Source organism: Silene latifolia, chromosome 5 (assembly GCF_048544455.1).
Source record: "Silene latifolia isolate original U9 population chromosome 5, ASM4854445v1, whole genome shotgun sequence".
Lineage (NCBI taxonomy): Eukaryota > Viridiplantae > Streptophyta > Magnoliopsida > Caryophyllales > Caryophyllaceae > Silene > Silene latifolia.
In genome coordinates, this window is record NC_133530.1 from 52,899,099 (window position 1) to 52,960,046 (window position 60,948).

Below are 60,948 nucleotides of genomic sequence, written 5' to 3' on the forward strand. Positions count from 1 at the left end.
CAATCACAATCACAATCAAACAGCTAACTACAGCACATCACCAATATCCCATTATGGGACTAATACTGAGTAGGAAATCCTACCTGGAAAGCACAACACGCAGACGGTATCAACAACTGTCTCAAAAAGCCTCTTCTATGTACCCTCCTCCTATCATATAACATACAGAGACTACACATCACATACTACACATAAAAACCCCCAATTCCTAAATTAGGGTTTCACCAATCTTAACAAAACATTATAAAAATTATGTTAAAAGCTTACCCTCGACGCAAGGAATCCAACGACACGAACTACGATACGAACTGACCGTCTGAACTCCGGGAATTGTCAAGAACGCGATTAGGAAGAAGAACTAGTTGCTTTCTCTCTTAAACAGGTTTTAGGTTTTGTAAAAAGTGATTTAAAACAATGACGAATATGTTTAAATACCTTAATCGCGTAATTAACAAAACCCGAGAAAACTCCCCCGTAAAACCGGACACTCGATCGAGTACCCAAGGTACTCGATCGAGTACCCCCTTACTCGATCGAGTACCCTGCCTACTCGATCGAGTACCCAACAGTCGAAACTATTTTATTTCGCAACTTGCCCTTACTCGACAGAGTAAGGGCTACTCGATAGAGTACCCCAAGACTTATAAATACGGAGTATTACAGTCTTCCCTCCTTAAAAAGAACTTCGTCCCCGAAGTTCAACCCATACATAAAAACAACCATACAGACTCGACCAAGACACAACAACTTAGCTAAGGACTCAAGAACTCGACCGAACATAGAACATGAACGCTTAACACCCACTCCACCAACTATGTTTACTTCCACAACATGACTCACTATACCGTATCTACCACATATATCTCTCACGACACCAACTCCATACATAACCAACTACCATCCTCTAATGCTGCTAGCTCCATAATATCATCAACTATCAAATCCAATACCAAGACACTCATAGACATCAAACGGAATGTTACATTCTACCACCCTTAAAAGGAACTTCGTCCTCGAAGTTTACTCACACTTGTAACCTCATCATCCAACTGTCAACACTAGTGAAGTACTCTCACACTCCTAAACATCACGCTACTACAAGCACGGTCATGACCTTTAATAAAATCACCCACAACGCGAATCGATCTTTTATTCTACATCAAGACTCAACTTCCGAATATATTACCATATGTACAACCATCAAAATCTGTTTTATCGCATCCTACTTCTCTTAAGACAAATGTTACGTCCTCGTAACTCACTAATACCAAACCATATCTATATCTCATTACCCTCTGTACCACCACAAAGCAAAGATAACCGTCTATAAACCAAACACTCACCATTCTTATATCCAAGGCTCCCATACATAAACATTTCCCATTCCTCAACTCATTCGGCATAGCACCTACCCTATACCATAAATTCATAGCAAATCACCATACCCACTCTAAATTATTATCGCCAAACAACATACCTCTCTATGTAAGGCACTTATCTCCCGTGACGCATAACTCACGATCCGCACTCGTTACGTACACGCACACTAGATCCTCAAGTTCTTTCTTTCATTACCGCAAAATTCATACACGACTTAACATGACACTAATTTCCCCAACACCCTACACTCACTGTCTCAACAAAAGATTATGAACCACCCACCGCTTTCAAATCATTACAACACATGTTCCATTTAATCATTTTCCATTACCATGTCTAACGATGTCTCATCTGGAAACAAGATTAAAATTACCGTAACAACCTCTCACAACCGTGTCCCATCAACAGAATATCACTATCCCATGACAACAACGAAAACATATACAACTCTATTTCATATCATACTCTACCTCATTCCCAACTTAACCTGGTAAAGAAAACATCAATAAACAAGACAACGTCTATCTCGCACAAACCGAAACTCGCAGAGAGCAACATCAAACAAAACAACAATCTATGTATAACTGGTATGTACTTTCGAAACTCGAATCATAATCATCCCGCCTACTCCACCACAACCGGTGACGGCATCACAACACCGCCACCAACAGCCACACCGTAGTGCGAAAATACCCGCATCACAAAGACTATGTACCGTGCCCGGATCACCACCCGAGGCACCACAACCACACCGATAGACATCACAACTGCATACAATTCCCATAAATACCGACTCAAAGATAACTTCTCGGACAAGAAAACTTACTCAAATCCACTTTATTAAATCACCACGCAACATGTTATATGGATAAACAGATAAGCATCTCATGAACATCATCTCTACCATTTCCCGGAATACACATGTGTTATCAATACACATAAAATTATAACTAGCCATGTCAAATCAATCAAATTATTACCTTTTTGGATATCATTCAGTGAAATTACCGTGTCCAACATATATACTACAGAACATTCATAAAACAACTTTATAATTATCACACCATACCACTTCTTGTGAGGTCAGAACCTCACACGAACATTTACACATATCATAGACCCGTAATCACAACCAACTAGTCAATCCTGACCACGTAAGTTACCACTCGAAAAAGGTTACCTGCTGCCCGAGTTTAACTCATATGCCCCTCATAACATATTCCCCCATTCGCACAACCATCACTTCCTGCCAAATATAACCATATCTTCACTATTCAACTAATAGCGTCCGCCTCATCTAACCACATCTTATACCTCTCACAATCATACACAACAATCAGGTCCCTACCAAATCAACCTCTTTAGAATTGTTACCTTTCTAATATACCATCACTCTTAACCCTTAGTCACAAACCATAACACCACCACTGTCCGGACATCAAACCTCTTTCACTCATCTCTAAACATCACGATTTCTTTCCTATCTTCGGTTAACATCCCAAATAACTATCATCAAATTCACCAACAAAATTTACATCAACATCATTCCCAATCTTTGTCTTATTTGTATTGTCATCCAACTCTCCACCAAATATCTCGTATCCTGCCAATACTCCACCAACTTATCACTCCCTTAATTCCTCGAAACTCATTATCAATCATGTTGTCCTGAAACTTCTATATAATCATTAGCTAATATCCTCATGATAATATCATAAATCTCGACGATTCCTTACCTTTATATCACATAGCTCCGGTGAACATTTTCCTCAGCTTACTTTTATCCTTCTTTTCTCTTTACACTCAATAATACCAATTAATAGTTCAACTCCTTATTCCTTCTAGCTAACTCTTTAGAAATCCGGTTACCCCTTCGTTGCTCCAAAACCCAATTCCATTATTTTCTACCGACATCATCTCACTCTTTCTTACCATGGATCTTCTCTTATTATGCTATCACTCATACTTGCCACTAATCTATCCATAGAACCAACGTTTAATGTTCAAACAATTGCATCTCCCTTTTTACATTTCTAGAAATCAGAATTCATTTAATACCGTTAATTACCCAAGGAAATCACACAGTAGTTTCATCTTTTAATAAACCAAACCTCCCAAACTCACTCACTGTCTACAAATACACCTCGGGACATGTCTCCACAAAGTTCACTATATATTACTCTTCTCAACCCCTTTAAACGAACTTTCACTACATAAATCCATAACCCACACGACGCCTAACCATTTCCTTCCTTAACTCTTTACACACCTCAAGCTGCCACTATCCACATTCTTACTTTCAATCTTTTTATTCTCACGTTCATTATACTCACATCATCCCTTGCCCATATTCACTTACTTCTACATTACTCAACACACAATCATATCACTCATCCCGTCTCGCAAAACGTGCGCCATGCCTCAATAAACTATACCAATCTTCCTTTTCTTTTTCCACCATCTATAATAATCACATATAGCTCATGTCCTCCCCACCGAACTCATACTCATCATAGTGCCACCCTTTACATCATAAGATTGGGTAACTTACGCTTCAGGACCAACACATACGTAAAACAATGCATACAGAAGTAATACAACACCTTTGACTTAGACATAATATGCGACAATTGTCAAAAGATAAACATATGACCCGAAACACGCATATGACCAAGAGACCCACTCGATCGAGTACGTGAACCTACTCGATCGAGTTGAGGCTACTCGATCGAGTGCCCAACATGCTCGATCGAGTGCCCCGACCTTAACCCAAACAGACCTTCCGATCTCGACTTACTCGACCGAGTAGCCCGGCTACTCGATCGAGTGACCCCATACTCGATCGAGTGCCCGAGGTACTCGATCGAGTGCCCAAAAACACGATTCTGGTCAAAATAACGACAAGTACCCACTCGATCGAATCAAACCCACTCGATCGCGTCATGCAGACTCGTGAATACTACCCGAATGTTATCTCACATACCCTAACGTACTATGCATTCATTATTATTTCAACATTATGATTACAACTACGCATTCACATCTGCGCGACTCCTCATGCAATCAACAAAATAATCTACTTCGTGTTATTAAGTGCCACGTTATAAACAGCCATCATGCTTTTCATCCAATTCGTTATATAAAACACATATCATTGAACCTCTATTCTTCATGTTACTACTTACTAAAAGCCAAACATTACCATCTATCATGCTCATAACATCCAACTTCCAATCATGTATTACATACTATCATAAACAATTCATTCTGCACGAATTAAATATTACGCAGCGGAAAAATTTCAACCAACAAATAAGACATAAACGCATTACTATATGCTGTGTCTCAAATTATAACTCAACCATACTATAACTATCAACATAGTAATTACGGTGGGATTTATAAACTCATATATGACTCCCATCATCATTAACTTATAGCAAACACCTACGAGTTCACTATTCGTGTCACGACATTCGATTCCACATTTTCACGCATTTCTATCACGTAAACTTTCGTCACATATCTCATAACCATCCTATAAGCTTGCTAATCATTCAAAGGACTTCAATAATCTCATCAACAATTACCCTACACGGCCCATATTCTACCATCACACCCCTACTAACTTCTAACAAAGACTTAACCGGAGGTAGCTCCAGACACGATTAACATATATATCACACATAGACACACGGACTCCACTTTCCCATACCATGTGATCGGCTTAAGTATCATGGGGCCAAGATTTTGAAGTGAGGGCGCCTACTCACCCAAAACCTAGCATCAGGTGGGGCTCCCATTACACATACACCAGGTTCATTTTATTAGACTCCCTATGTTCATTATGTTCATTTGTTACAGGTTCCAAAATCGTCGCTCTGATACCATTTGTAACACCCCCATACTCCAAGTGCCTTACCAGGACCACTCGGGTATAAGGATACTACCATCTCGGTTGCCGAGGTGCGAATATCATAAGACAATAAAGAAACGTACTTTTAAAGTAATTATAGATTAAGTGATTACATGTTCAAACCAAAACTAATAAAAGGAATTACAAGGTTCTCATACGGTCTACAACTAAAACTATCAAAGCTACTAGACTTCGTCGACACGGAAGACTTCTAACCGCCACGTGATGACTCATCCGGCTATCCCATACGCGTCATATCACACCGCTCAATAATCGCTCACCACCCCGAATGGATCACCACAGTTTTTAAAACATTTAAACGGGGTCAGTACTAATCACACAATTCAATACATATATCAACAATAAGATAAGCAGACAATTTGAATCACACACACACACACACACACACACACACACACACACCAACTCCCATCGTCTCAATCTCGACTGCCACTTTGGACCAGCCCGAGTGGGGGACCGGCCGTTCCCACCTAAGCCCCGCTCATCATACGAGCGATAACCCCGTCCATTAATGTGCACATCCCCTTCCGTGGCGGGTTCCACGAAGGGCGAAACTAGGGCGTGAGATCACTCCCCAAGTGACCCCACTCAGCCGAGAACGCATCTCGAGAACCATCACAACCAATCACAATCACAATCACAATCACAATCACAATCAAACAAACTAACTACAAAGACATCACCAATATCCCATTATGGGACTAATACCGAGTAGGAAATCCCTACCGGAAAGCACAACACGCAGACGGTATCAACAATTTGTCTCAAAAAGCCTCTTCTATGTACCCTCCTCCTATCATATAACATACAGAGACTACACATCACATACTACACATAAAAACCCCCAATTCCTAAATTAGGGTTTCACCAATCTTAACAAAACATTATAAAAATTATGTTAAAAGCTTACCCTCGACGCAAGGAATCCAACGACACGAACTACGATACGAACCGACCCGTCGAACTCCGGAATTGTCAAGAACGCGATTAGGAAGAAGAACTAGTTGCTTTCTCTCTTAAACAGGTTTTAGGTTTTGTAAAAAGTGATTTAAAACAATGACGAATATGTTTAAATACCTTAATCGCGTAATTAACAAAACCCGAGAAAACTCCCCGTCAAAACCAGGACACTCGATCGAGTACCCAAGGTACTCGATCGAGTACCCTAGTTACTCGATCGAGTACCCCAGCTACTCGATCGAGTACCCAACAGGTCAGAAACTATTTTATTTCGCAACTTGCCCTTACTCGACAGAGTAAGGGCTACTCGATAGAGTACCCCAAGACTTATAAATACGGAGTATTACACCTCTCCATAGACCAGGGTTTGATTGCTTGGTATGGCAACCCACCTTTTTAGCCAAAACCCTTTAAATGCACTCAGCATACCGTTATAATGCCCATATGTATGTTTGTATCATATACGTGATCACCACCTTGTAAACAAAACCACGACGAAATTCGAGTCATCACTCCTACACTACACTACAGTTGCCTAGGATCAACATTTCAAATTCTGTCATTTTCAAACCTCACTTGACACAGTGGCACACGCCCACTTCACGAGCCGAGTCTCTTTTTGAATAAGTGTGCTAAAATGCTCGATCGTGTTTTGATTCGTCGTCGATCTCTTATCCCCAGTTTCCAAGAAGCCTAGAACTAGTCACACAAGCGTTAATGAACAACCTCGATATGGTAATGATCTAATCCTAGCTGCGCTCGTCCGTCTCCAAATAAGCCAAGACCAAGCTTATGCTCGCCTCAATGCTATCGAAGGCCGAATTCTTGCTGTGGAAACTAGACTTCCTCCTGTAGAGAATGATGTTCCCGACATGAGCGTGCATGATAACCTTTCACCCTTTGTTGGACAACCAGAAGTCAACCCCCACTAGGTCCTACTGAAGCTGAAAAGCGACTCCAATACTTAGAGGAGCAACTAATGTACCTTAAAGGAGATGACATATACAAGGAGAATAATCGCAAGTATGATGCGGTAATTCCTCAACTGCCTACAAACTTCAACTTGACTGACATCCCAAAGTTCAAGGGGCATGAAAACCCTTTGAACCACATTCGTGCCTTCAAAGATTATATGTCTATCAAAGGCATCAAACCCGAGATGTTCCTAAGGATCTTTCCTTCATCTCTCGACACTATTCCTAAGCAATGGTTTTACTCTTTGGAGCACAAGAAAATTGCCACTTGGGACGTTGCCGCAATTGAGTTCACTAAACAATACGCGGATAATGCTAAAATCCAAGTCAATATGCTCACTCTAGAGGTTCTTACCCAAAATGAGAAAGAAGGCTTCACCGACTTCCTATGTAGGTGGAGAAAGCCTAGCACACAACTGGTGGAACGCCCAGATGAAGCCACTCTTGTGGAAACGTTCGTGGATAATTTGAGACCCATTTATGCAAACCATTTAAGGTACCAAAACATAAAGTCTTTCAAAGACTTGACTGTCCTAGGAACGAGAATTGAACACGACACCCATAAAGGACTCTTGTCCAAAACGGTAGGTCGCGGATACCAGGGTTCAACAAGTCCTTCTTATGGCTCCACTAGCAAGACCGATGAGGTTGATCTTGTCGAATCTGCTAAGAAGAATAACCCGCAAAGGAAGTTCACGAGCATTGGTGGTTCATATTCCAAGGCTCTGAAAAGGTTGAGGAAACAAGGTAAGCTCCAACCCATAGGACCTACGCCTGACCCACAGAAGAAGTCTAAGTTGTGGGATGAGAACGCATACAGCGAATATCACAGAGGCAAGGGACACGATACAGAGAAATGTTTTAAACTGAAACATGTCCTTCAGGATATGATCGAAGTTGGTCGTTTACCCATACCTCCCGGAGGCAAGCCTAACAATACTCAGAATCCTCTTGGAGTTCTGATGATCATAGATGAAGAATCCACCTTGGATTAATCACACCTCATTTCTCGAGTCGAGGATGAGATTCATGCGCTAGAAGATGAAAGGATTTATTCCACCATTTCTGCTACCATTATCGATTTTATCACAAGGGCAAAGAGTGTAAGTACGCAAGATTCGGAGTTGGAAGCTGTAGTGGCGTCCCTACACAATCCAGGCACCACACCTAGGGAAAACGTGCCACTGACTCCAAGTCTATCTCAAGAGTCTACGATGCATGAGGTAATCGTAGTAGTTGACAATCTAGTCGAGCAAATAATCAGTCTAGAAGCTGAAATCATCAGATTGAGAGAGCTCAGTATCATCAACGGAATATGGACAGATGACGATGAAGACGAATACCTCACGGAACACTATCTAGTCAAGGTTAGTGAGGATAAAGTCAAGGCTAGCGAAGATCAAGATATAGACCACCTTACTCACTCAGGACGTCCATATCAAAATGTCTCTCAGAGCGGTCGTACTGTTAATGGTCCAGCTACTAACACCAATGGCATCACACCAAATGATGGCGAAGATACATCTACCGACCATTTATTAAAACAACTGCAGAAGACAAAGGCTGATCTTTCAGTCTGGCAACTAGTTGCGAGTTCATGTCCCCATTGTCAAGCTTTACTGCAAGAATTGGCTAAATTGAACGTAGTGCACAACTCTACACCTGATGACGTAGTCAACCTAGTCTTCCAAGACTCAGTTAAACTAAGTAACCCAGTTACTTTTTCAGATGAGGATTTGCCTCCCTTTGGCGCTAGTCACAACCTCGCTCTATACATTACAATCACATGCTTAAAGAAAAACGTACCAATGACTTTGGTGGATGATGGCTCCGCAGTCAACGTCATACCACTAAAGACAGCATACAAGTTGGGCATGAAAGAATCAGATTGGACTCCTACCAACCAAGGTGTTCGAGCATACGATGGAACACGACGTAAAGTAGTCGGGCTAATTAACCTCACTATAGCCACATGACCAATCGTGCGAAAGGTTAATTTTCAGATAGTGGACATTGAAGTATCATTCAATATACTTCTAGGAAGGCCTTGGATTCACGCTTCCAAAGCGGTAACATGCACTTTGCACCAGAAGATCAAGATTCCTCTAGATGGCAAACTAGTGACGATTACTTCTTCACCTATCAAGGCTGTGATAGAGAAAATGTCAAGAAACCAAGTAGTCACAGACCCAGCATATGAGCTTGGGGGATTTCAGAGCATAAATCTTGTAGAGAGCGAACTGGCGCCTCTATACTTCAACCCATACTCCCATTTAGTGGTCAACCACATACTCAAGTCCCAGGGATACTTCCCAGGAATACCATTAAACCCTACCAAGAAGAATGCCATCGCACCATATAAGGAAGAAAATTCTCAAAGGATACCATTAGGTTTGGGATACAAGCCCGCGAAAGCAGAAGACTTAGAAATGCTTACTCAATTCCAAAACCGTAAAGACAAAGGAATCCAGATGCGATCCTATATCCCTACCCTAAATGGATACTTCATTTAGAAGGGAGTCAAGAATACTTTCACGGGTTTCCCGAACCTTGGCATTATAAGGGAATGCAACTAGCCGGAATCGAGGTCTTACTCGATTTCTACTTCATCCCTCCAGAAACGGTTCCTACCGTCAAAAGTCGTCAAACACCTTATTTAGACGAACAAGCCATTAGCCTTCTGTTTGGAGAAGACCGATTTGTCAGAGCACCACAGGATTAGATCACTACCATGATACTTCAAGATGACCATTTCAACCCAACAACGCTAATCACCGGCACCTGTTCAAACCAGCAGAAAGGGTGGAGAAAGTCGATCAAATGGACTAACAACCAAGGAAAGCTCTTCGGGGTCACTACTGGAGAAGGAGAGATGTTCAAAGGAGAATCCGAAGACAATGAATTCAAGTCAGAGTCGGAGTCGGGGTCGGAATTAGAGTCTAAGTCTAGAGAAGTCGCTAGAGAGTCTTCTTCTGTCGTCACTCCCCATCCCATTATTTCTCCTAGCATAGCATAGTATAGTAACAGCAGCCTGGGAAATGTCCCAGCAGCTGTCCCTTTACCGCCACTGACTACTGAACAGATGGCTTCTTTGTTTCAGCTCTTTTCAAAATTTAATATGAATAAATCATATTCTGCTTACTCTTTGTGTTTTTCTGAATGCAATTCTTTTTACGATGATAATGAGGATGATCCTAACCCAGACTCAGTCGAATTACCTCCCTATATAATTAAAGAGATACTACAAGAGGGGGAAGGGGCACTAGTTATAGAGAACACCGAACCCATCAACGTAGGAACCGAACTAGAACCCCAAGAACTTAGGATAAGGATGACCTTAAACCCAATTGAAAGGGCAAATTTCATCGACATGCTACACGAGTTCAAAGACGTTTTCGCTTAGTCTTACAAGGATATGCCAGGGATCGACAGGGATATTGCAGAACATCGCATTCCAATAAAACCAGGTTTCAAACCTGTAAAGCAGAAGCTTCGTCGGATGAGGATCGAGTGGGTTCTTAAGATCAAAGAAGAAGTCGATAAGCAATTCAAAGCCGGGTTTATCAAAGTTTCCGAGTATTCAGACTGGGTGGCTAACATAGTCCCCGTACCCAAAAAGGATGGGCGAATCCGGGTTTGTGTTGATTTTAGAGACTTGAACAAAGCGAGTCACAAGGACGACTTCCCTCTACCACACATCGACATATTGGTAGATAATACAGCAGATCACGCATTGGTATCCTTCATGGACGGGTATACAGGGTATAATCAGATCAAAATGGCCATAGAAGATATGCATAAGACAGCCTTCATCACTCAGTGGGGCACATATTGCTATACAGTTATGCCATTCGGGCTAATCAATGCTGGAGCTACATACCAACGCACCGCGACCACATTGCTACGTGACATGATGCATAAAGAATTAGAAGTGTTGAAATGCCTTTATGCATCGAACGGCGATCAGAACCAGCCTATGTACACCTCCTTACCGATGAAGAAGAAAGTCCAGAGGAACCTTGGTTCCAAGCCATTCTAAACTTCAAACTTAACGGTACATACCCACCAGATATGGATAAGAGGGAAAATGCGCCATACGCCTACTAGCCTCTCAATACCTACTCATGCAGGGGGAATTGTACAAAAGAACACCTCTTGGTGTCGTCTTGCGTTGCCTTGATCATTCACAGGTGATGGAAGAAGTTCACGATGGAGAATGCGGTCCTCACATGAGTGGACCCATGATGGCAAAGAAAATCACGCGTCTAGGATATTACTGGACGACAATGGAGTCAGATTGTATTAAATAAGTCAGACATTGCCATAATTGCCAGATCTTCGGGAATGTGCAACATGTCCTTCCCTCAATGCTTTACACCATGACATCTCCTTGGCCATTCTCTGCTTGGGGAATCGACATCATTGGGAAGATCACCCCTGCTGGAACAGGAGGTCACTGTTTGATTTTGGTAGCTATCGACTATTTTAATAAATGGGTCGAAGCAGCATCCTACACTTCTCTTACAGCTAAACATGTGGCCAAGTTCATACAAACCAATATCATCTGTCGATATGGTTGCCCACATGAGATCCTCAGTGACAATGGGTCACATTTCCAGGCCGTAGCTACACAATTGCTAGCCAATATACAAAATCAAACATCACCATTCCTCGCCATACAGACCTCAAACTAATGGCGCGGTAGAGGCAGCTAACAAGAATGTTGTCATGATCCTCAAGAAAATGATCGACAATTATCGAGATTGGCCTATCAAAATACCTTTTGTGCTATGGGGTTATCGCACATCAGTTCGGACGCCCACTGGGGCCACTTCTTTCTTTTTAACTTACGGTATGGAAGTTGTACAACCATTTGAATTAGAAATTCCATCCTTACGCATTTTGCTCGAAAGTCAAATCCCAGAAGCTGAATGGAATAGGGATCGATATGAGGAACTCATCCTCTTGGATGAACGAAGGTTGCACGCATTACATAATATGAAACATATCAGGCACGTATCAAACGAGCCTTTAACAAACGGGTTAAGCCCAGGAACATCAAAGAAGGAGATTTAGTGCTCAAATCAGTCAGAGCTCTCCTACCTGTCGATCCACGAGGAAAGTTTAAACCTAAATGGGCCGGACCTTTCTTAGTCAAGTCCATACTCTCAGGGGGTGCGATTAGGATTATAGACCTAGATGGTAATGAATTTTCTAATCCTACCAATCTGGACCAACTGAAACGATACTACCCCTAGCATAGGACAGGAAAACGCGCCTCGCGTAACCCACATGCCGCTCATTCGACACGAAATAAAACCGGCCCCTGGCCAGTTAAAGCTTATGTCACTATGCTCTTGCATTTGGACATTTCAACATCCTCATATCATCAAATAGATTGAATTGTACTCCGCTTAGGAGTAAGTAAAGCACATGATTATTTTTTTCTAAAAGTTCATTATAAGCTCTTGCTTCGAACAATTATTCTTTTACATTTACCCGAATTACGCACAGGGTTTGATTTCATTTTTATAATGAATACGTAGGCAATCCTTCACAGGATACAACCTATTATTTTAAAATGTAAATAGAAGGACATTTGCATTTGCATTTGAAATTCGACAAGAATAATAAAAGAAAATCATAACAGTTTCTTAACTAATTGTTGGACCATATAGCTTATATGTTTATGTTTTGATGATATCAAGGTGTTTTACATTTTATATACTTGTTGCGTATAAACGTTTGTTAAGTGTTTTAGCATTAATTCATTACGAGCAACAAAGAGGATTGTGACAATTACATGAGAAGTTCAAGCCCTTCCTTATTCAAAGATCAAACAATTCAAAGATTCATTCAAGTATTATGTGAAGACAAAGTTCGTCTAAAGAATAATCAAGCTTGGATGATGATGTAGCCTATACTCGAAGATCTCCTTGAAGATTAGAATAGTATAGATGATTATCTCGTAATGGTAATCAAAGAATGAGTTTCTTAATTAGTAAAGTTATAGCTTTGCAGCTATAACATTACTAGTAAAAGAGCTCAATGTTATAGCTCTTCTACTATAACATTGAAGTGCTGAGTTTTATACACGACTTTTAAATGGTTCGAAAATTGTTTTACAATTTCTTAAAAGATTATTTTATATGTTTTAATGAAAGTATTTATTTTGTGAAAGCCTGGTTTAGTGAGGAGTCCGGTTTTATTGTTAGCGTTAATTGATGGTTATTGGATCAACTTATGAGTTGGACTTTACTATCAATTAGGGTTTCCATCTAGCCTCTCCTAAAACCTAAATTCTAATTATATACTAAGATTAGGGTTTGCATGGTTCACGAGCCTATGAGCCGTGTTATGCCGTGTTGCCTAAGGGATATTAGGTAAAGATTTTATTCTATAATTAAATCTTTACATATCTTGTATATCTTACTTAATATATTTGTTTATGGTAAAAGATATTCCTGTTCTAGGAAATCTTATCATAATCTTAGAATTTATAGTAAAGATAATATTTGGAAAGATTATATTCTATCTTTTAGAATATTTTTATTATCTTTTATGGCTTTTAGGGAAGAGATAATAAGAAGGTATAATTTGTAATTATATCCTACTATTTCGGCTATTAGGGTTTTTGTAGAAACCGTTAGCCTACATCTTCCTTGCCTATAAATACTTTGCTATTAACGACATCTAAAGTAGAGACCTTAAGCATAAAAATTGTTTTCATATTTTTAAGAGCAAACCGTGTGTTTTTAACGAAAACCGATTTGCAAATTTTGAAAGGTCGTGTGTTACAAAACTCGCATACTTGTTCTTCATTTATCGTTATAAGATAATAGTGCTTAGTTGATTTCTTAACTTGTTCATTAACGTGAACCTCTGTTAGAATCATTAGTGCTTTCTTATTAGCGTAAGTTAGTCACTCGAGTATTTAACGGTACTCATTGAGTTACAGCTAGAGTTAGTTGTACGAGTTGGGTTAGTAAATTTGTAATCCGTAGAAAGGTACTAAATTTATTAATCGAAAATAGTGGACGTAGGTTTCGACTTGTGAAACTGAACCACTTCAAAAATCCGCGTGTCTCTTCTTGTTTTGTTCTTTCGTTTACTTTGCTTACAATCATTAGTTGATTAGTTAAAGTTTAATCAATAAACTTTAAATAATCAATTACATACGCACAATCGAAAAAGCTTTAAAAAGTTTTAAATCCTCAATTCACCCCCCCTCTTGAGTATTTTGGATCAATAGACTCTTCACTAATAAATCTTTTATTCATTGTTCCATAAGTAATAATAATATGCCAAATACGTAAAAACAATAATGCTGAAAATAAATGCTAGGCTAGGATTCTAAAAACCCCGCCATTTATTATAACTTAAATAATAATAAATAATACTACAATAAACGACTAAGGCTATTCTTCCATTTTCCCTTTGCCTTTGTCACCCTTGTCATATTTATTATCTCGACCACGAGCCGGGCGCTCTTGCGTTGTCTCCGACCTAATCACCAACGGTCGTTCTCACGGTCTAGCCTTACCATTTCAATCCATCACCATCTCCACGACAGAAGCGGTTTTAGGTTTCTTCGACGGACGAGCGACTCGGAATCCGACCTCTTCTTCCTCTTCAGTCAAGTACTTTTGGTTCTCCTTTTCTACTTCACGGATTTTATAATCCACGGGCTCATGCTTCCTCAGCTTCTCACGTTCTTCGGGAGTACTAGCCTTTCTCCGTTGCAAATATGAGTTAGATACCCATAGGGAGCCAATAGGAACTCGTATGAACCACATGTTCCTCTGAGCCCACCGAATTACCCACTCTCGAAAAGACTCTGAAGTATGTGCCAAGGCAGTTTGAGCAACGGTATCCAACTTTGGAATTTTCTGCTTAAGGCCCACTTGCCTCATTAATCTCTCCGGAAAAATGCAAACCATAAATCCTAAGCCAGGGACACGAACTGACCGTGTCAGACCCAAAGATGAGTCTCTAGTGACTAACCTGAGATGTCACCATGGCACAATCCACCGGATTAAGGGACCACCCTCGCTCTTCAACTTATTTTCCCAGTAGTTGCATACCCGAGTGAAGTCCACTATATATAGCCTAATTCTCATTGCAATTGATCAAGCATGATATCTTGGCAGATTAACTGGGGGCACGATCAACCGCAGCCGTTCCATCAGCCAAACCTGCAAAAAGAAGACGGGAATTAATACCCGCGTATCGACCAAAAAATCCCCCAAAAAAAACACGAAATACAAAAAAACGAAAAAAAAAAATGAAAAGACAAAAAAAAAACGGTCGAAAAAAAAAAGAAGAAAGAAAAATGGTTCTTACCTGCAGGATGACGGGACTTCCCAAATAAGGAAGCTCGTGGTTGGCCTTTCTATTATCCAAACCAAGAATGGTCTCCCCTAAGACTAGGCATGCTGGGCTCTTGCGCAGCTCCATTTGTTCCACTAGGCTCAGAAAACGTGGATCCCCTCTCATCTCCTTATCAACTTGCCCTTGAAGGACATAACAATGCATCAGACAAAACCCGAAGGCTCTACGACTCGCAACATAAGAAATAGTAGGGTTGATGTGACCATAATTAGCGCATATTTAGCCCCCGAATTAGCCTTGTTCCCATGCTTTTTAGTGCATATTTGGGTCATTTATTGTCTTTAGTTCTTTGTTTTGCATATTCTTTGAGATTTTGATCTCTTGGTAGGAAAGGAGTAAGAATCTTGCATTTTCATGGCAAATCGAGACTAAATTGATTGAATTCAATGACCAAGCATCAAGGAGAGACAAGATTAGAAGGCCTTTGTACATATTATAATAGTTGAGCAATGTTGAGGAAGGATCCTTGCATCCCCAAGGAAATCCCCAAGGAATTTATGAAGGAAAGGAAGAAAAGAAGAAAGAAATGAAGCTGTCCAGCAACCCGTGCGGATTGACTGGAAGACGCCCGTCCTCCACAGCACAATCCGTGCGTCTTCCTTCAAAGACGCCCGGGCAGCAAGCCCAGAAGACGCCCGGGCAGAGGCTCCTGAATCCGCCCGTCCCGTGCCTAAGACGCACGGATTCCAGTCCAGCACAAATCCGTTTCTTCAAGCTTCAAAGAAAGAAGCCCTTCCTTCGAAAAATACCGGCGTCTCCCTGCTCAATCTAAAAAGTGTAATTACTAGTTTAACTCTTAGTTAACCCTAATGCATCCACCTAATTTCCACTATAAATACCCCATTAGTCTAATTAGAAGAGCATGTTCTTCTTATCAATTATTAGAGTAGTTAATATAAATCAAATCTCTCGTTAGTATTGTAATCAACAATTAATCAAGTTTTAATACAAGTTTTATTTCCTTAATCTCTCTTTTGTTCATCCTTTATTTTGGGTAATTGAATATTATTTGGGTTATTATTGGGAGATTGACAACCTCACAATGAAGCATCAAGTACTTCTTTTATTCTTTGCTTTATTATTGGAATCATTAGTAGGTATAATTCTCTTAATCCCTTTTTAATTATTGTTAATTACCTTCATTTGTTCATCATGTTTCATTTTGTTGGTATGATTGACAACCTTGCTAGCATGATCAACATGATAATGAGTGAGTAGTGACCTAGCTAGGGTTAATGGGTAATTAGGGGAAACCAACATGGGGAATGATTCATGCTTAAACTAATATGCTTTCATGGTTTATTTGCTTGCTTGTTTTGATCTCAACTCATGCACATGTTATGTTTGATGAAATGTGAGCCTATGAATCCTTGCATTTTTTACCCATCACCTATCTTTTCAATGAGACTTGTAAGACATAAACCAACTCGAGTCTCATTAGACCATGCATGTTGTTGAGTAGGAAAGACTAAGTCGACTTGTAGGTGTTGTACAATCTAATCGATTCGGCTCCGGGACCCAAAATTTCCTAGGATTGTAAGATATAACCCAACTCAATGCTTATAATTTGAGAACATGTTTGTATGATCAATTCCCATGATTCCCCTATGACCCCATGACACCCTAGTGCTTTTTATCAATTGTTTACAACCCTTTTAATTCATCTTTCTTATTTACTTTTATTGCTATCTAGTTAGTGACCTTCTACATCAACCCCAATTGTGACACCCCTAAGCCACCACTAGTTTCAATAGAAATCTCATCTCAATTCCCGTCCCTTGGGATCCGACCTTTACTTGCCTCTTTACTAATTGTAGAGTTGTTTGTGAAGTTATAAATTGTGTTTTGGTCTAGGTGCTTCCAACGACAATTGTTCCGAAAAATAGAATATAGCTCCGAAACGTACCGATCAAAAATGGCGCCGTTGTCGGGGACGGTGTTAACTTGATTTAGATTTTCTTATATTGTTATTAGTTGTGTCTTTCTTTGCCTTGGGGAAGTAAAACTCCTCAAGGTTTGTTCTAATTGTTTTCGAGTTGTTTAATATTTTGCATGTCTAGAAGGTCACAAGGTGATTTGTTACCTTTTGATCGTGAAATTGAAAGAACTTTGACAAACAATAGAAGATTTGCTAGGAGGAATTTGAGAGGTATTAGTGAGGTTGTGGATATTCAACCAACTATTGAGTTCATCAACCCTTTTGGAAGAGAAGGTGAGGAGAACCCAACACAAAATACCACACAAAATCAACCCACAATGCCTAAGTTTTCATCACATTCCGTACCCACCGAGGAGAACCTACCCAATGGTACTCCCACACCACAACATTTGACCGGAAATTTTATTGCCAAATCCGCCTTTATCCAATTAGTCGAAAGGAGCCAATTTGGGGGGATGCCTAGTGAAGACCCTCATTCTCATATGGAAACCTTTTGTGACTATTGTGATGCGATTTCTCAAACCGGTGTAACTCAAGACCAAATTCGATGGGTCTTATTTCCTTTTTCTCTAATTGGCACCGCGAAACAATGGTTGAAGGGCCTTGATAAGGCCACTCTTGGAATTGATTCTTGGAAGAAGTTGGCTCTAGCTTTCTACAAAAAATTCTACCCACCGGAAAAGACTAACATGCTAAGAGCTCAAATTACGGGTTTTAAGCAAAGGGATGAAGAATCTTTGTATGAAGCTTGGGAGCGGTTCAAGGGAATTTGTCGCTCATGTCCTCACCATGGACTTAGCGAGTGGTTCTTGGTACAACAATTTTGGAACGGTCTATATGAAGATTCAAGGAACATTCTCAACATGGGATCAAATGGAATGTTCACCAAAGTTGATGACAATCAAACTTGGAACAAAATTGAGGAAATGGCGGTCCATAACTCACAATATAGTAGACCTCGCAAGGCTACTAGAGGAGGAAAGCATGAAGTGGACTCCGTTACTCAATTGGGTGCTCAACTTAGTGCTCACATTGACACAATCAATTTGAAGTTTGAAAAAGCTATGGCTAGACTTGAAGAAGCCTCAAAATCACCAAAGCATCATGTTAATGCCATGACGGCATCCTTATCAATCCCAAGTGGGATATGTGAGAATTGTGGAACTTTGGGACATGACCAAAGTGAATGTAGGGGAACAAATGAACAAGTGAATGCTTTCCAAGCATACAAGAGTGGTACCCCTTATTCCAACTATTACAATGAAAACACCAAATTCCATCCAAATCTCTCATACAAAAGCCAAAATGTTCAAAACCCTCAAACAACATACACCCCACCTCCCATGAGAAACCAAAATCAAAGACCCTTTTACAACCAAAACCAAGGTTACCAAAATCAAAATCCATACAATCACCAAAATGACCAAGGTTTTGATGTTCAAAAAGCGGTCCTCCAAATGCAAAAGAATCAACAAGAGTTTTTCACTCAAATGCAAAAAGATAGTCAAGCAAAGGAAACCACCATCAACAACATTCTAGCTCACACCAAGATGTTGGAAACCCAATTGACTCAACTAGCATCTTCAAGCTCACAAAGACAAAAGGGGCAATTACCACCTCAAAGTAATCCCCCAAGACATGAAACGGTTAGTGCCATTCACTTGAGAAGTGGTACAAGGTATGAAGCACCGAAGAAGCAAGTTGAGGATGAAGTTGTGGAAGCTAGTGATAAGGAAGAAATTGTGCAAAACTCCAAAGATGGAGAATCATCAAAAGAAGAAATTTCAAAGAAAAATGAAGACAAGGATTATTAAAGGATTATAACGAATTTAATGACGATGATTGCTAGTCATAAAATTAAATTACATAAACAAAATAGAGAATGAAGAAATCAACCTTTGGTCCTTGCTAATTTGGCCTAAGAACAATATCGCAATGATATTCGCCTATTAGTTGCACCCACGATGCTCCGAGAAATACCCCTCAAATTGCTAGAATGAAATCCCCAATTTTCTGTAAAAATTTAGGGTTTTGTGTGTGTAGATAGATGAGAGAAAAATGCTGAAAAATTAGGTTATAAAATGATCTCCTTCTCACTTATTATATCCGAAATTAAGTGAGAATAAGGGGGAGATATTTTTTTTCCTATTTTTCGGCTACCCTAACCGAAATAAGAGATCTCTTTCTCTTATTTTCGGTTTTTTTATTTACCTACCAAAAATATTTTGGTAGTATACAAAAATGTATAAAATGTGTAAATTGTCATCTAGTGAGGATCGAACCCATGACCTCTTGGTTTGTGTACCCTCACTATTACCACTATGACACATTCAACTTGTTGATATCAAATATAACCGATTACATTTAATTACGAATTAACAGATTAATTCGTCAAAGCTAACATTACATACATTTAATTAAATATAACTTATTATATTTAATTTACGAATTCACAGTTAATTCGTCTCAACTAATATTATTTAATCTTCATTAAATATTTGTCTCATCAACACATTGACTAACTATTTAGTCATATTGGGCATCAATGTGATCATATTTTTATAACCACATCTCTCAAACACATCCTATAGGTGTGACCTTTAGGGACCAGTTGATCACCGCCATCTGTATGATAATAACGTCAAACTTTCTAGCAAGCTAACCGTTATTAGGTAAACGTTAATCAACTGATTAAATATACGAAGTATACCCTTGTGAACCTGTAAGAGATTTACAAATGTTATCACACTAATTTGTGGAGGACACAAGCTCCAACAAACTCCCACTTGTCCTCACAAGTGTATGTGCGATAACCGATTCTCATATCCTAAAATTTCTCCCACTCAATGTAAAACAATTTGCAAATCCGTATTCACAAAGGTCGTATTTTACAAGCGATCATCATCAAGAGTGGTTTCCCCGACTAGAGAGTAACTTAACTGATAAACGAATCAACATTCGAGCATGGCCATGCATTTCAGTTACAACTCCTCGAGTGGCCCTGAGAAATAACTATACCTGATAAGGGTTGGATATTTTTCTCAACTCGAATCCTGCAGATGTAAGCACAGTATGAAATGACCCAGAAAAAATCTACTTAGCCTCCAGTTACGGCAGACCGTGAGAAAGAAACCAAAGTCACCCAAAAACTGCCTTAATCTCAAGAGACAGTCGATAGTCAAAAGAATCGACTCTAGGAACACAATGGATGTCCTATCCACGACCTGGCACCGAATGTTTTAAACATTTAGGACTCCATTACGTAGTCACAAAAAGTTGTCCTACGAGGTATCGTTATAATCTCGCATCTGTGATCGATCAGTCAACCGTTTGACTTATGGCTCGTTGAACCCACCATCAATCGACTGCACAATATAATAGCCGGAGTTATCAGCTCACATTGGCGATTACGGACCAAAACAAATATAATGTAATTCAGTTCACTTTGTGGCGTTCAATGTTGTCAGTACAATCCACATGAAAAACAAAATATTATAATAAAACGATGAAGTTATAAATAGTATATGAAAAAGATAATGTATCAAATCCATAATCAAGTACTACAACTCAGGAACACGTTTAATTCTCATGGAAATGACGTGCCCTACATGCTTATCATAATTCAACGATTCAGTAGTAGAATCTGCTACAACACACTAAGAGTGAAGATGAACCGGACTGAGATCGGTTTGGAAGCTAGCATCTGCGTAACCGGTTGCGCATAGCTTAGTATCTCCTCATAAGTCAATACCCAATCCTTAGTCCTCCGTAGGTACCTGGATTCTTTTGGTACCGACTCGTCATACTCAATGCATGTGCCACGTCTGGACGTGTGCATATCATGGAATACATGATTGATCCTATAGCTGATGCATAAGGAACACGATTCATGCGTTCAACCCCTTCAGGCGTCATGGGTGACTTGAGACTTGCTCAACTGCATCCCACACGTCATTGGAAGGTTCCTCTTCTTAGAGTTGGTCATGCTGAACCTATCAAGAATCTTATCCAAATAAGACTTCTGACTAAGTGATAACGTCCGTCAGGATCTATCTCGGTAGATACGGATTCCCAAAATGCGCTGTGCCTCACCCAGATCTTTCATCTGGAAATGGTTCTTCAACCATTCTTTAACCGAAGATAGGAGAGGAATGTCATTCCCAATCAAGAGTATGTCATCGACATACAATATCAAGAATACAATCTTGCTCCCACTCGACTTGATATATAAGCATGGTTCCTCGACCGATCGAGTAAAACCATACTCTTTTATCACCTGGTCGAAACGATGATTCCAACTCCGAGAAGCTTGCTTAAGTCCATAAATGGAGCGCTGAGGCTTGCATACTTTCTTAGGATGTTCAGGATCTATGAAACCTTCGGGTTGCACCATGTACAACTCTTCCTCCAAATAACCGTTTAAGAAGGCGGTTTTCACATCCATTTGTCAAATTTCATAATCATGAAAAGCGGCAATCGCTAAGATTATCCGAATGGAACGTAGCATGACTACAGGTGCAAAAATCTCATCATAGTGCAATCCGTGCACTTGAGTAAAACCTTTTGCCACAAGTCGTGCCTTATAGGTATCTGGTTGCGCGTCCATAGAACGCTTTATCTTGTAAAGCCATTTGCACTGTAGAGGTTTTACCTTATTAGGTAAATCAACTAGATCCCATACGTCATTCTCATACATGGAGTCCGTCTCGGATTGCATGGCTTCGAGCCATAGCTTTGAGTCGGAACAGGTCATAGCACCTTTATAGGTAACGGGTTCATTACTCTCTAGGAGTAAAATGTCATTCTCCTCGACCATACCAATTAACCGTATCATCAGTTGGAGGAACATCATCCTCCATCCGTTCCTCGGTTGTTGGTTCTGAAATCTCCGACAGCTCGAAGGTTCTATTACTTGTCATGTTCTCGAGAAATTCTTTCTCTAAGAACGTCGCACTAGCCGCAATAAAAACTCGATGTTCGGCAGGCGAATAGAAGTAATGACCAAATGTTCCTTTTGGATAACCTATAAAGTATGTCTTGACCGATCGCGGGCCGAGCTTATCCTCGTGTCTCCACTTGACATAAGCCTCGCATCCCCAAACCCGAATAAAGGACAAGTTAGGGGCCGTTCCCTTCCACATTTCATATGGAGTCTTGTCGACAGCTTTAGACGGACGTCGGTTAAGTATAAGAGCAGCTGACAAAAGAGCAAAACCCCATAATGAATTAGGCACTACCGTGTGACTCATCATGGATCGAACCATATCGAGTAAGGTTCGATTTCTCCGTTCGGACACACCATTCAATTGAGGTGTTCAGTGGAGTTAATCGCAAAACGATTCCACGTCTTTGGTGTTGATCAAACTCATTTGAAAGATATTCGCCACCCCGATCCGAACGGAGTGCTTTAATCTTTCTACCCGTTGATTCTCCACATTCGGTATTCCTTGAATTTCTCAAAGGACTCACTTTTATGCTTCATTAAGTAGACATATCCGTATCTACTCAAATCATCCGTGAAAGTGATAAAATATCTATAGCCATCTCTAGCGGTAATTGACATAGGTCCACAAACATCAGTATGTATGAGTCCTAATAGGTCACTAGCGCGCATTCCAGCACCTTTGAAGGAAATTCGAGTCATCTTGCCAATGAGACATGATTCACACGTGCCATATGTAGAAAAATCGAATGGGGGAATAGTCCCATTATCGACAAGTTTCTTCACGCCTTTCTCATTTATGTGTCCCATTCGACAATGCCATAGATAGGTTTGATCTTTGTCACCAACCTTTAATTTCTTATTATTCACGTGTAATACTTCCGTGGTTTGAAATTCAATTCATGGAAACTGCTTTGCCATAAATCATTTCATAAAAAGAAAATACAACTATTATCCTTTATGGAAAATGCAAAACCGTCTATATCAAGTACGGAAATAGAAATATTGTTCTTAGATAAACTGGGTACATAGTAACAGTTATTTAAAAATAACTCAAAACCACTAGGGAGTTGGATTACATATGTTCCCTTTGAGACAGCAGCAACTCGTGCTCCATTCCCGACTCGCAGGTCCACATCACCCTTTTTGAGAGGTGTGATGTTCTTTAGGCCCTGCAAATGATTACACAGATGAGAACCACAACCAGTATCAAGTACCCAAGTTCCGAAACTTGCATGGTTAATCTCAATCATATGAATATAAGATGACATACCAACAGGAACAACGCGGCCTGCTTTGATGTCCTCACGGTAGACGGGACAATTCCTCCTCCAATGTCCAGTCTTGTGACAATGGTGGCACTCTATGTCACCGCCCTTGCTCTTTGCCTTGCCCTGTGAGCCACTAGTCTTACCAGGCGCACTCTTACCGTTTCCTGGCTTCTTAAACTTTGGCTTACCTACAGCTAGGTCGCCATGAGCCTTGCCCTTAACTTTACCTTTGTTGTAAATCGTGAGAACATCCTGCTTCACGCTCCCACTCAATTTCATATCCTTCTCGGTCTGTACGAGAAGGGAGTGTAGCTCATGAGGACTCTTTTTCAAGTCATTCATGTAGTAGTTCGCCCTGAAGAGAGCAAAACCATCGTGAAGAGAATGAAGCATTCGGTCAATGACAATGCTCTCACTGATTTTACAATTCAGTGCCTCCAGCTTCTCGACATTCTCAATCATGTGAAGAATGTGTGGGCTAACCGGCCGGCCCTTCTCGGAGTTTCGCATCAAAGAAGCGACAGGTATGCTCATATGTAACGATTCTCGGTGCCTTTGAGAACTCGTTAGTGAGCGTGGTGAAAATCTTGTTTGCACCTTGGGCAATGAAGCGTCTCTGCAAATTGGTTTCCATTGCAAAGATGAGTACGTTCTTTATCGCACCCGCTTCCATAACGAAATCACTATAAGCGAGTGACTCGTTGGCTCCTGCATTGGGGCCTGGGTTGACCGGTATTGGCTCAGTTAAGTACTTGAGCTTACCGTCAGCAATGGCAGCATTCCGTAGTGCCGCCTCCCAGTCCGCAAAGTTGGACCCATCATTTTTCGAGACGTGTGTGGCGATTCATCCGGTCCATGAATACTTTCACCAGGACGCGATCAAGTGTGGCACTAGGCATTGGGATTGCGTTATTTCCAGCCATTTCATTGTAACAGTATTATGAAAAATAATCGTGTTCTACACTGCGAGAAGAAGAATAAAAATAATAAGCATGTGCATCGTTTATATTTTTAAGTCTAATGAACTACTGTCATTACGCGAAGACTCAAAACATTTATACAATTGACCTCCCTCAAGAATTATATAAATGATCCCAAGACTCAATTCTCTGTAAATTGATAAGCTAACCTTTTAGCTAATTCTACCGTTAGAATTCTTGGTCGATAAATTTCTGTAAATTCTATCTTTAGTCCATCATAATCACGAGAAACTCTTCGGACTATGATGTTGAGGTAAACTAAGTCAACACAACTACTTACCCAACGTAGAAGGGGTCATATTAGGCCTACCGACGAAGAAGGGATTCATAGATGTTTGCCCTTATAAAGACTAATCTCAATTTCCGTTTTAGAGGAAGATCCCATCAACTTTATTTTAATTCATTTTAAGTGAACTAATATCTAGCATGCGAGAATGAATCAACTAAGGTGATGGCTTAATAAGACTGACATCTGTATGTCCATGAAAACTAACATACAACCTATATGAGTCAATTTTCATGCATTTTAGTAGTAGGTGGTTTGGTTTTAGGCGGAATATGATGCATAAACTAACATGTGAATGAAAAACAATAAGAAAGAAAACGTAAAAACAGTAAAAGTCCTAGTGTGGCCTATCCTATCAAAATGAATAATAAATACAAGTTTGGAATCCATCCTTGGACCCGAGAAGCTTATCTTGACGTTCCATCTTGATCCATGTAGCGGGAGTGAGCTCCAATCTCCATCTTTAGTCTTCTTTTGAAAATTACAATAAATAAAATTTACATAATAAACCTATTTATTACATTCTAATTTCAAAACTCAAAAACTAAAGAAAAATAAAGGAGATTCGAGATCTCATAATTACATAAAAAAATCATGTTTCCTTCATTACGAAAACATAATTTGACTAAGGCCACACTAAGTATTACAATTTACAACCGATTGCAAAATTAAATACGTAAATAAAATTCATTCATTCGATTCATTCAACAAAATTAAAAGCATCAACTAAAAATAAATTAAACATACATGACACAATTCCTTAATTATGTTGATTAATTTATCCAAACCACCTATTTAAATCAAATTAAGAGATAAACCACCTATTTAAATCAAATTAAGTGACAATTCCTCAATTAATCACATTAATTTCATTCTTAATCCATATTAAACTTGTAATATGAATTCTATCCGTCAAAATTTTAAACTGCTTTAAAATAATCCGGTATCTTTAAATTGTGAACCGTTTCACAATATCTAATGGGCCCAAAAACAAAAAAAACAAAATCCATTTTTTTTTTGTCTCGGCAAAAAAAAAAAAACAGAATTTTTTTTTTTTTTTTCAGCTCACGGCCGAAATAAAAACAGCCCATCCTTTTTTTCTTTTCGGCAAAACAACAAAACAAAACTGCCCGTTTTGTTTTCTTTTAAACTCGGGTTTTTTTTTTTAAAAAAACCGAAACAAATTTTTTTTTTTATGAACACTGTTCACGGTGAACAGTAACCGAACAGAGAAAAAAAACTCAACGGAAAAAAAAATAAAACAGCCGTCACAAAAATTCTTGCCGCAAAAATTGCCCTAAAATAAAACGATGAAGAAAATGTTTACAGTTGCTATTTAGAACATGATTTAGCAAATGAATTAATGAACATGATTAATCTTATATGCTAAAATTATATAGCAAAAACAAATTCTTGTATCATCGACATGACTATTCCATTAACAATTTAATTTAATCCGAATTAAATCAAGGTATCTACAAATTCATTTTATTATCATCTTAACTGATTAAAACAATAATTTGTATGAATCAAATGGAAATAAATCATCAACAATAAGAGAAAAAAACGAGAAAAACAGACGGTAAAAAAATTTACCTCACGGCAAAAAAATTTCAGCCGAAACAAATTTTTTTTTTCTCTTTTCGAAATTCCTCATTGTTTACATACAATTTTACGAAAATCATCAAAATTAAAATCCGTGGCCTAAGCTCTGATACCACTTGTGGGAAATAATCTGTATACTTCCCTTATTATTAAAGGATTATAACGAATTTAATGACGATTATTGCTAGTCATAAAATTAAATTACATAAACAAAATAGAGAATGAAGAAATCAACCTTTGGTTCTTGCTAATTCGGCCTAAGAACAATATCGCAATGATATTCGCCTATTAGTTGCACCCAAGATGCTCCGAGAAATACCCCTCAAATTGTTAGAATGAGATCCCCAATTTTCTGTAAAAATTTAGGGTTTTGTGTGTGTAGATAGATGAGAGAAAAATGCTGAAAAATTAGGTTATAAAATGATCTCCTTCTCACTTATTATATCCGAAATTAAGTGAGAATAAGGGGGAGATATTTTTTTTCCTATTTTTCGGCTACCCTAACCGAAATAAGAGATCTCTTTCTCTTATTTTCGGTTTTTTTATTTACCTACCAAAAATATTTTGGTAGTATACAAAAATGTATAAAATGTGTAAATTGTCATCTAGTGAGGATCGAACCCATGACCTCTTGGTTTGTGTACCCTCACTATTACCACTATGACACATTCAACTTGTTGATATTAAATATAACCGATTACATTTAATTACGAATTAACAGATTAATTCGTCCAAGCTAACATTACATACATTTAATTAAATATAACTTATTATATTTAATTTACGAATTCACAGTTAATTCGTCTCAACTAATATTATTTAATCTTCATTAAATAATTGTCTCATCAACACATTGACTAACTATTTAGTCATATTGGGCATCAATGTGATCATATTTTTATAACCACATCTCTCAAACACATCCTATAGGTGTGACCTTTAGGGACCAGTTGATCACCGCCATCTGTATGATAATAATGTCAAACTTTCTAGCAAGCCAACCGTTATTAGGTAAACGTTAATCAACTGATTAAATATACGAAGTATACCCTTGTGAACCTGTAAGAGATTTACAAATGTTATCACACTAATTTGTGGAGGACACAAGCTCCAACAAGTATAACTTTTAATCTTGACAAGACTATAAGAGCTCCCCGTTTACATGAACCGTGTTTTATGATCGATCATTATAGTCGGAAGGATGAAAGGAAGAAGTCGTAACTCCAATGGAAGAAGAAAATTGAAGATGCTCCATTCAAAGAGCAAGTGAATTGTGATAAAGAGAGCTTGCAAAGCTCACCAAAGTCAAGCAATGAAGAAGATGGCCTTATTGGCCAAGAAAAGGAAATGGGAAAGTTGTCTCCATCAAATCAAGAGATTTTCAATGATCAACTTAATGAAGTATGTGGTCTTTGGGACGACGAATTTGAAGGGATTTTTAATCCCTACATTGGTAATGCCATCGATCAAGACCGACCACAAGGGCCAAGGTCTATTGAAGACCTCTATCATGATAATGAACAAGCGTTTGATTACTTTTTCAAGGTGTTGAGCAACATCAACAACACCTTGAACATGCCCCCTTGACATCTCATCAAGAATGAGAGTTTGGTTGAGTCCTCCCTAAACCACCATTTGTAAATATTTTTAACTCCCTAACTTGCATTTCAATTCTTATATTGCATTTTTGTCATTCTTGGATTTGTATACTTTGATCAAGATAATTATCATGTTTGAGAGAAGTGAGGGAGGGACTAATAATTTCAATTAATGTGTAGTCCTTAGCTTAGTGTAGGGATTGCAATTGCCTAGGCTATCCATGCCTTAGTAGTGCCCCCACAATGAAGAACACGAGATATGAAGAACAATGGAAAAATGACAAGGGATTTGCAAAGTACACGGATGGGGCGAATCCAGGGTACAAAGGGGTCGAATCCGAGCGGATTCAGGAGAATCCGCCCGTCTTCAGGAGAATCCGCCCGTCTTCAGGCAATCCGGGCATATTGGGTAGAAGACGCCCGTCCAACATGAGCTGAATTTTTGAAATTTCTGACTGTCAACGAATCCGGGCGTCCTGCATTCAAATCCGCCCGTCTTTAAAAATCCGCCCGTCCTGAAAGGAAGACGCCCGTCTTCTTGGCTGAGGAAAACAAGAAAAATCCCTGTAAAGGAATCCGCCCGTCTTCTGTAGAAGACGCCCGTCCCGTGTTTGCAAATCCGAGCGTCTCCACTGAAAGACGCCCGTCTTTAGGCGAGTTTTTCCCAACCCAGAAAAGGCCAAATACGGGGGTCCCGAGCAAAAACCGCCCGTCTTGCCCCTGCATTTCAAATTTTTCGGGTTTTATAAACCCCCTTCCACATTCATTTCTTCATTCCTTCATTCATAACACTACTCATAACTCCAAAACCCTCATCCTCTCCATTACAAAAACAAGATTCCTCAACAACATTCACCAAAATCAAATCAAAACATCCTTTTAACAACAAATCAATCACTCCTCTTTCAACAAAAATCAAAACCAAGCACAAAATCTTCAACCTTTGAGTCGATTTTTGAATTCATAAAGGCAAAGCCTTTCATCTTTAAATCGATTTGGGTGCACTAGAAATTGAAGATTTTTCACTATTTTCTTGGTTTATTCATCAATGGCAAGGACTAAGGGAGCAACAAAAGCAACAAAGGCAAAGGCACCAAAGGCAAAGGCACTCTCATCAAGACAAAAGAGTCTTCAAGCAAAGAAAACATTGGCTATGGTGGTAGCTAACCCAAACTTGGAAATGCAACAACAACAACCTCCCATGGAAGCAACAACACCCTCTACTCCGGAAATTGCTCAACTTTCGAATTATCCGGAGGTAATTTTCATTTCCAAATCCCATAGGGACACTTTTGCCAAGTTTGCTAGGAAATCATTTCTATCCACCAAGTTTATTTGTGAAGATACCTTAGATAAGTTGGGTATCCTTGAGCAAACTAGAGCCTTCTTCAAAGCCATGGGGTTGGAGAAATTGTTTGAATCAAAAGAATTGACATACCCCTCCCTTACCTTAGAATTTTTGAGTTCTTTGAAAGTTAACAAGGTTGAGACCATGGAGACCATCGAGTTTCGTCTAGCTAATGTTAGTAGGCGCATCTCCTTTGAGGAAATGGGTAAAGCTTTGGGTCTTAGTGATTCACCGAGTTATTTTAAGAATGTTGGCAAGTATGACCCCGACCCTCTTTGGGAGGCGATTTCCAGAAGGAAATTTGAGGACTTTCATGCTAGTCGCGCTCTATTAGTCAACCATCCCGGGTATTAGAGTGTGGCACAAGGTCATAGGGAACACCATCATTGCAAGAAAAGACACCAACCATTTCACCAAACTCGATTTTGTTCTTCTTGAGTCGGCTTTGAACATTGGAAGGGAATTCACCAAGCCTTTCAACTCTCTAAGGCTTTTGGTGGATAGATGGCTAAATATTGATTGTGGGAAGAAAGGCACCACCGTTATTGTGAATGGAGGCCTAGTCACTATCCTAGCTAAATACTTTGATCCAAACTTCAACAAAGATAGCAAGTATGAGGCGAAAGAGGGTGGTCATCTCATTGATATTAATACTTTGATATACAAATACAAGTGGGTTACCCATAACCCTCTTGACACCAAGTATGGATGGCTCACTAGTGAGGCTAGATCTTTCACTTTGCCTTCAAAGATTTGTCGATTATGTGTCCACCGGACCAACTATCTACTTCCCCTTTCAAAAGAGGCCGAGTACATTATCCGACAACAAAAGGGTGAAATTAAAATGCCCTCCTCTTCCATTGTCACACCAACCTATCCTTTCGAGTACCAAGAGTTCAAGCCCGAAGACGTTGAAGGAAGAAATGATTATTTGACTCTTCTCATGCAAGAGATGCACAAGCAAGCTTTCGAGGATCGGAAAAATGCTTAGTTAGCCCAATATCCACCCCTCCTTCATTTAGCTAGGCAAGGACTACTTGACCGTTCATGTCCTTTGCCTAGTTGGGCGGATAGGGAAGTCTTCTTTCCGAGTGCATCTAGGGTTGTTCCGGGTGATAATGAGGTTGTCGGTAATGAAGAGGTTGATGATAACATTGATGAAGAAGAAAGTGAAGAAGAAAGTGGTGATGAGACCACTTCTAGTGAGGAAGGTGATGATAATGATGATATGATGGAAGATTAGCAAGCTTTAGAGACTCCTACCCTCTTGAGGTTTGTCTATTTCTCTCTTTGTTCTATTTATTAATCTTGATCATTGTTGGAGTAGTCCTAGCACCATTGAGCACTAACACCTCGGCCCCATTGAGGTGTTCTCATTTTATTGTTCCCACCTTTCAAAATCCAAAATGACAAAATTAGTTTCATGCATTGCATAGTGTGTGCATGAACTACACCCAACCTTAGGACATTAGCAATAATGTCGAGATCGGTTTGGGGAAGTTAATGCATACACAACGGGAGGTAATCTAAATTATCCTCTCCGTCATAAACAAAAACCATGCATCATGTAGTGTAGATTAGTGTAGCTTGCATTTAGTGTAGAAATCATTCATCATGTTTGCATAATTTCCCATCATTTTGGCCATTGAGGACAATGCCCATATTAGTGTGGGGATGGGGAATTCTAACTTAACTTTTATTCAAAAATCCAAAAAAATTGAAAAATTTCGAAAAACCATAAAAATTTGAAATTTGAAAAACCCAAAAACATGTTTATTTCCTTTTTAGTGTAGTCTTGTATATATTATTGTATATATGTGTTTGTTCTATCCTTGTTCACATTGATTGACTACGCCACATCCGAGACATGAGGATCATGAAGACCGCATGGTATGATCTTTCCAATCTCCTTTTTCCTCTTTATGTTAATGACTATGTGGCTTTATTTTGATTGATGCGGTATAACAATGTGAACTTAGGACTTGCATTTAGTTTATATGTCATATTAGTTGATAGAATCACTTGCATTAGGATGTATATAAAAGTTGCATCATGGCATATAGTTGCATTTAGATGAAATATTTTGAAAAGTGCCTAATTGAGAACTTTGACAAGAGCAACTAAGCCATTACAAATACTTTTTCAACTTAAGACTTTGCCTACTAGAATGGTTGTAAAACACCCTAGGTTGTGTCATACTAGTGTGTTTTGACCCATGACCCAAAGCCTTGTCAAGGGTTTGCATGTGAGTCCCCTATTCCAACCCCGTGATGCGATGTGGACTTGGTTAACTTGTCTAGGTGACCTTGATTGACCTTGTGGTAAGGCAACCCAAAAATACTTTTCTATCAATAAGTTTGAAATGCTCATTTCGAAAATTTTGTTATGTGGAAGTAATTTATTGTTAAGGAAACCGCAAATGTTATGAAATGTTGAGAAATTTTAGTTGTTTTGATGGAGGCGTACCACTTCGATGTGCTTTGGAGAGGGATCCATTGAATTGGGCCCCCACACGGTTGTTAATTCAACCGCCCAGAGACAGAGTGACTATCACCCCGAAAAGCTATTGTCTAGAGGTTAACCGGTTGCCTAATAAGCGATTGGCGAAAGCAAAGGACACTAGCCCGGAAGGGACAAACCCCATCTCCAATTTTTGAAATGTGAAAGTTGAATGAGGTCAAATTTTGAATACTAGTCATATCCACCCTTTGTTTATAATGATTTGAGCATTTCATTCCCAAAAAGCCTTTTTGTCAAGCCACTTTGTCGAGCTTGGGACGATCCATGACCTTTACTTTTGTAGATAATTCGAGACTTGTCATGTTATATGCTACTAGCATCATAGGGATCATCATTCCACCACCATCCTATCGCTCTTGACCAAAGCATTTGGAAATTAAGGACGAAAGTAGTCTAGTTTAACACCATTTGGAGGTGATTTAGTGCCATCCTCTTAGCCTTAGTAATTTATTGAACTTGTATTTGTGAAGGATTATATGCTCTTACATTTGTTCTCTTTTAGTTGCCTCCGCCACTTGATGAGGAAGTGGCTATTCCTTTTGTAGATGCATCCATTATTTGATTTTGTGTGCTTAATGTTTGGATGTGTCACCATTTTGGCAAGACCCACCTTGCCTTGCAAGAAGGCATCCTACCTTATGGTTGTCTTGTTGTGAGTTGAAGGGGCGGAGTGAGACCCGCTAATTGTCTCATATCGGCTATGTTATTAGGTTAGTTTAAATAATGGTCCTAGTCTTTGTCACCTCTTTACTCGGGACGAGCAAAGGTTCGGTTTGGGGATATTTGATGTGACCATAATTAGCGCATGTTTAGCCCCCGGATTAGCCTTGTTCCCATGCTTTTTAGTGCATATTTGGGTCATTTATTGTCTTTAGTTCTTTGTTTTGCATATTCTTTGAGATTTTGATCCCTTGGTAGGAAAGCAATAAGAATCTTGCATTTTCATGGCAAAACGAGACTAAATTGATTGAATTCAATGACCAAGCATCAAGGAGAGACAAGATTCGAAGGCCTTTGTACATATTATAATAGTTGAGCAATGTTGAGGAAGGATCCTTGCATCCCCAAGGAAATCCGCAAGGATTTTATGAAGGAAAGGAAGAAAAGAAGAAAGAAATGAAGCTGTCCAGCAACCCGTGCGGATTGACTGGAAGACGCCCGTCCTCCACAGCACAATCCGTGCGTCTTCCTTCAAAGACGCCCGGGCAGCAAGCCCAGAAGACGCCCGGATTCCCTTGAAGACGCCCGGGCAGAGGCTCCTGAATCCGCCCGTCCCGTGCCTAAGACGCACGGATTCCAGTCCAGCACAAATCCGTTTCTTCAAGCTTCAAAGAAAGAAGCCCTTCCTTCGAAAAATACCGGCGTCTCCCTGCTCAATCTAAAAAGTGTAATTACTAGTTTAGCCCTTAGTTAACCCTAATGCATCCACCTAATTTCCACTATAAATACCCCATTAGTCTAATTAGAAGAGCATGTTCTTCTTATCAACTATTAGAGTAGTTAATATCAATCAAATCTCTCTTTAGTATTGTAATCAACAATTAATCAAGTTTTAATACAAGTTTTATTTCCTTAATCTCTCTTTTGTTCATCCTTTATTTTAGGTAATTGAAGATTATTTGGGTTATTATTGGGAGATTGACAACCTCTCAATCAAGCATCAAGTACTTCTTTTATTCTTTGCTTTATTATTGGAATCATTAGTAGGTATAATTCTCTTAATCCCTTTTTAATTATTGTTAATTACCTTCATTTGTTCATCATGTTTCATTTTGTTGGTATGATTGACAACCTTGCTAGCATGATCAACATGATAATGAGTGAGTAGTGACCTAGCTAGGGTTAATGGGTAATTAGGGGAAACCAACATGGGGAATGATTCATGCTTAAACTAATATGCTTTCATGGTTTATTTGCTTGCTTGTTTTGATCTCAACTCATGCACATGTTATGTTTGATGAAATGTGAGCCTATGAATCCTTGCAGTTTTTACCCATCACCTATCTTTTCAATGAGACTTGTAAGACAAAAACCAACACGAGTCTCATTAGACCATGCATGTTGTTGAGTAGGAAAGACTAAGTCGACTTGTAGGTGTTGTACAATCTAATCGATTCGGCTCCGGGACCCAAACTTTCCTAGGATTGTAAGATATAACCCAACTCAATCCATCACAACAATAATTGCTTGCTTATAATTTGAGAACATGTTTGTATGATCAATTCCCATGATTCCCCTATGACCCCATGACACCCTAGTGCTTTTTATCAATTGTTTACAATCCTTTTAATTCATCTTGCTTATTTACTTTTATTGCTATCTAGTTAGTGACCTTCTAATCAACCCAAATTGTGACACCCCTAAGACACCACTAGTTTCAATAGAAATCTCATCTCAATTCCCGTCCCTTGGGATCCGACCTTTACTTGCCTCTTTACTAATTGTAGAGTTGTTTGTGAAGTTATAAATTGTGTTTTGGTCTAGGTGCTTCCAACGACAATTGTTCCGAAAAATAGAATATAGCTCCGAAATGTACCGACCAAGGGTCCTCCCTATTTATAAATCGGTCAATAAAGTCAAACATATGGACACCTTTTGGATTACAAGACGGTCCACCTCAGCCTTGGTCAATCCAAGCAAGTCCCTAAATTTACTTCTATATCCTTGGGAGCTAGGGGGTATAGCCGGTACATTTTCTGGGTCCCATCCTCCAACAGCATCTATTTCTTCAGGGAAAGGACAAATTTCACCTCTAGGAAAGGCGAATACGTGAAAATTCGGGTCCCAATACTCAAGACAAGTATCCAAGAAAGGCTTCACCACTTTCACTAATTTGAGACTCAAGATCGATCCTAAATTAAAAGCACCCATATCATGTTTCTCAATGTTTGTAAACTCATTCGTCCATTCCTTCAGATGGTTTTCAAAGGCATCCATAATTTGAAATTTTTTTGAGAGGATATGTGAGTTTTTATGTAATAGACGGAAGAAAGAAGAAACAATTGTGTGAATAAAAGCTCACCTGAGGTCTTTATTTATACTATTCGCTACTTCCAAAATTCTGTCGAGGTTGGACGAACTGGAGAAATGACGCAGCATCTGCCGCGCCTCTTCGAAGAGTCGCAGCTCTTGCTGCGGCTCTTCCCCAGGTCCTTTTCCGTGTTTTCAGCCATTGATCTTTCCTATTTTCCTTTTCGCTATGATTTCCTATTTCTATAGGATATTAATTTGGTAATTTCGTCAAAATTACCAAGTTTTTGTTTCCTAATTCTTTTCGGGTCCGCTTTTCGAGGCAAAGTCGGCATTTTCGCTAAACGAGCACACTTACTCATTTTTTATTTCTTTTTTTGGGGCAATCATTTCACTCCTTTTTTCAATACATTTCACACTTAGAAATTTCTTTTAAATTTTTTTTAGGGGGTAGCCCTCCCTACCGTCCGGTCATTTTTGCTCATTTCTGGGCATTTTTGCGCATTTCTAAGCATTTTTTGGTCATGTTTGCTGATTTTCGGGCACTTTTTTCTTTAGTCATTTTTGCGCCAATTTAGGCCACCTATATACTATGTGTTTTACGCGTAAATTCAATGTAAATTTCGGCAGCATGACGGCACAAACCGTCACCTACCAAACCTGTTTTTTAAGCAAACCTATAGGAACAACAAACACCCAGCAGCAAAGGCACTCAGGCCATTATATACACAACCAAAAGATAGTATATACATCAAACTAGGGGCTCTCACCCGAAACAGAGTCCGAAAGGTCCAAAATGTACAAGATACATACAAGACAACAACAAAAGAAGGGCAGCTAGTCCTAGTGGCCGAGAACTCAGCTACGGTCGCCTCGAGGGCGGCAATCTCGGCGTTCCTGACCTCACGCTCCCTCAACAGACGAGCCGTCTCCTCCCGGGACTGCGCTAGCTCGTGCTCCAGGTCATGCTCGTGCTCTAGGTCACACTCTCTCTACATACAAATGGAGAAATGCTTCATTTCAATCATTTTAATAAAGTGAAGTAACATTTCGTTGCAATGAAATTTGAAATAAAATAAGAAAGGGAATGAGAGGTTCATACCTGTCGTCCTCGGCCACCTACGAGTGCCTCAATGGCTGTAGCCCCTAGCCGGTTGGCCATCCTCCACAGAACCACGTACTGAGACGGTGCCACCTGTATTTGAATAACAAAGAAGGTTCAAAAAAGCAAATGCATTCTTATGCAGTAAAAAACAATAAGGAAAGCCAAAGATGGGGGCTTACCCTCCTCACAAGGTGTTGCGACTCCTCCAAGCCAGCATCCGGCACCTCCTCGCCGAAGTCGCGGATCTCCGAGATCGTCGTCATGCCCACCGCGTCAGTGTACTCGAGTGTCTCTGGGTAAGCTGGGGGCTCGACGCCTGCCACCTCGATCTCCTACAAGGTTCAAATGGTTCTTTATTTGACGATCGTTCGTCATTTGTCAAGTAAATTCAAAAACAAGAAAATGGTAAAATGTTTACCACGATCGGCTAGTACGCTAACCTCCGGTGAACGAACTCGGAGTACTCCTCGCCAGGAAGAAGGAGGGCATCACCACTCGCGTCAGCCTCTTTCTCGGCGTCAGAAAGCTCCCTAAACATCGTCCGTGGAGGATCGATGGGAACCATGAAGGTGTCACAAGAGCACTGCCGAGTCAAACGCTCGCCTAGGTACCACACGGGTCCCATGGGCGTCCTCAGAAACAGCCGACTCGAGCTCCTGGGAAGAAGGACCTCGGCCACAAAAGCTGGAGCTGTGACACCCCCGTACACCAGAATGCCTTACCAAGGACTATCCCAGTGTATGACGGTGTCACCATCTCGGTTTCCCGAGGAGGTAGATCAAATTAGACAATAAAAGAACAGTTGTAAATATTATTATATCTCATACAATACAACTCAATACAAACTCTCTTTACAACAAAGACACAACTACAACATTCATGACACTGCATCTCTAGACTGGTAGCGTGATGACTCGATCCCTCCAATCCTAGCAGCCACAATCAACAGTACCTGCTAAGCCAACTGCTCACCATCCCCGAATGAATCACCGCAGATACCACAAAACAACACGGGGTCAGTACTGACTAGTCAAATGTAAGACATGTCAACAATGTAAGCAGCTGATCATCCTCTATCCCAGTCTCTCAATCTCGCACAGTAACCGACTACACCCCGAAAGGTGTAGCCCTGCCAGATTACCCATAGCAACAGGTAATCCTCGCCGCCAGTGGGTGACCGCAGCCCATCCCACCTAGTCCAGCTCATCAATGAGCGACAACAATCCCTGTCCCTTAATGTGCACATCCCCTCCCGTGGCGGGTTCCACGGAGGGCGAACTAGGGTGTGAAGCAACTCCCGCAAGTGACTCCATCACAATCACAACACACACAACATCACCGCTGTCACAACATCTCCACACCAGCACTGTCACAACAACTCCCATACTCCGATGATCAGCAGATAACAACAATTACAATACAATCATGTCTTAATCAATTAACAGTAAACTGAGTAGGAAAACCCTACCTCGTCGCAAAGCATGTAAGACCTCCACACACAGCCACGCACGAATCCAATAAGCATCCTAACAATGATAACCATCTCCTATTACACAACTATACTCAACGAATCACTCAAAAGAACACAAGGCAGAGACTTACCTAACATTACACATCGGCGGTGACATAGACGACCACCACACACGTCATCCTTCCCCAGCGAATCCCGTCCTTCCCATGGTGGAGGTTTAGGCTAAAAACATAAGAGTGTGAAGAGATGGGGTGATAGGAGAGGGAGATAGGCTAGGGTTAGAGAAAGAGAAACTGTCGAGGAAATGAGAAATGAAATGAATCTCGCGAACTTGCATTTATATTAACGTGTCGACATCAGCCATACTCGGTCGAGTAAGGGAGTACTTAGCCGAGTAGGCTCTACTCGGTCGAGTATAGGTGATACTCGGCTGAGTAGCCTCAGCTAGGCCGAGTAAACAATCCTATAAAACTCATGTTACAAGCCTGATCCCTCACCCATTCATCCCTAAGGTCTGTTTGGTCTACAAGATCGGTCAACAGCGTTCTTAAATATCCTGGGTATTACAGGAGCCTCAGGGTAGTCCTCCCACGGTCTAGGCACCCACTAAAATAAGCAAACACGGGGTCATTCCAATGATCAGCTCTAAGCGGGAGAGGGGGGGGGGGGGTCATTCCTATGATCACTTCTAAATAAAAGACAGAAAAAAGAAAAAGTAGCCATATGAGAATCAAAGGCACTTACGTTGTCCAACTTCAGGGCATTCACGCCCCTCCGCCAAACATCGTAAGAAGAGTGCTGTCTCTTCCTATGGTACACCACCCAGTCCCTCACAATAGGGTACGCCCTTGGCTCAGGCTCCGTCCTCTTGGGCGCGAAGCTTGGAAAGTAGGACTACACCCACGCCTGCAGACTGAATGATGATTATTTTCTACAATAATGATCTTTCATAATTCAATAGCAATAAAAAAAAGAAATAAATAATCAATGTAAAGGTTCATACCTCCAACAAGAGTCCATGACCAACAGTGGCAGGAGAAGTCCCAGTCTCCATCAGCTCTGGACGTACCATGGCCCTCATGTAATGAGTGAGGACCACAAAGCCAGGAGTAACCCAGTCCCAACGACCTAGGCTACTTAAGTTAGCAAGGAAGGGAAGGAGCTTCGTCGACAGCCTCTCCCCCTTGTCTCCGAGGTAAATCGAAGAAAAGAACCACCACAATCACAGATGAGCCCTCTGCTCAGCAGTACAAGGAGGAGGAGGCACCTTCCTCTCATCCATCGTCACCGTCGCCGGGGTCCTACCCACGAAGTAGTCCCTGACGTAAGAACTAGGCACCAACCCGGGAACGCTAGCAACACCTGCCGCCAGGTTCCAGCCGATCAGCCTCCTCGCCTCAGCCGAGTCTACTCTCATGGCCGTCAACGGCCACACCAAAGTCTCATCTCCACACAACAGACCCGAGATCATGCCGTAGTCCTCCAAAGTGACCCCGACCTCTCCAAAAGGCATATGGAAAGTCGAGGTCGTATCCAGTACCGATCAAGGAAAGCTCGAATTAGGCTAAGGTTAGCCCGAATCTTCCTTTCCGTGATCGCCCTCCAAGCTCCCACCAAAGCCCCGAAGGCTCCCAACTCGATGATGGCCTTCTCCTCCTCTGACAGTCGCTTGACCAGTAGTTGGTATCGCGGAGTGAAGGCTTATGAATCAAAGCGGATACTGGAGTGGGACCCTCCATAGCATCAAACCAGGCGCACCCAGGAAGCAAACGCCGCTGATGCAAGTAAAAAATAAAATTTAAGGTGCCTCAAAGGGTGGTTAACCCGAGCCTGAAACAAGAGTCTTGACTTCTGATCGATCCTTTATCCGAAACCGGGTTTATGCAAAACATAAAACCTCTATCTGCATAGAAAGGCAGGGTGTCCATGACGTGTACGTGTGGGATGCACCAACCCCTCATTAAATTTAATTTTGCCATTATAGGGGGCTCGTACATGTTCCGCAGTACCCCCTGTAAATACTCCGCCCGTATAAAAAGTTCTTAATGTTAGTTGAGTACCGGGCTCCCCAATGGATTGACCTGCAATAATACCTCCAGCTTCACCTAATTCGACCAGGTCGCCGTGAGTAGGACTTCGGCCTGGAATAATTGGACAAGTTAACTTGCTTTGGCGAGGGAAGAAGCGCTAGTGTTCTCGAAGGCATCCATCATCGTCGTGTAACCGGAAAAAGACCTCATATTTAGGCCTCCTCTATCAATTCAAAGCAAAAGCTATATTTAGCATAAAACAAATGAGAAATGAAACAGCAAACGAATAGGAAAGATGATAGGAAATGACAAGTTCGAAACTTACCAGACTCCTTACCGTCCTGTAGGACAGGTGGCTCTCTGCCGCCCAAATGAGATGTCTACCATCCCATTTCTCGGCCCACTCGGGTGCACCCACTAGCTGGCGACCACCTCGTCCCACGTTGGCCCTCCTCGGGACCTCCTCAACCTCCTCCTCGATCTCCTCCTGCCTCTCTCCACCCACGACAACACGAGAAGGATCGAAGTCCACGTCCATGGGGGCCCTCCCCGACTTAGAAGGCACATCACCTGCAAAATCAAGGTAAACAAGGCCGTGTCAAGCCACGACGAGCCTATTTGAGGTCATTTCAAGCATTTTCAAGCCCTAAAGGTAGCTTTTCTCGCCATCTTTGGCCATTTCTTTCAAAACCCGACCACACATGTGGAAGGTTGGGGCAATTCAAGTCTAAGTTTAAGCCTAGTTGCGGGTTTGAGTCGAAATTTCGGCAGCATTTCGCTATAATAGCGATTATGCCCTAAAAAGTGTCCTGAAAGAGTTGTCACAAATCAAAAATTCGACATGATAGCAATTTTACCCATTACACAAGGGTTCCAAAACACCAAGTTTCATAAAAAATGGACAATCCTAAGGTCATTTTCGAAGCGATTTTCGAAATAGCAGAGAAACCGTCTCATTTTCGCCCAAAATGCTCAATACTTAACGAAAATTCAAAAAGAATACATGGTTATGTTCCTAACATTGCCAATTATCTATTTCTAATGTCAATTTTATCAAGCAAATCCATTTGAGGCAGAAGCCCCAAATTTTCGACATTAAAGGGGAAGGAACCCTAATTTTTCGGCCCTAATTCAAGCAAAAACGCGAATTTAAAGCAAGAATAAGATACATACCTCGATTAGTCATGATTTATGGCACGAATTGATCAAGTTTTGATGAGTTTTAGTTAGAATTTGAGAGGATTTAAGAAGAATTGTGTTTTGTATAAATGAATAAACACACGGTTTATCGGGTTTTTACTCAGACAGGGACAAGCCCAAGAAAAGACGCAGCACTAGCTGTGCCCCTTCCAAAAACCGCAGCTCTTGCTGTGCCTGTTCCCCAGCGTCATTCCAGCTAAAAATTTGAAAATCTGTTATAAGTTTGCTATTTGTGGGCCCAAGTTTTGTCCGCCTCTTCTCCGACATCCTATATATTATATTTGGTTCTTTTGGGCGTTCTTTTCGTCCAGACCCGCGTTTTTCTAAATGGACTGCCAAGCAGTCACAACATTTTGTTTCCCAGTAAGGACTCTTTTGAACACAGTTCACGGGCTCCTCAGTTATTTATCGGTATTTCGCTTGCAACAACCGAGCGGATTTCCCACAGTGCTTAGGACGCGCCATTATCAGTCAAGCCTCTTCATTTTCCTCGACGGTGTTTTAGACACACCTTTATCAATACATTTATTCCTCAGAGAGAGTTCATGACAACCAATGTACTTCTTGAGAAGTGGAGTTTATTTGAAAGCAGACACAAGAAGATCTCCCAGGAGTGACTCAGTCTAGACAGAGTCATCCATATTTTCCCCAGCGATATTTTGCAGTGTTGCTCTTGATGATCAAGATATCCCTAGTCGTCGACATATGCTTCTCTAGCGAAATTTTCAGTATTGCTATTGACAATCAAGTTATTATCTATTTCCCCAAGCGAGATTTCGTTGCCATTCACAGCCCACGAATTTCTCAGGAGCAGAGTTTGCTTGAAGACCGACGCAAGCAGATTCTCCAGCAGTTCTCTCAACGTCCTGCTGACCCCTTCAAATCCTTCAGTCCTTTCACATAATCTTTTATCTTTCAGATAATTCTTTAGATCTTTCAGGTAATTCTTTATGCCTTCGGACACCCAAGTTATCTTCAGAGGTTTCGTCGAAACGCCTTCAGTCCCATTTCACCCAGGTGATTCTCAGGTATGGTTTCTTCTTATGGCTGGCAAGCTTCCTTACGTAGTATAATGGACTTTAAATGACCCTCTCCGATAGTCGGCAGACTCTAAAATGTTCCCGACGACAAGTCCTTGGTTTAGACCTCTTGAGCCGCCTTGCGTCGCCATAGTCGTCAGGTTGTAATCTTCGATTGACCTGATGGCTATACTTTTACTTTCGCCTTGTCCAAGCCTCAGTCAAAGTGGGGGCTCTGTAGATACCTCATTTCTACACCTTCCGCCAACCACCCAGTGATGATTGGGCCGCATGTTTGGTACACGGAACGATTTATGACAGTCCGTAAGTTTATCATCAAGTGATAGCTCAAACACTTGTGTCTACCCCTTGGTTGTCATATATGCGCCGATACGGTTGTTTTGACAGTAATCAGAGTTAATTTGGAGTCCGGGTTAAAAACCGCTTCATTTTCTAAGAAATCGTTTAAAATGCCGAGTCGGAATGTCTAGAATGTTCCAGATATTTATTCCTAATTAAATTTTATATCTTTTGGTAAAATATATCCCATATATCATATTTTACGGAATAAGGAAGTAGAGATCCACATCAATTCCATAATAGAAACGTGGAAATCTTTCTTCCGCAAGAGGAAACCTCTGGGGAAATGACGCAGCAGGTGCTGCGCCTCTTGGAAGGACCGCAACAGCCGCTGCGCCTCTTCTCTAGCCCATTTTGGCTGTTTACGGAATATTTCCGTGATTTCTTTCCAAAGTTTGTGTCATTCCAAAACTCTTCACATTTTTTTGTATAAATAGAGACCTCCGGTCTCCATATTTTTCACGCGAGTGTCCGCCCTTCTCTTTTCCCTTTGCATTCTAGACTTTGCTCTAAGTTTTCGACGCCTATGTGTTTGATCAATCGAGCATGTAAGCTCAGATCATTCTGAGTACCAGTCACGTTGCATGACCGACCAATTTGACCACTACACATCAATTAATTAATTTAAAATCCTCCAACGAGGGCACTTTCTACATACATTTGAGTCTAGCAATCACTAACGTTAACTTAGTCAATCTCGTTTCGTCAAACATGTAAGTCTGAGGGTGTAAATCCCATCTTTATTTATTGTATTTTATTTTTGTACTCATTAATGTAAAGTTTACCTCAAAAGTATGTTTAAAACCGACTTAGAAAAACCCTTTTATAAAACTGTTTTTTACGCAACAGCAGATGCCAGACGTTGAGAAGAAACGCAGCAGCAGCAGCGCCTCTTTGAAGGGTCGCAGCATCTGCTGCGCCTCTTCCAGAGGCTGCCGCTGCCGCTGCTCTTCTTCTTCTTCTTCCTCGGGTTTCTGTGGTTTCGTTGCTTTTGTCTTATTTTCTTATTTTCTTTATTATTCTTCAGTACATAAACCATGTTTTTAATGTTCCTTTTCAATTATAATGTTTTATTTTGACTTAAATCCCTTATAATTCAATATTTGCGGGTTTTCGTCATTAAATCAAACCCGGATTTTAGAAACTCGATTTGTCCATATCAAGTTTCTGGGATTCGTCTTTGGTACATGTCTCTTTGTTCGATTTCAGTTTATCGAGTTCTATTCGATTTTCATGTTCGTTATTTTTGTGTTTTCGACATCATAATAAATCTAATTCGTTCGAATTCGTTCTAACTCATTTTAAGCCCTTTTTATCGCTTTTATGACGGTTCCAGATGTAATTAACCTGCTAAATCACTTTAACTTGAGTCTAAACATCAGTAATAAAACGTAAATATGCCAACGAACATTAACAAACCGCGGTTCTAACTTCCCAGCCAGGGCTCAACTTAAGAACAGACGCAGGAATTGTTGCACCTCTTCCAAGGGACGCAGCAGATGCTGCGCCTGTTCTGAGGTGATTTCTGTCCCTGAACTTCCGTTCTCGCTTTGACGTAGCCTTTAGTTACGTGTTTAATTAACTAATAATCGTAATATCACCCTTAATCTGACCTATTTTACTACTTTAATTTCCAACCCTTTTTATTTTCTTTCTTTTTATCTTCAAAATTCCGTTTTAAGCATATTTTTGTCGTAAATCGTTTAAACCTTTGTAATTAAATTGTAATTTCAATTATCGTTTATTTATTGTTTATGTATGGTTTATTCACTTGTATTCACATGTAATCAATTCTAACTCTGAACTCGACATTAATAATTGCTAAATTATTTATTCAGCGACATAGTTTAATCCACATGTTAGGATTAATCTGTGGATGTTGCATTGCATGCATATAATCGACAACATATCAAATATGAACGATTTCCCTAATCATTAGTAGAGGCTGCTATCGAGGCGGGCGGGATTAGGTGTTCAATAAAAGGACTTCCTAATACGCACCCTCACCCCTTACTCCAGATCTCTGTGAACATCCGTGTTCATTGGCATCCACGAGAGTCATTCTAGACATAGAATGCTAAGGGTAACGAGTTCTTAGTGTTCATGTCACTACTTTGTGTCTTGACATGACACGAGGTATTCGAACGGTTCCAATTTCCCATAAAAATTGGTGGCGACCCCATAAATGCAGGCTTATTCAACCTTTCACCGGTTTCAATGCCTCACAAATCGGTAACGGCCCATGACGTGCTTTGGCAATCCAAGGTTCCATGGGAGAAGTGCCGCCGCCTTAAGCATCACAACGCGTGGGTACGCGCGGCACGGGTGGCCCATGTCCACAAAAATGCACACAACATAAAATAAAGGCACACAACATAATTAAACTCCAGTTTTCTTACCTTATAAAAAAAAACATAATTAAACTCCTCTCCCAAACCTAAATGGTACAGTGTCCTCATTGTGACGCTTACAGCATAGCAATCACACAAAAATTTCCAGCTACCTAAAGGACACAACTAAAATGAGGGATGAAAAAGAAATAGAGATAATACAATGAAAGTAGATACAAGGGAAGAGAATACCGGGTAAGAGCGTAGGAGTTCCCCCAAACCAGCTCCAAAATAAGGGAGAAAGAACAACCGCGCAATTCCTATCATCATCTAGCTACGTTTCTGACCCAAAACACTTGGGTACTCGATCGAGCCTGCCAGCACTCGATCGAGTATTTATCTGGCGAACAAATATTCTGCATTTTAAAACAAATTCCCATCCAAGGCATAATCAATACAACTTAAAGCACGCAATAGTAAATCAAAAAGTAGTGCATGTGCTACACACAAACATAAGTAGCACAAATAAATAGTCCAAGCAAAGAAAATAAATGACGAATAAAGTTCTTGCTCATCAAACTCAAAGTCTAATGTAAAATATGGTCAAGTATATTCATCGCTCTTCAAGTCATCATCTTGGGGAAGGAGATAAGGCACTTCATTTATCAAAGGGGCTTGCTTCATCTCATAAATTTCGATGGGCTCCTCTATGAATATCTCTACTTCCAAAGTATCCATCTCGGCCTCCAACTCAACAATCTCATCACAGCTGTATACCATCTCAGGAGGAGGCTCATCTCCATATATCAACTTCTCTATCTCATCCATCTCCTTGCTCTATGGATATGACGTAACAGCAGGGGCATCATATAGACTCCTGTCAAAACAATAAGTAAAGGAATCATGAATAGGTGGATCAATAGGATTAATCATATGACAAGAAGCTTTTAAATCAGGAGAACATGATGCTTTGTCAAGACCAAAAGTGATAGTATCATCTCCAATATTGAACGTAAGACTCCCATGCCTAACATCTATAACCGCCCCTGCTGTATGCAAGAATGGTCATCCTAGAATAATAGGAACACGAGAATCCTCAGCTATATCTATCACTACAAAGTCGACTAGAATGAAAAATTTCCCTATTCTAACTGGTATATCTTCTAAGATACCCATAGGGTGCTTAATAGACATGTCAGCCATTTGTAGAGCCATATTAGTACATTTAAGCTTCATCATGTTTAATTTATTGCAAATTTTATATGGCATGACACTGACGTTTTCTCCTAAATCACATAAGACATTGTCAATAGTTAAAGGGCCTATAGTACAAGCAATAGAAAAACTCCTTGGATCCTTAAGCTTAGGCGGAGAATTGGCTTGCAATGCGGCGTTGCATTCATGAGTGAACGCGATAGTCTCTACTTCATCAAAGGACCGCTTCTTTGACAAGATCTCTTTCAAAAACTTAGCATATGCCGACACTTGAGTTACCAATTCAGTAAATCGCACAGTCACTTGAAGATTCTTCACTACCTCCATGAACCTCCCGAACTATTGTTCGAGCTTAGATTTCTGCAATCTTTGAGGAAAAGGTAGTTGAATTTTAATCGGCTCGGCTTCTTTAGCTTTAGAAGTAACTTTGGAAGCATTATCGTCAGTTACAGGGGTGACTCGATCGAGTTCAGGGGTGACTTGATCGAGCCGTGTGTGCACTCGATCGAGGAACCAGATTTTGTCCAATGTCGTAGCTGAAATACGCGAAAAATCATCATCTGGAGAGGTGCCTCGATCGAGCCCGTGGTGAACTCGATCGAGTACCTTGGTTCCTCGATCAAACCCTGTGCTACTCGATCGAGGATCCTCTGCAAATCCGTCTTTTTAGCTTGTCTCGCTTTTCTTCACATCTCGTGTTTCAGTTTCGTCAATTTATTTTTCATTGTCACTTAGCTCCAAATTACCTAATCCCTTAGGATGTATGTAAGGGACCTCATCTTCATCAATGGGCACGTCCGGACTTTGATAAGTGGTACCACTCCTCAAAGAAATAGCATTAACTTGCTCATGTGCTTGTTTACCTTGAGGAGGAAGATTGCCTGACTGTTTTGAAGGATTTTGAGCCGCCATTTGAGCAACTTGAGTATCCAACATCTTTTTGTGAGCCATAAGTTCGGAAATCTGAATCATTTGCTTTTGTTGAATTTACAAACTTTGTTGCAATAGGGCCATCATCTCTGCCATCTCATTACTTGGAGCTTGAGGAGGAGGTTGTATCTGTTGAAAACCTCCTTGATTTTGCCGAACAAAGTTTCCTTGTGATTGGTTACCACGATTTGGGGGAATAATATAAGCATTCTGCGGCGGGGCTTGAGCAAAAGCATTCTGACTCCTTTCAGGGAAGAAGTTAGAATAGGGAGTACCTTGCTTGAAAGATTAGAAAGCATGAACTTGTTCAATGGTACTCATACACTTGGCCGCAGTGTGGCCATCTATCCCTCATCTTTCAGAGGACACCTCTTGTTGAACCATATGAACCGTTTCTTGCTTATTAACCAAAGACTGAGTAGTCTTCAACTTGGCTATTTGAGCCGTTAAAGCCTCCAGCTGTGCCGCAATAGCATTGTCTGAACCACTTCCTCTCTTACTACCTCTGGATTACCATACTCAGCTCCGTGAGTAGCTATCTGATCAATCAACTTCCAAGCATTACCATCATTAGTATTATCCTAGAATCTTCCATTGGAAGCTAAATCAAGCAAAGCTCTGTGATCGTCATACAACCCCTTGTTAAACTGGTTGCAAAGGAACCAAATCTGGAAGCCATGACGGGGGACGGATCGAACTAGCCTCTTGAAACGAACCCAAGCTTCATTAAAATCCTTATTTGGACCTTGCTTAAAACTCGTAATCGGGCTTCTAAGAGCATTAGTTATTTGCGGTTGAAAACACCTCTTGTAAAATGCAAGAGCTAATGAAGTCCAGTTAGTAATTGCATCAGCCTCCATATCCAAGTCAGGTGGCCACTCTACTACATCATCTCTCAAAGAGGAAGGAAAGAGAGTTTGTTTGACTTGATCTTATGTCACCCCAGCTGTCAAAGGAATAGAACAACAATATGTAACAAATTTTTCCATGTGCTTTGCGGGGTCCTCTCTTGCTTTTCTGCCAAACATGCTCTCTACTAGGCTTATATAGGAAGGTTTGATCGGTCCGTTTCATGTTCACAATTGAATAGATGTTGTCGTTGGGTCACGTCCGAATCAAAACACAATTTATAGCTTCACAAACAACTCTACAATTAGTAAAGAGGCAAGTAAAGGTCGGATCCCAAGGGACGGGAATTGAGATGAGATTTCTATTGAAACTAGTGGTGTCTTAGGGGTGTCACAATTTGGGTTGATGTAGAAGGTCACTAACTAAATAGTAATGAAAATAAATAAGCAAGATGAAATAAAAGGGTTGTAAACAATTGATAAAAAGCACTAGGGTATCATGGGGTCATAGGGGAATCATGGGAATTGATCATACAAACATGTTCTCAAATTATAAGCAAGCAATTATTGTTGTGATGGATTGAGTTGGGTTATATCTTACAATCCTAGGAAAGTTTGGGTCCCGGAGCCGAATCGATTAGATTGTACAACACCTACAAGTCGACTTAGTCTTCCCTACTCAACAACATGCATGGTCTAATGAGACTCGAGTTGGTTTATGTCTTACAAGTCTCATTGAAAAGATAGGTGATGGGTAAAAAATGCAAGGATTCATAGGCTCACATTTCATCAAACATAACATGTGCATGAGTTGAGATCAAAACAAGCAAGCAAATAAACCATGAAAGCATATTAATTTAAGCATGAATCATTCCCCATGTTGGTTTCCCCTAATTACCCATTAACCCTAGCTAGGTCACTACTCACTCATTATCATGTTGATCATGCTAGCAAGGTTGTCAATCATACCAATAAAAGGAAACATGATGAACAAATGAAAGTAATTAACAATAATTAAAAAGGGATTAAGAGAATTATAACTACTAATGATTCCAATAATAAAGCAAAGAATAAAAGAAGTACTTGATGCTTGATTGAGAGGTTGTCAATCTCCCAATAATAACCCAAATAATCTTCAATTACCCAAAATAAAGGATGAACAAAAGAGAGATTAAGGAAATAAAACTTGTATTAAAACTTGATTAATTGTTGATTACAATATTAAAGAGAGATTTGATTGATATTAACTACTCTAATAATTGATAAGAAGAACATCCTCTTCTAATTAGACTAATGGGGTATTTATAGTGGAAATTAGGTGGATGCATTAGGGTTAACTAAGGGCTAAACTAGTAATTACACTTTTTAGATTGAGCGAGGGGAGAAGCGGTATTTTTGAAGGAAGGGCTTCTTTCTTTGATGCATGAAGAGACGAATTCGTGCTGGGCTGGAATCCGGGCGTATTGGTGTCGGGACGGGCGGATTATAGCAGGGGAAGACGGGCATCTTCGAGGGAATCCGGGCGGATTCTGGTGGCTGCTTACCCGGGCGTCTTTGGAGGAAGATGCACGGATTGTGCTGTGGAGGACGGGCGGATTCAAGGCAATCCGCTCGGATTGTAGCTCAGCATTGTTTCTTCTTCTTTTCTTCCCTTTTCTTCATAAAATCCTTGGGGATTTCCTTGGGGATGCAAGGATCCTTTCTCAACATTGCTCATCTACTATCATATGTACAAAGGCCTTCTAATCTTGTCTCTCCTTGATGCTTGGTCATTGAATTTAATCAATTTAGTCTCGTTTTGCCATGAAAATGCAAGATTTGCACTTCTTTCCACTACTACAAATCCAGGCAACTACAACGCCCCATTAACAACGAGTATTCACGAAAATCACAATAGACGTTGTAGAATGTATGGCGCAAATTTTAATAAAATGAATTACAACGGGTATGGTTATAAAAACCGTTGTTATTAGTTTTAACAAGGGGTTACACATACACAACCGTTGTTACTAATGTGGCGCAAAATTGACGCAAAGTTAGTGAAAAGTAATCACAACGGTTGCTTTTGGAACCCGTTGTTAAAACTTCTTTGACAACGGTTGTTGTTTAATAACCGTTGTCAATACCTTCCATACTATAAACCACACAAACACAAGTCTGCTGCAGCCACAAAACACAAACCCATCAGCCAAACACAAACACAAAACACACACTTTCTCATCGTCTCTTTCTCTCTTTCTCATCGTCGCTTTATCTTCTCGCCGTCACTGTTGATTTCATCGTCTCTTTACGTACGTTCTGTAATTATCAGGTTTGTTTCATCGTCATTATTTTATTTTTCTAATTATTTCATTTCCATGTATGTGTTTTTATCGACCATTAGGTTCCATTCAGCATCTGCTATATCGTCATATAGCTGCAGCTGCTGCTGCTCCGTCAAGCCATCTTCTTTGTCGTCCTTCAGTACGGATCGAGCATAGTAAGAGTCTTAAGGATGATATCATTCATTTTGTTGGAGTTTGGAGTTTGTTTTGAAAGATTAAGGAGGGTTAATTTATTTGGAGTTTGTTTTAGCAGTTAGGGTTTGGAGAATATATTGAGATAATGGAAATGCATGTTAGTTGAGATAATGCAATGTATTTATACTAAGCAATGTGTGGGTTGAGTTATTTTTTAATTAATATATATGTTAGGAAGTTGTTCCATAATCATCATCATATCTCTCAATGCTGCTTCAAATCTTATTACTAACCCTTCTCATTCCATATTGTCCGTTCATATGCACAGTGCTGGCAGTAATAATCTGGATCTTGATGATGACTGATCTATGGAGTTCGAAAAATGGAAGCAAATCAAACATGCATAACTTAACACTTTCAAAATGATCATTTCATTTAATTTTAAACCAAATACATTACAGCAATTATCAGAAATCAAAAGATGTATAATAAGCCGGAACAACCCCGGTTAAGCGTAAAAAGCGCTTCTCAACCTGCCACCAATCACGCCACTCTGGTATACCGCTAACTTCCGGGTCATTGGCTTCATATTTTACAATAACAGATTGAATATATGCAAGGACACGACTTGCATGTGGAGATAAGGTTGGAAGAGTACAACTCAACATATCTCTGGCTGCAGCCAAGTTGCGAGTAACAGGCCGACGAGGGTATGAAGATGATGATGATGATGAGGCTTTGTTGACAAGCGGATGACGCTTCACGCCTCTTAATCCAATAATTCCGTTGATGTTCAAGGGATGATTTGATTAATGGGTGTTGATCGGAGGAAGCCCTTGGCGAGAACCTTCCCATCATCTTCAATCGTTTGTGTAAGCCATTCTTCGTTGTTGATAAAATTAGGGTTCATTGCCATGTTGTTTCAATTAATGAATGTTAGTAAAGGATGCTTTAATATTTATAGTCACATTTATAAGTTTTTTCAAAACCGTTGGTAATTAATTTAAGGGATATTCTGCATGCATCGGAATTATAACGGGCCGTAATTATGCATGCATCTAGTAATATTTAATTTAATTTTTATTTATTTTTTAAGAACAAACAACAACGGTTATTTATTAAAAAACCGTTGTCTTTAGTTATAACAACGGTTTTGTATATTACAACCGCTGTTATAACTTTCCCTCTAAAATTGAGTCACACTTTCCACAACGGGTTTTTATACTTAAAACCGTTGTTAATAGTTTTAACAACGGGTTCCTTAAGAAAACCAACCGTTGTTAAAACCTTTTACAACGGACGCTTTAACAACGTCCGCTTTTTTATATAACAACGGTTTTCAACCGTTGTTATAGCCTGTATCTGTAGTAGTGTTCCTACCAAGGGATCAAAATCTCAAAGAATATGCAAAACAAAGAACTAAAGACAATAAATGACCCAAATATGCACTAAAAAGCATGGGAACAAGGCTAATTCAGGGGCTAAATATGCGCTAATTATGGTCACATCAAATATCCCCAAACCGAACCTTTGCTCGTCCCGAGTAAAGAGGTGACAAAGACTAGGACCATTATTTAAACTAACCTAATAACATAGCCGATATGAGACAATTAGCGGGTCTCACTCCGCCCCTTCAACTCACAACAAGACAACCATGAGGTAGGATGCCTTCTTGCAAGGCAAGGTGGGTCTTGCCAAAATGGCGACACATCCAAACATTAAGCACACAAAATCAAATAATGGATGCATCAACAAAAGGAATAGCCACTTCCTCATCAAGTGGCGGAGGCAACTAAGAGAGAACAAATTTAAGAGCATATAATCCTTCACAAAGACTAGTTCAACAAATTACTAAGGCTAAGAGTATGGCACTAAATCACCTCCAAATGGTGTTAAACTAGACTACTCTTGTCCTCAATTTCCAAATGCTTTCGTCAAGAGTGATCGGATGGTGGTGGAATGATGATCCCTATGATGCTAGTAGCATATGACATGACAAGTCTCGAATTCTCTACAAAAGTAAAGGTCATGGATCGTCCCAAGCTCGACAAAGTGGTTTGACAAAAGGCTTTTTGGGAATGAAATGCTCAAATCTTTATAAACAAAGGGTGGATATGACTAGCATTCAAAATTGTCCTCATTTAACTTTCACATTTCAAAAATTTAAGATGGGGTTTGTCCCTTCCGGGCTAGTGTCCTTTGCTTTCGCCAATCGCTTATTAGGCAACCGGTTAACCTCTTGACAATAGCTTTTCGGGGTGATAGTCACTCTATCTCTGGGCGGTTGAATTCACAACCGTGTGGGGGCCCAATTCAATGGATCCCTCTCCAAAGCACATCAAAGTGGTACGCCTCCATCAAAACAACTAAATTTCTCAACATTTCAACATTTCATAACATTTGAGGTTTCCTTGGCAATAAATTACTTCCACATGACAAAATTTTTGAAATGAGCACTTCAAACTTATTGATAGAAAAATATTTTTGGGTTGCCTTACCACAAGGTCAATCAAGGTCACCTAGACAAGTTAACCAAGTCCACATCGCATCACGGGATTGGATAGGTGACTCACATGCAAACCCTTGACTAGGCTTTGGGTCATGGGTCAAAAGACACTAGTATGACAAAATCTAGGGTGTTTTACAACCATTCTAGTAGGCAAAGTCTTCAGTTGAAAAAGTATTTGTAATGGCTTAGTTGCTCTTGTCAAAGTTCTCAATTAGGCACTTTTCAAAATGTTTCATCTAAATGCAACTACATGCCATGATGCAACTATTATATACATCCTAATGCAAGTGTTTCTATCAACTAATATGACATATAAACTAAATGCAAGTCCTAAGTTTACATTGTTATACCGCATCAATCAAAATAAAGCCACATAGTCATTAACATAGAGAGGAAAAAGGAGATTGGAAAGATCATACCATGCGGTCTTCATGGTCCTCATGTCTCGGATGTGGCGTAGTCAATCAATGTGAACAAGGATAGAACAAACACAATATATACAACAATATATACATAACTACACTACCAAAGAAATAAACATGTTTTTGGGTTTTTCAATTTTCAAATTTTTATGGTTTTTTCGAAATTTTTCAATTTTTTGGATTTTTGAATAAAAGTTAAGTTAGAATTCCCCATCCCCACAATAATATGGGCATTGTCCTCAATGGCCAAAATGATGGGATATTATGCAAACATGATGCATGATTTCTACACTAAATGCAAGCTACACTAATCTACACTACATGATGCATGGTTTTTGTTTATGACGGAGAGGATAATTTAGATTACCTCCCGTTGTGTATGCATTAACTTCCCCAAACCGATCTAGACATTATTGCTAATGTCCAAGGATGGGTGTAGTTCATGCACACACTATGCAATGCATGAAACTAATTTTGTCATTTTGGATTTTGAAAGGTGGGAACAATAAAATGAGAACACCTCAATGGGGCCGAGGTGTTAGTCCTCTATGGTGCTAGGACTACTCCAACAATGATAAATATTAATAAAATACAAGTTAACAAAACACAAACTTCTTTTCATGAAACTTGAAAAATTAAAGAGAGGAGATGAGGGAACTTCACTTAAACTTAGGTGGGTGCCTCTCGCCCGCTCTACCTAGCTATGAAGTAATCTTCTAGAGGTCGGCATCATCTCCTTCTAGATCGCTATCCCATATCTCCTTTGATGCATCACTCATACTTGGGTCCATGAACTCGTCCTCTTCACTTTCAAGCTCCACCGTGTCTCCTCCACGAGAATTGTTGCTTCCCTCCTCTTGTCTCCCGTTTGCTCCTTCATTTGCCCTCTCCGAATTGGGGAAGAGTAGGTCCATTTGAGCCCATGAGGGGAATGCTCCTTCCTCACTAATCTTTCCCTTTTGAACCATGTCGTGGTATTGAGGATAGAGTGCATAGTAAATGTCCACGTTGGTTTCATATTGGCGAAAGTGCAAATCTTGTAGAATTCCTGTGAGAAAGTCGTCACGGGGAAGGATGAAGGGGTTGGGATGGTTATACGGTTGATAAGGAAATGGGTAGGGAGGCACTTTGATCTTTTCATCTTGGGATTGTTGCTCTTGTTGTTGTTGTTGGGGATTTGGAGGTGGTGCTTGTCTTGGTTGGGTTGGATTTGGAGGGATGAGGTAGGATGGGATTGGAGACAAATGTCCTCTTCTCGGGGAGATACGTGGTAGGTCGGCCATTGGAAGATAAATCGGATCGCTTCCTTTTGTTAACCACTTAATCCGCTTATCGACCCCCTCAAGGGTTATCCAATGGTGATGAATGAGAAGAAGATCTTCATTTATCCTCGTGTTTCCCAAAAGAGGAGCATACTCATTATTCTCATTGAATCTCGGGTTGAAATGCTTCGCAAGCCTAGTAATGAGTCCTCCATTCACAATGTGTTTCATTCCATCATCGTCACCATTCCTAAACTTTGCCCATATCTCTAGTAATACTAGAGGTGCATTGAAGTGGTACGCACTTCTTCCTTGAATATTGAGGTAGGATTCCATAAACACAAGGTCTAATTGGTTCACTATGGCCGGATCACGGCGGGCAAGTAGGGTGCCCGAAAGTAATCGATAAGTAAGCCTCAAGATCGGATTTTGGATATGAAAAGCGAGACATTCCTTGGTGTGTATGAAATCCCGGCCGGTCATGGCCCTCTACAAAGGTTCAACACTATACTTCTTTGGTTTCGATGTTCGGGTAGGCGAAACATCGAGACCGAGTACATTTGCGAATTCTACAAAGGTCATCATCCTAGAAACATTCTCCAACCTAAATTCTATGAATATTGTTTTGTTCAAGGTTGTAATCTTCAAAAAGCTCAAAAATTCAAGCACAAGAGATCGATAAGTTTGTTCATGCATGCGAAAAAGGGTTGAGAGACCAAATACTTCAAAGAGAGCTTCCACTTGGTGATAAATCCCAAGTTTCCTCAAGGTAGCATGACATAAAAACTTAGTGGGAAGAATATTCTTACTTAGAAGCCGGTGGAAGACTAATCTTTGCACATCATTGAAAAATTCCACATTTGAGAAGTCATCAAGCCTTGTGAGATCTACAATCTCTTCATGCTCCTTTCTTAATGTGTTGACATGGGAGGTAGAAGAACTTCCCCTCATCCTTGGTCTCCTCCTATTCCTAAAAGAGGATCTCCTTGGTGTCATTTCTTGATTATAGAGCCGGATTCTTTTGATTTGTGAAGGAATAAAGATGCTCCTTGTTGATTGAGTGTTGCCTTTGGAAACCCTAGAAAATTGGAGCTTTTTCATTTTGTGGGTTTAAGAGTGATTTGTGTTGGGGCTGGTGTCCTTAACAGTTAGTGCAAGGACTTATAAATCTCTAAAAGGATCAAAGGGTATACTTTTGTATCATAATCAGTTGGTCCACGTTTATCAATAACGGTTGGCTTGCTAGATAAGTTTGACGTTATTGTCATACAGATGGCGGTGATCAACTGGTCCCTAAAAGTCACACCTATAGGATACGTTTGAGAGATGTGACGGTATGAAAATACAGTCATGTAGATGCCAAATTTGACTAACCAGTTAGTCCGAGTTATTTGACTAGTAATTAGTCAAATATGTGATGTTGAGATATTTTTATTTAATACGGATTATATAAAAATGGCCAAGACGAATTAAACGATTAATTCGTAAAATTGAATATAAACGATTTATATTTGATTAATGTATATTGAATATAATTATACAATATTGTCTTTGTTGGACATGTATTAATAATTCAACTAATCCGTATTATTAGTTGATGCTTTAATAACCGATAACCGATGACAGTTTATAATTAGATCGTGTCATAAACATTTAGTAAATTGCATGTCGGACCGCGAGTTAAAATAAAGAGGAAATGGAAAAGCCCATTTCCCTCTCTTGATCTCGGTTTGGCCGAATGGCCTAGACAATAAGAGAGGCTCACTCTCTTGTTTAACCTAATCATTCATTTGCAAAAAGAAATTAGGGTTTTGAGAAAGTGCCTCTCGAAATTCGGATCTCTCATCCAACATAAACTCACAAAACAATCCTCTCAATATTGCAAGGCAATTAGAGGATTCCTTCTAGCACAAGGGCATTTCTCGGACAATCTTGGGTGCATCGTTTAGGAGGAGATCTACTTTGATCTCTCATTGCCAATTTGCACTAGGACCGAAGGTTAATCCTAATCTTTATCGTTTCATTATTGTTTTTCGTTTATGACTATAAATCATGTATAAAATTTGCGTTATAATCCTATAAAGAGAGGGTTTTATACGGATATTACCCCACAAGTGGTATCAGAGCGAGGCCACGTAAATTTTTCTATGTGATTTTCATCAAACGGATTTTGAATCGGTAATTTTTGCTTAAAATCATCACGGCACAATTTTTTTTTTGGCTCGGCAATTTATTTTTTTTTGCTGCGTTTTTTTGTTGTTTTTGTGCCTTGGGATCCGTGTCTTGTATACACGGTGATGGTTGGTTTTGTTTTGTTTTCATTTTGATCTTTGCATATTGTTTTGTAATCGATATTCATCGCAATATGTTAAAGATCTATCAAAATGATTGCATAAAATTTAGTGTGGCGCAAATTTTTTTTGTCTCAAAAATTCTTGAAAACCGTGTGGCCTCAAGTCACGGCCTGTTTTTCTATTTTTGCATCGTTATGCGTGCCACACAATTTTTGTTAGATCATTCGATCTCTTGTTTTCAATCGTTCTTCACATGTTGTAATTTTAACCGATAATTGTTGCAATATGTTGAAGATGTAACAATTGTAGTTTGATTTCTATACGGATTAGATTAAAATTGCAATTGTGTTTTATCAAACCGTTTTGATTTGATCTCTTGTTGCTCACGTTTTTTTTGAGCCGATTGTTTTTTTTTCTTTGAGCTCTCGGTTTTTAGCTCCCAATAAAAAAAAAAAAAAAAAAAAATTTCTCTTTCGTAACTGTTCACGTATGAAGAAGAAGAAAAAAATAATTTTTTTTCGGCCTTTGTTGCATAAAACGTTTTTTATGCTCTCGCTTGTTAGTGAAACGGTTCACCCACGTAAAATTAAGTTACTTTAAAACGCTTTATAGTAACGGATTATCTCGGATTAAAATTAACTTGATCAAGCGGTTTTTTCATATAATTTTAATTATCTTTGGTGGTTTGGATAAATTTAACATAATTACGGAATTATGTCACGAATAAATTTAATTTTAGTTGATGCATTTTATTTATCGTTCTTGTTTAATTTGAATGTTTTTAATTACGTATTTATTTATTTTTACAAACGGTTGTAACTTAGTGTGGCCTTAGTAGAACGTGTTACCGTAATGATGGAACACGGTCTTGGTTGTATTTTGAGATCTCGTATCTCCTTTTATTTCTTTTAATTACAGTTTTTATTTAGAATGTAAATAGGTTTATATTTGTAAATTTTAAATTGTAATTTTGAGAAGACTATAGAAGGAGACCGGATGCTCACTCCCGCTACATGGACAAAGATGGAACATCAAGACAAGCTTTTCGGGTCCAACGGTGGATTCCAAAGTTGTATTATGTTCTTTTACTAGGATAGGCCACACTAGGATTTTATTTACGTATTGCATTCTTTTTATTTATGTTCGTAACGATAATATGCATCATTTTCCGCCTAAAAACCAAACCACCTAATTATTGCATGAAAACTGACACATATAGAGGTCACGAGTTAGTTTTCTTTGACATTCTCATGTCACACGTTTTATTTAAGCCATCACCCAAATTAATTCATTCACGCAGACGCTAGTTATTCGTTCACTTAATATGAATTATAATTTAGTTGATGGGATCTTCCTCGTATAAACAAAAATTGAGAATAGTATTTATAGGTCAAACTCCAATGAGTCCCTTCTTCGTCGGTAGGCATAATATGACCCCTTCTACGTCGGGTAAGTTGGAACCGATTGACCTATTTTATCTCAACACTATGGTCACTAAATGCGATCCTGTGACTATGGTGGACTATAGATAGGATTTACGGAAATCTATCGACCAAGAGTTCTTCCGGAAGAATTAGCTAAACAGTTGGCTTATCAATTTACAGAAATTGAGTCTTGGGATCACTTGTATCATTCTTGAGGGAGATCAATTATGCAAGTGCATTGAGTCTACACGTTAAAATGAATTTTAAATAGACTTAAATCACCTCGATGAGTTGCTTATTTCGTTTTGTTTTTCTTTCTTTTTGGTGTAGATCACGAACTTTTAAACCGCTAATAACAAATGGTGGTTCTACGATAACCCAATGCCAAGTGCCACATTGGACCGTGAGTCCCGGCTTCGGATCTTCATGAATCGGATGAATCGTCTACTCGATGAAGAATGATGGATCAAACTTCGAGAGGCGGGAGGCGGCATTACGGAATGCTGCCGCCGCCGACGGAAGCTCAAATATCTATTAGATCCCCTCCCGGCAAACCCAGGTCCCACGGCTAGAGCTGCTGAAATCACCAAGTTTAATGATTTCGTATGGAAAAGTGCGATTAAAAACGTACTCATTTTTGCAATGGAATCCAATTTGCAGAAACGCTTCATAGCCCATGGTGCAAACAAGATTTTCACCACGCTCACCAAGGAATTCTCGAAAGCACCGAGAATCGTGACCTATGAGCATACCACTCGCTTCTTTGATGCGAGACTCCAGAAGGGCCAACCAGTTAGCCCACACATTCTCAGCATGATTGAGAATGTCGAGAAGCTGGAGACCTTTGATTGTAACATCAGCGAGAACATTGTTATCGACCGCATGCTTCATTCACTCCACGATGGTTTTTCGCAATTTAGAGCGAATTACTATATGAATGATTTGAAGAAAACCCCCCATGAACTGCACTCCCTTCTCGTACAGACCGAGAAGGACATGAAGTTCAGTGGGAGCTTGAAACATGATGTTCTCGTTGTGACAAACAAAGGGAAAGGTAAGGGCAAAGCTCAGGCAAACCTAGCGGTAGGTAAACCGAAGTTCAAGAAGTCGGGTTCAGGTAAGAGTGGGCCTGGTGAGTCGAGCACCTCATCAGGCGCGACAAAGAGCAAGAATGAAAACATGGAATGCCATCATTGCCACAAGACTGGGCATTGGAGGCGTACATGTCCTGTTTATCATGAGGACTTAAAGGCAGGTCGTGTTAAACTTGTTGGTATGTCTTCTTCTTCTTCTACTTTTATTCATATGATTGAGATTAACCACGCAAGTTACGGAACTTGGGTACTTGATACTGGTTGTGGTTCTCATCTGTGTAATCATGTGCAGGGGCTCCGAAACATCGAACCCCTCGTAAAGGGTGAGGTGGACCTGCGTGTTGGGAATGGAGCAAGAGTGGCTGCCATCTCAAAGGGGACATATGTGATCCAGCTTCCTAGCGGATTTGAGTTGTCATTATATGACTGCAATTATGTACCTAGTCTTTCGAAAAACATTATTTCAGTTTCTGCACTTGACAAACTTGGTTTTTCATTTGTAATAGAGAATAATACTTGCATTTTCTCATTACACGATATGATTTATGGCAAGGCAGTCTCCATGAACGGAATTTATGTTTTAGATCAGGCCACTGAAATATTACACGTAATGAATAAAAAGTTAAAGGTTGGTGACAAAGATCAAACGCATCTATGGCACTGCCGTATGGGACACATTAATGAGAAACGCGTAAAACAGCTCATCAAGAATGGAGCTATCTCGGCTTTTGATTTTCAATCATTTGGCACGTGTGAATCATGTCTCATCGGTAAGATGACTCGTATTTCCTTCAAAGGTGTTGGAATGCGTGGCTGCGACCTATTAGGACTCATACACACGGATGTGTGTGGACCTATGTCAATCACCGCACGAGAAGGCTATAGGTATTTCATCACTTTCACGGACGATTTAAGTAGATATGGCTATGTCTACTTAATGAAGCACAAAAGTGAATCCTTTGAAAAATTCAAAGAATACCAGAATAGGGTACAGAACCTGTTGGGTAGAAAGATTAAAACACTACGTTCAGATCGTGGTGGCGAGTATCTTTCTCACGAGTTTGATCAACACCTTAAAGACTGTGGGATTGCCCTACAGTTAACTCCACCTGGAACACCTCAGCTGAATGGTGTGTCCGAACGAAGAAATCGAACACTACTTGATATGGTTCGATCCATGATGAGTCACACCGTGTTGCTCGACTCGTTGTGGGGTTATGCTCTTCGTCATTTGCTCTAATACTTAACCGAAGTCCGTCTAAAGCTGTTAACAAGACTCCATATGAACTATGGAAGGGAACGGTCCCTAACTTGTCCTTTATACGGGTTTGAGGCTGCGAGGCTTATGTCAAGTGGAGACACGAGGATAAGCTCGGCCCGCGAGCGGTCAAGACATACTTTATAGGTTATCCTAAAGGAACACTTGGTCATTACTTCTATTCGCCAACCGAACAACGTGTTTTTGTTGCGGCTAGTGCGACATTCTTAGAGAAGGAATTTCTCGAGAATGCAAAGAGTGATAGAACCTTCGACCTGTCGGAGATTCCAGAACCAAATACCGAGCAACCATTGGAGGAACCTATTCCTTCAATCCCGGCCGCGGTTAACATTCCTGAGGAACCTAGGAGGTCGGGAAGAGTCTCTATTCCTCCAGACAGATACATTGGTATGGTCGAGGAACATGACATAGATGACGTTCTACTCTTAACAAGTAGTGAACCCGCAACCTATAAAGGTGCCATGACTAGTTCTGACTCAAAGCTATGGCTTGAGGCCATGCAATCCGAGATGGACTCTATGTATGAGAACAACGTATGGGATCTTGTTGACTTACCTGCTAAGGTTCGTCCCCTTCAATGCAAATGGCTTTACAAG

At 40.0% G+C, this 60,948-nt stretch overlaps 1 protein-coding gene and 1 non-coding gene across 2 annotated transcripts; both read right to left on the reverse strand.

Annotated features, from left to right (window-relative positions):
- Nucleotides 1-18,270: 18,270 nt before the first annotated feature.
- Nucleotides 18,271-18,377, reverse strand: LOC141657978 (small nucleolar RNA R71). Its single transcript, XR_012548891.1, has one exon. It is a non-coding gene; the product is annotated as a small nucleolar RNA R71 (small nucleolar RNA).
- A 27,304-nt stretch (nt 18,378-45,681) lies between these two features.
- Nucleotides 45,682-47,621, reverse strand: LOC141655371 (uncharacterized). The gene is made up of 2 exons (XM_074462456.1): nt 47,478-47,621; nt 45,682-46,083 (listed from the first exon to the last, which is right to left on the reverse strand). Exons 1-2 carry the CDS (start codon nt 47,619-47,621, stop codon nt 45,682-45,684), a joined length of 546 nt encoding a protein of 181 aa, XP_074318557.1.
- Between the last annotated feature and the right edge of the window lie 13,327 nt (nt 47,622-60,948).

What these genes read in the sequence shown, in the direction of transcription:
- LOC141655371 (XM_074462456.1), bottom strand. Translation starts at nt 47,621, where the DNA reads ATGGAGGCTGATGCAATTACTAACTGGACTTCATTAGCTCTTGCATTT. An exon ending in AGGATTTTAATGAAGCTTGG is followed by an intron (nt 46,084 to 47,477) that starts GTTCGTTTCAAG and finishes GCATATGCTAAG; the next exon opens with TTTTTGAAAGAGATCTTGTC.